The 60,948-nt window shown below is 50.3% G+C and overlaps 3 protein-coding genes across 3 annotated transcripts; 2 read left to right on the plus strand and 1 right to left on the minus strand.

Moving 5' to 3' along the window:
• Positions 1 to 3,023: 3,023 nt before the first annotated feature.
• PEX10 (peroxisomal biogenesis factor 10) lies at positions 3,024 to 9,020 on the plus strand. The gene is made up of 6 exons (XM_080921615.1): positions 3,024 to 3,145; positions 3,658 to 3,738; positions 4,499 to 4,905; positions 6,059 to 6,234; positions 6,313 to 6,448; positions 7,203 to 9,020. The coding sequence occupies exons 1-6, from the start codon at positions 3,040 to 3,042 to the stop codon at positions 7,269 to 7,271; spliced, it is 975 nt and encodes a 324-aa protein (XP_080777741.1). The 5' UTR covers positions 3,024 to 3,039; the 3' UTR covers positions 7,272 to 9,020.
• Positions 9,021 to 9,344: 324 nt separating this feature from the next.
• RER1 (retention in endoplasmic reticulum sorting receptor 1) lies at positions 9,345 to 20,351 on the minus strand. Its single transcript, XM_080921642.1, has 7 exons — positions 20,211 to 20,351; positions 16,946 to 17,033; positions 15,473 to 15,577; positions 13,353 to 13,452; positions 11,975 to 12,053; positions 10,557 to 10,692; positions 9,345 to 9,994 (listed from the first exon to the last, which is right to left on the minus strand). The coding sequence occupies exons 2-7, from the start codon at positions 17,024 to 17,026 to the stop codon at positions 9,905 to 9,907; spliced, it is 591 nt and encodes a 196-aa protein (XP_080777768.1). The 5' UTR covers positions 17,027 to 17,033; positions 20,211 to 20,351; the 3' UTR covers positions 9,345 to 9,904.
• A 263-nt stretch (positions 20,352 to 20,614) lies between these two features.
• On the plus strand, positions 20,615 to 59,771 carry MORN1 (MORN repeat containing 1; the record flags this gene model as incomplete). Its single annotated transcript, XM_080920966.1, has 12 exons — positions 20,615 to 20,690; positions 21,407 to 21,478; positions 23,254 to 23,352; positions 24,605 to 24,720; positions 25,821 to 25,906; positions 26,617 to 26,704; positions 34,406 to 34,502; positions 35,198 to 35,308; positions 42,921 to 43,044; positions 43,503 to 43,675; positions 59,488 to 59,617; positions 59,702 to 59,771. The coding sequence occupies 12 exons, from the start codon at positions 20,615 to 20,617 to the stop codon at positions 59,769 to 59,771; spliced, it is 1,242 nt and encodes a 413-aa protein (XP_080777092.1).
• Between the last annotated feature and the right edge of the window lie 1,177 nt (positions 59,772 to 60,948).

Consider the following 60,948-nt stretch of genomic DNA (forward strand, 5'->3'; position numbering starts at 1 on the left):
GGGGCCTCCTGCCTAGGGCAGGCCCCACCCTAACAGTCATGTCCCTGTGAGTTACTCCTGAGCCGGTTGTTGCCCAGTCTCTCTATCCCTCTGTAGTTAAAAGGGTGCAGTAGAAAACCTAAGGAAGCCTAGCACTTAGCCCTGCTCCATGCCCCCAGGTGGCGAGGCAGGCCTCCCAGAACCTAGTCCTGCAGAGAAAACATTGACTGGTTCCTCCTCTGGTTCCTAGGAGACCAGACAGCAGGTGAGGGTGGTGGTTTGTGTGTATGTGTGTGGTCTGTGGGATCACTGGTAACCACTCTTGCTTCAAGGCAGGTGTGTGGACCCCACTGTACAAACCCAGGGCCAGCTTGGGTAGAGAAATGGATTCCTCTTGTTTGGCAGCTGAGCACCAGCCCCATCCCAGGTGTGATGTGTACAACAACCACCAGCATGGTAAAGCCCTATTAGGGGCAGAGGGAAGATGTGCAAGGAATGAAAGACACACAGGTAACAGAGAGCCTGTGTGTGTGTGTGTGTGTGTGTGTGTGTGCTTTCCTTTATCAGCTAAGGGGTACTGGAAGATTTAACTGGGGGTGGGGGTTGGAAGGCCACAGAGCAGATCTAACGGAACCACCTGCTGGGCATCACCTCCCAGTTCCCAGGCTTCCCCCAAGTCCTGGCTTACTCTGTCCCTACCAACAGAACTATATTAAAAATTCCCAGATAGGGCTGGCTATAGAGCTTAGTGGATAAGATGCTTGTTGCGCCAGTATGAAGAGCAGAGTTCGGATCCCTAGGGCCCACATAAACATCTGGTGGATGAGGTGGCCCACCTGAAATTTCAACCTTGAAGGTGGAGAATCCCAGAGTAAGTTAGCTAAAAGGACTAGCCAGGATGATACCAGGTATCATCCTTGGGTCTCCACATGCACACTCGAGTGCACATACACACACACACACACACACACACACACACAGACATGCATGCACACATTTGCACACACACAAGCACACACACATACATGTACACACACATACTCACAAGCATACACACAGATGTGCACACACACACTCAAACACATCGACACACAAACACACTCACATGCACACACAAGCATATATACACACACACCACATACACATATGCCCATACATGTACAAACATGCGTATACACCTATGCATACAATACACATGCACACAATAAATATAATTTGATTTAATAAAATTAGAAAACAGAGTTAGCCAGAGCTAGCGTTCCTGGCAGAGGACATCAGACAGGACAACAAAACTCCCAGCGTGTGTGGCTCTAGAAGCAGTTGTAAGCGGTTGTTGAGGGACAAAGCTGTAAGAGCTGCCTCTAGGGTGGCTGACCTTTGCTCCAGCTGCTGTGCCAGAGACACAGAGCTCCCTCCTGTCCCAGACCCATTGCCAACCTGCATCTCTATGTGGCTGGCACTGGCATAATGGAATGAACATCAGCTGGTTACCATTATTATTTCTGGTCTACAGACCAGAAACCTGAGGCCCACCACATGAAGGAAGTGCAGGCCAAACCTTGTTCCTCACAGTGCTAATGAGGACCCCAAGGGAGGCAGTCGCTCCAGTTCAGCGTCCCCAGGGATCTTCACTACAACTGACGAGAGGGAAATATAGGTGTCTCACAGACAGGGAGGTGGATATGGGAGAGTCAAGGCCAGGATTAGAACTGCCAACAGCTCTGACACACCTCTGGTGCCTTCCCTGAAACCCTCAGGAGCCTGGCCTTTCTGCCCCCCCCCCCCCCATTCCTGAAGCAGAGAGAAGAGTTTACAAGGAGAAAGTCACAAGGCTCAGGACCCTTGTGCTTCAGGCAAAGGGAGGTGGCAAGGGACATATGCCCCTTCTGCAAGCAAGAGCTCTCTCTCTACCACCACCTCAGAGTTCTGGAACCCCGAAACACCAAAGCAAAGGGGGAACTCGAAGCCATATGGTCATCCGGGAACCCAGAGAACTGATCTACAATGATGTCACGATTCATCTTGCCCTTCCACTTTCCTCACTGAAAGTCCTCTTGTTTCCCAGGATCTCTTTGCGTTAATAATCACTAGATGCCCACGCTAGTAGAAAAGATGGGCTGATGGCTCCTCCTGCTGGCCATCCTGGGTCTTGCCCCTTAGGAAGACTCAGAGGAATGTCTTAAATAGCCACAGCCCACAAAGGAGGAACTTGAGAGAGTCAAGGCACCGGTCAATAGTTAAGAAGAGGTGCCTAGGATTTAAGCCCATAGAGAGAGATACTTAGGCTGTATCTCTGGGAACAACAGATGCTTGACTAATTTTTCTGGTCTTGTTCTCCGTGACTGAGAGGAGAGAATCCAAAATTGCAGTCGAGGGGACACTTAGAGCAGGCTGTACCCCATGGTTATGCTAGAAGTGAGCTTCTGAGTTTGAAGAAAAAAGTCTTGTAGGGACACAAGCAGCCTTGGGCCTTCAAAGAATCTGCATTTCAAACTGTCATATTTGATTTGGCCAGAAGCTTGTGTCTCTGCATGAGCCGTGACTGCCTCCTGGCAGTGGTCAAAGGCACTATCTGGGGTTGCCCAGCCCAAGCTGAGGAAACCAAGGCATGGGCAGTGGGAGAAACTCCAAAAGGGAATTGGGGGCTTCAGTAGTCCATTGAGATCACGTGGCTATCTCAAAAGATCCACTCCTGCAGTCCAAGAGCATGTAGCTCCTGCCAGAAAACCGAACCCAAATCAGGCCAAAAACACATCTGCGAGGCTGAGTTCTCTCGGGGTCCTACCCACTAGGTAGGTACCCACCACGTACGTCCCGGTCAGTATCTGCCACTTCACTGTGCGGCTCTACCCTCCAAGCACAGACCACACCCCTTCCCGCGTAACCCCGCCCCCTCCGGCGTGGCCCTGCCCCAATCCCCGCCTCCACGGACGCTACGCCTAGGCTCCGCCCTCGCCCGCGTGGAGTTCACAGCCTGCGCCCCACGACAGAGGCACGTCGAGCGTCACAGGCCCCGCCCACGAGGCGCGCAGGCGCGGTGCGAGCTCACCGGTTCAGGCCATGGCGCAGGCGGGTCCCCCTGAAGTGATCCGGGCAGCGCAAAAGGACGAGTACTACCTGGGAGGCCTACGGAGTGCGGCGGGTGGAGCGCTGCACAGCCTAGCGGGTGAGCGTTCTGGGCACACAGACCGGCGGCAGCTCTAAAGCTCGTTAGGAAAGCGGGGATCAAAGCAGACGTACACACTGCTGAACACATTGCAGGTCTCTGCCTGGCGGTGCCGGCTTTTAAAGTGTTTCTCAAGCATTTGCCCATTTACTCCTCCAACGCTCCTACAGGTTGGACCTAACATATTACTCCCATAGACAGACACGTGGATCTCACAGGCTGGAATTTAGGATTTCAGAGAGCCGAGATTTGATACTAAACAGGTCGCCTCTGGCTTATGTTCCTAGCACTACCTAGACTTTCCTGGGGCCCCATGGCTCAACAGTTATAGTTGAGGGGTTCTTAGGAGGTGGTCTTCGACTCGGAGTCATTCAGGTCAACTAGGGCAGCAGAGGTGATGAGGGTCGCCCCAGAAGGGACTTGATGTGGACTTTACCTGCCCCCTGGGAGTTGGGGGAGTGATCTTAAGCGAGCCACTTCACCTCTCAGAGCTAATGCTTTTCTCCTCTCAGGTGCAAAGAAATGGCTGGAATGGAGGAAAGAGATCGAGTTGCTTTCAGACATAGCCTACTTTGGCCTCACCACAATTGCAGGTAACCATGCTTGGCAGGTCCTTGGCACTGAAGGGCCCACAACCCACCCAGGTCTGAAGGGGATGGGGAAGGCTGCCAGGCAAATTGAGCAGCTCCTGGAAATCACCTCCATTAGTCTCAGGGAAGGAAGACAATGGTTAAACTGGGTACTGCCCCAAATTCTGAAGAGGCCTCTCAGCAGAATGGGCCTTTCCTTTTTATGGGGTGTGAGGTATTGCAAGATGCAAAGCAAGAGGCTAACATGGGAGACAGTGGTTGTTGTGGCCTACGAGCAGGGTCATGGTGAGACTCGTGGAAAGAGCACAAGGTACACCACAGGTCTTCTATGGGGTGAACTACAAGAAGCTAGCTTCAAGCCGGGGGTAGGCTTGAGGGCTTTTTATCTGACTCCACGTGACAGTGTCAGGTAAGCAGCTATATGTATGCCTGACACTTAGGACTGAGCCAGATACAGAAGGGCCATCATCTGGAAGGTAGAAAGCCACAAGATTAGATCCCTTCACTTGGACAAAGGATGGGAGTTTGGCAGAGGAAGGACTGGGGAACAGTAAAGAACGAAGGGGAACAGGAACCAACAGGGGAAAAAAAGCCCTATTCCAGAGTGGCAGTCTGTGTGACATCCGTCACAGCAAGGCCACAGTGGGTTTAACAAGGACTTGTGCTGGCCTTGGCTAGATCTCAGGGTGACCGGTGAGGCTGGGGGGACACAATGGTCTAGAAGCCTGTCCCTGGACCTTCATCACTGTGCATTAATCCTCAGGCTACCAGACACTTGGAGAGGAGTACGTTGGGATCATCCAAGTGGACCCATCCCAGCAGCGTGTGCCCTCCCGGCTCCGCCGTGGGGTGCTGGTTGCACTACATGCTGTCTTGCCCTACCTGCTAGACAAGGCACTGCTGCCTCTGGAGCAGGAACTGCAAACTGATGGTGATGGTACCCGGGCTTCACAGGGCAGTCTGCTACCTGGAGGACGCGTTCGGTCAGGGGCACGGCGCTGGGTGCGTCACTACGCAGCCACCCTGACGGAACAACAGAGGAGGGCCCTCCAGCGGGCAGTCTTTATCCTGAGACAGGGCTTCGCCTACCTCCATCGGCTCCATGTGGCTTGGTTCTATATTCATGGTATCTTCTACCACCTGGCCAAGAGACTAGCAGGAATCACTTATGTAAGTACAGTGCCAAGGGGAATGGTGTGCAGGCTGTGATCCTCTGAGCAGCGCATTGTGGGACCCATGTGACACATCACAGACAAGTGTTCTGCTTCCAAGTTGCAAGAGCAGGGTTTGTTCGGTTGTATTTTCCTAAGAGGCTCAGGGAAGTCCAGTTTCCACAAACTAAAGATGGACAGCAGACTCGGGCACCTGACTGAGTGAACTTAGGGCCTGTGGCTGTCTCCATCCCACTGTCTGGGGAGAACTAGTTCCAGAGGGCCTCAGTGCAGGTTCTAGGCCAGAGTTCTAGGCTGCTGGCAGCCCTAACAGAAAGACAAGATCTTAGGGTTTGGTCTTACAGTGAGCACATCACCTCACCACAGTGCTGGCCACTTAAATCTGTACTGACCTTGTTGTTGCCTCTGGCAGTCCCCTTCCTCCTCAACCCTAGCTTCCTACAGTGCCCTTGTATCCTGTCACACCAAAGACCTCGCCTTGGTATCACCTCTATACCTGCCACCTCTCCCTCCAGCCAGCCTGCCCCTCCCACACACCCTTATTATCGACAGAATCATAGTCTGGTCTCAGGCCTTAACTTCAGTCAGTACTGCCAGATAAAGCAAAACCAGCCCAAGCGGTCATTTAGTTTAGCAGATGTGCCTGCCTCCCTAATGGCTGCTGAACACTGGGCACTGGATTTGCTGTAGGGCCTGCTGTTTTCCTGTTTCAGCCCAAGGCTTGATGTAACCTGGTGATTCCCTGCCAGTGGGAAGTCAGGAAGTGGAGACAACATAGTTGTGTTGTGATGTACTTGGGAGTCACACCACTAGCTACAGAAGAGGCTTCTTTGAGAGCCGGAAAGCACAGGTTCCCTTGCCGTTCTCCACCCTACCCTTCCTTGGGCTTCTTCCCTTCCAATCAAGTAGTCACCAAACAGCTCTAGAATCCTCACTCATTTTCCTAGTCCATCTAGTCTCCTGGCTCAGTTTTTAATCTATGCTGCTAATACCTAAACGTCACCCTATAACTAGGGTTCTCCATTACTACTTAAACTACCACCCTGTTCGTTCTTGTTCTTGGGATAAGGCCTGGCCGAACATAAAACCTCCAGCAGACAAGAGGCCAGGTCCTAAGGGATCCGGATGGCCAAGATCACCTGTCTTCACAGCTCCGCACTCGCCGCCTGCCTGCAGAGGACCTGAGGGCTCGCACTAGCTACCGACTGCTGGGGCTTATCTCCCTGTTGCATCTGGCACTGTCCATGGGGCTACAGTTGTATAGCTTCAGGCAGAAGCAGCGAGCCAGGAAGGAGTGGAGGCTGCACCGCAATCTGTCCCACCGAAGGTTTGCAGGGGGCTTGAGGAACTTTGACATGCCCCGATTTTGTGAAAGGTGTATTCACCTGTGTACTTACCCCTATAGGAGCTCCCTTGAGGACAGAGCAGTGTGCAGAACCCCACTCTGCACCCTATGCTTGGAAGAACGAAGACACTCCACGGCCACACCTTGTGGCCATCTCTTCTGCTGGGAGTGTATCACCGAGTGGTGCAACACCAAGGTATACATGCTCCCGGGCCTGTGACCCAGGGAAGTTAAGCTGCCCCGACCACCCAAACCTAAGTTGGGAGTGGGGAGGTGGGCATCTTGTTCAAAGCTTTGTGAGATATGAACCACACTTGAGTTTGAAGATCCCAGCCTCCCTGTCTCAAGGCCTGAGGGCAGGTGGATGGCACACTGGGTGCACATATCAGACCATCCTGCTTCACGGACGCAGCTGGGCCCTGGCATGTCTTGCCAGTGAGCTACTTTCACTGCCCTGGCCAGAGCCTAGGCTGCAAGCGAGAGTGAACTCTGTGTGGCTGTGCCCTGCTGTTAAGAGGCTGGGTGTCCTGGTTGGTAGTTCAGAAAACACAAGCACTTTCACTGCTAAGTCAGCAGTCTGTGGAGTGTGCCCCGTGTGCCCTGCTTTCTCGTAGATGGCAGAGAAAGGTTGATTCTCTTGAGGTGAAGCACTAGGATTTCCTAGAGTTAGAGCTAGTGCAGGTTCTATAAAGGGTGGGGTAGAGTAGCATACACAACCTGGCCTCTTACTGGTGGGGGTTGCTGGGAAGGTATGGCAGAGGCTAGCAAAGGGTAAAGCCCAGGAGAGGTCCTAGAGATCCGAGATTGGTAAGTATTGAGGGTGGGTGGGCACAGCTGTGCTGAGTCAGCACTATCCCTCAGCTGCACATGGACGCAGAGCAGGAAGTGCACTGGGGATCAGGGCCAACTGCAGCACACAGCCAGAGTGACATGCACACACTACCCCGCAGACAGAGTGTCCCCTATGCCGGGAGAAGTTTCCACCCCAGAAGCTGGTCTACCTGAGGCACTACCGCTGACAGTTCCAAGAAGTGGTTGGAAGGAAGCCCATGGAAGTCTCTCTTCAGAACTGTGGCTGCACAGAAACATAAAACCTCCACACTGATCTTTTGTCGCATAAGCTACTATAGTGACCTGAAATGAAGGGGGCAGGCACAAGTGGGGAAAACTCAATATGGGGATGGGAGTTTGCACGTAATTTATGGCTTCTTTAGTCTCTGGAGATAGTGGGCTCCCCCTCCCTTCCCAAGCCACACAGCTGAGAACTGCTTCAGAAGTTGAAGGTGTTTTCCTCAGGTCTATAAAGAAGAGGCCACCATTGGGCTGTGAGAGGCAGGACTCAGTTTAGGCTGGAAGTGAAGGAAGCATGGCAGTCAGAGCCCCTCCTAAGACACCCACTACATGCCTCACCCATGTTCCAACTCTTGAAAGTCAAAATCTGGGCTGGACAGATGGTTCAGAGGCTAAGAGTACTAAATGTTCTTGCCCTGAGTTCAATTCCCAGCAACCACATAGTGGCTTACAACTATTTACTGGATTCTGATGCCCTTTCTGACATGTAGGCAGAACACTATAATAATAAATAAACCTTAAAAAAATAGAGCACGAAGGTCTTCATGTCCCTGAGTTGCCAACTTTTACAACTGTGTAAGTCACACACGCCACTGCATATGTACAGAGATCAGAGAACAGCTTGCAGGAATCAGTTCTTGTATCCAGTATTTCAGGGATCAAATTCCAGTTGGGTTGGGCAGCAAGCGAGCAACTCTACTTGTTGAACATCTCGCAGACCCAGCAGAGTAGGTTTAAGTGAGTTTTCTCCTATAAACCAATTTCCATGCATCCTCAGATAGCTGTTCTCAGAGGAAGTTAAATGAGCCATGTCTACTTAAAGGCCAGATAAACAAGTGACCTGCCTACCCAATGTCACTGCCAAATCCAGCTCCCTCCTGTCTTGTCCCTAGCTTGTTTCTTGCCTCCATTTGACATTTCCAAGCTTTTAAAATTAAGTCAGGGACACCCTGACATATCTTTAAGAGACTAATTCCATAGAGAAGGTACACTAAGAACTAGCTCTAGCTGGGTGGTGGTGACACACACCTTTGGTCTCAAGCACATAAGAGATCTAGATCTATACTTGATAAAACAGTGTGAAAACAACTTGGTAGAACCTTTGGTCTACAAGCAGTGAGTAGGGCTTGAAGCCCAGCCACCATGTTTGATGTTACCATGCTCCTTGTGAAGGTCCCCTTACCGAGAGCAGGACACATTCCTCTAGGTGGGGCAGGGGACCAGGACTGACAAAAGGTAGCTTCAGGGAGCCTATGGGAAGACAGTCTGTGGGAACTAGGAACACAGCTACAGAAAATCTGGAGTAACCCCAACTGGGACTTCATACTGCTCTGGCCAGGCAGACACAACTTTCTTTCTAGCACACTGGAGTCTAGTCAGAAATAAAACTGTGGGAAATGTAAACAAAAACATCCAGGGTTTGAGCCCCAAGTGCTCACATGATTAGAAAACAAACTTACTTAGAACATTAGAAAAGGACAGGTTAGGTGTACAAAATGTGACATCTAAAAGGAACACCAGTGTCCACAAGGGAAATCCAGGCTTGTGACTTACTCAGTATCTAACACCACAGGATGGATGAGAAACAGAGACCTCTGAGTGGGGTTCTGAATAGGTCACAGCCTGGAATTAAAGAACCTGCTCATACTTGACAGCCTCTGCCCTCCTGTAGCTGTGGTGTCTGCTGTCCTGGTGCTGACAGTGGTTCCCTTGCAAAGCTGTGCTTCAGGAGTGGCTTGTGGTGTAGATGGAGACACAAGCAAGGGACACTTTTTTAAGTAAAGTTGGGATTTAAAAGTCACTTAGTAAATGTTTAAAGAGTATTATTTTTATCACATCAAAAAGTTTGACACGTGGTAGGTTCTGTTTTCCCCATAGAAAGTACAAGGCCATGCGATAAACCCCAGACTTGGTGTGCTCTGGCCTTCTGCTTCCTTAAAGAGGTTGCTGCATGAGAACAAGTTTAAATTCATCAAAAGCAAAATATGTTATGTATCAAAGGAAGTGCCAAAATAGTCTCAAACAATTAAAATATAATATATATTTATAATTCCAGGCCCTCAAAAGCAATCATGGTAGTTAAGAACAGAGTTTTGAGTCATTATGATAGAGGCCGATTGGAGAAGCATCTCTAGTGAGATGAGATTCAGACACTGGCATGGGAACCCCACGGCTCTGTGAAATCACCCTCAACGGCACATTCTTTTCCACAGCAGGAAGCAGGCTGGCTTGTCCCTCTGGCACAAAGGAGTGGCCTCAGCGGGGTCAGGAAGGCAGCTCTCTGGGGCTACACTCCCATCCTCCCTTCCGCTCTCTCGTGGGCTGCCACCCGCCTGGCCTCCCAAGCCTATGGTTCGCTAAATCTGTCCATTTCAAACACATGAACATCACTGAAAAAGAAATCAATGCAATTTGGTTTAAATGCCAGTTTCTTCAAGAACCTGATATTTCAGATACAAATCATTGAGGCTCCTCTTAAAAAGAAAATTCAACTTCCTCATAATCAACTACTTTATGTGAAGAAAAAGGCATTGTTACAATGGCTCAAAACCGTTCTTGAGTCCGTGTGACAGTCCAGCTTCTAACTAGCAAATGTCTTGCCCACGTCCTCCTTCCCTTTGTATCTCCTCTTCCCGTGTGTGAATGGTATGTACCGGTATTTAATCATGTGCTGGGAAAACAAACACACAAACAAACTTGAGTTACTTCAAAACATTTTCCTGCTTTACCCTTTTCCCTAGGCCTGAATAGCCAAAGGTACCCCTCAATTGTTTCAGTCTAGTGCAATTGAAATCAAGAAGCCAACAGTGTGGTTCATACATTCTAACCCACCAGAGGCCTGTCTGAAATCCCAACATTTGGAAAGCATTTCATGAGCCTCTGTGAACAAAGAGCTGGGCAGAGTACAGCTACACCACCAATGTGATGATGTGCCCTAGCAGGGCTACCACAGGGCCTCAAGCTATTTATTAGCTTAAAGGAGCCACTGAGGCACTGTAGGCCTAAGCCAGCCTAGCCCTACCCAGGGCTTTCCTACTCAGCTTCCAGCAACCTTCAAGGAAGGCTCTGTTCTCACAGAAGGTTTGTAGTCTGGGACTCTCGGCCAGAAGCCGAGTACATGTCGGTCATCACACACAGAAGGCAATGCCAACACTAAATGCAAGCCTTTTCCAAGGATTCTGCAGCCGTGGGCTGGTCACTGTCACCTTGCGCAGCAGCACTGTTATCTTTACCTTTATTTGCCTCTTCATTGTGATACAGAAAAGCATGATGAAGTACATCACCAGGATCGGCCAGAACACCGGAACGTTAAAAGCCTCGAAGAAGGTACATATCATAGCCACAAGAATGCCTTTTGTAGCTGCATGCCTTAAAGCAAAGGGAGAAGTCAGTGTGGTCTGTGAGCTGCACCAGGCAACTGTCAAACCCCTCTGGCCTTTACAGCCACTAGAGATGCTACATCAGAGTAGTGCAGTGTGAAGTCAGTCTGGGTTCTACACTGAACCACAACCAAGTCCTCTAAGTCTTTTGAAAACGAATTCTTCTTAAGCTTCCACAAAGTATAAAACACCCCCAGCTAAAGCCAAGTGCACCTCATGTTTGCTCCCTAGAACTGCCATCTTGAGCAGCAGCCTAGGCCCTGAGCTGACTGAAGCCTGAGTAGGTGCTGTGCTACTGAAACCCGCACACATTCTTCTTTCCTACAGAACAAAGTCCAGGGTTCTTAAGGGCTTCTACCCACCTTCTGCTTCCTCTTGAAGATCATATACACACTTAACAATTCGTGTCCCACAAACAGCACCAGAGCTGCCGAGTTAAAACACTCACAGAACCCAGTTTGCTCATTCAATTTATTGAGCCAATAGACTCTGGCTCCTTTGGGCTCCAGGGGACATTTGGTCCAAAAGACAGGCCAGGAGGACACAGCTTTGACCTTTTGGCAGAAGGTCCTCGGAGGAGCTACACTGCACTACGTCTACCTGTGTCCTCACCACTCTCCCCAGTCTCTACACTTCCAGGATGTCTGCTCTATGAGGTGCAGGGTGGCCGTGAACCAAAGCAGTGCCCAAAGGACACACAGGGCCTAGGAAACAGCTGTTAGAGCCCTTCATCCTAGAGCCAGCCTATTAACTCTAGACTACTGTGCCAACCCAAGCAGAGCACTATGAAGTGGTGGTCTCCCTTGGAAAGCCCTGTGTCACACCCCCATGCCTGTCCAGCCCAGCTGTGACCTTTTACATTAATGCACACCACAAGCAAACAAAGCACAACAAAATTCCCATTTTGTTAAGAAACCAGTAACTAGGACACAAACTGGTCTGCATCTTCCACAAAAGCCTTAAAGACATAACAACAGGACTGGTAGGGAGAAAGGACTTCTACTGTGTAGACAAGAGGGCGAGCAGTGGGCAAATAATGCTGCACTTCCTTCAGAATATCTCAAGCAGGATGTCTACTGCTCAAACAGAAAAGCAGTCAATGTCTGTGGTGGACATGCCAAGCACTTGACCTGACCATTACATGACCATTACCTAGTGCATGTGTACCAAAATAGCACCACATTCCCCACATGTGGACAATTACGTTTGCAAAAGTAAGACATATATAGATTTATATAGTTTACTGTTTGATAGGAAAAAAACTAACTCACCAAAATTTGAATTCTGGAAGCCTTCGAATGAAGGGGCGAAACTCCTCGTTTTGTTTGGTTGGTAACGAAGGACCATCATCTGAAAGGTAGAACATCAGCTAGAGATGAAACATCTGCCTCTTACCTTTGGATTTCTGCCCCTCTTACAAGCCTTCCCTCAATGCTTCTGAACTAGTATGCCTCACACATGGCAACAGATTTCATCCAACTAAAGTATGGGGTCCACAGTCAACTGATAGAGTATAACTTACAAAGTAATTTGTCGCTTTAGAAAACTCAAGTGAGACCTTTTTTCCCTTTTTTTAAAAGATTGTTTAAAAGTGTATGTGAGTGCTCTAACTGTATGTACACCTTCGGTCAGAAGAGAGCATCAGATCTCATTACAGATGGTTGTGAGCTACCATTTGGTTGCTGGGAATTGAACCCAGGACCTCAGAAAGATCAGTGCTCTTACCCACTAAGCCATCTCTCTAGGCCTGAGATTTAAAAAAAAAAAAAAAAAAAGACTTATGCACTTTTGAAAGGCATTAACAAAAAATGTCGGTGCTGGGGAGATGGCTCAGCAGTTAAGAGCACTTGCTATTCTCCCAGCACCTAGACAGCAGCTCACAACTGTCTGTAGTACCTGTTCCAGGGGATCCAATACCTTCATTAAGACACAGGTGCAGTCAAAACCCTTATGTACATAAAGTAATAATAAAAAATGTCAATTTCACAGATTTTTTCACTTGTTGTTATACAGTTATGTAAATAAGGACAGACTAATGCTCACCTAAATCAGGTAATGGAGAATGTAGGCCACACAGTGGTACATGCTATACACCCAGCACTGAGAGGCAGAAGCAGGGTAAGTTTATGGCCAGTATGGAATACACAGAAATCCATTATCACAATAAAATATAAAGTGCCAAGGAAATGCCTCAGTAGATCAAGACACCTGCTGCCAAGCCAGACGATCTGAGTTTAATCCCTGGAACCTACATGGCAGTAGAGACCCAAGACAGGAGGATCTCTGAGTCTGAAGTGAGCCTAGTTTCCAGAGAGAGTTCCAGCTACACAGAGAAACCCTGTGTCAACAACAACAACAAAAGCCCACACCCAAGAACACTTCAACTCAGAAACCAGGGCACACCCAACATTTCAACCTACTCCAACCCTGGCAACCAGGGTCCGGGTCTGAGCTGTGTCTCTGCTATTTACCACTCCTGTATTTTTCTGGTCACATGAGTGCACCTAACAGAGAGTTCTGAAGCAGGAAGCAGAGTTGGGCCCTGCGTCCTGCTCACTCTTTCATGTGACTCTGGATGCTCAAAGTGAAGATAAAGGACCCTTTCCACTGCAGAGGCAGTCACAGAGCACCCCACCGGCCCTGCTGTACCTGAGTCTTCCATCAAGGAAGGGTCCACTTTGGGAGAAAGGAACGCTATGAAAAGGTTCAGGTGGTAAATTCCCAAGGCGTAGGTCACAATGTACCAACCCTGAAAAAGAAGGAAAGGCATCACCAATAGCAGCCCAGCCAGCTGGAACCAGTTCACTGAGTCCATACCCATGAAGCTCTGTTGCACCATAAACAGGGTTTCTTCAAGGTGAGGTGATAGGCTATGACTGTTCCACAGTAACCATTTACCTCAACTTACCTAGGGCCCAGACAACAAACATCTTTAAGGGTCTAGTCAAATGTGCATGACAGTCAGCCATTGTCCCGACCAGGACTGTCTGCAGCATAAAAGAAAGCTCTCCTCAGCAGAAACACTGCCCTGCCCATAGGGCTAATGTGGGATGGATGTCTGAGTAACATTCAAGTGTATTCCTGGCCTCAAAACTTGCTGTGAGCAAACATGCTCCCCCGAAGTCTACAACTCAACCATTACTGCACACATGACGGCTAACAGTCCTCTGTAGAGCTCGCAGCATTAGAAACACTTCACTTGAATAGTAACGTCACATGAGAGATCTAGACCCAGAACCAGGAAAATAAAAAAGAAAAGAGTTTTCTGTCTTTTTTTTTTTCTTCTTTGTTTTGTTTTTGAGACAGGATCTCTCTGTGTAGCCCTGACAGTCCTGGAACTCACTTAGCCTTGAACTCAGAGATCTACCTGCCTCCATCTCTGCCTTCACAGTGCTGAGATTAAAGGCACACGCCACAACCATACCCTACCTCTTCTCATCCCATCTCACCCCTGGCAAAATCTGAAGTTTTCAAACCCAGCTTTCCAGAGAAGACAATGAACTGGGAATCCCTGCAGTCCTTACGTTAACACATTAAAGGATCAAGTTTACCCAGTTCATTTCCAGACTTATACTCCTTTAAAGGCCTGTGTTTTTTCCTATAAAGAAAACCTTTCTGCCTAAAAACTTTTCAAGTCAGATTATTAGAAACTAGATATAAAAGTCAATTTTATGAAAAAAAAAAAGTCAATTTTATGCACATATGCTATCATGTTGCAAAGCCAAGCCTTGAGGAATGCCAGGTCTGATTCAGGAGAGTACAACCAACTGTGTGCTCTGCTCCACCCCCACCCCAAGGCTGCCAGTCCAGTCTTTCCACTATAGTGAATCGACCAAGTTTCAATGAACTCAACACTAATTCCAGACATGCAGTACTGATCAAGTCCTAGCACAGAGGTTAAAAAGTAGCCTACCACCATCATGCTAAGCCAGCACTGAGTCTACTCCTAAGAATAAATTTGTAAGTGAAAACAATCAAGGACAAGTGTCTACATTTACTTAAGAATTTCACAGTAGTGAATGCATCAATAAATCCAGTAAATCAATGTGTTGTCTCATGTCTTAATGTCCTAAAACTGGATGGATGGATGGATGGATGGATGGATGGATGGATGATACGAACTTTAAATTAAGGAATACCTTTCATGGATGCAGAGGAGAAAATGTACTAGCGAATCTTTAAGCTGCCTTCCTCTGGACTAACAGACACTGAAAAGCCTCCAACCCAGGTGTGCAAGGAATTCTTGGAAACCAAGTGTCTAATTAGGGAGCAACAAGCTCCAAACAAAAGCCTGAGTAGAAACCACCTGTCCAAAGCACCCACAGACAGTCTAGGGACCTGCAGAACTGCCTTAAGTCACCTGTCTTGTACCCTCTTAAACGTTTTGTCCTCATTCCCCTCTTTAGCCACACAAAAGTCACTTAGACCCAGGAGAGTGCAAAAGGCACTGGTGCACCTTCAGTCTGTGACTCCATTCAAGAATGAGGAGGTCAGCTTGTGCCCCCAGACACACAAGGTCTGAGAGATACCACAGGGTCTGTTATTCAGAAGACTAGCCTGGGCACACCGGGAACTCTAGGTAAGGGACATAATAAAGTCAGGACAAACTGTTACCAATCCTCTTTAAAACAGGTAGTCACACTAAAACTTCTCTTACATTTGGTACTAACCTGTAAGTAAGTATTACAGTCCTCTAAGATACATACAATCAACATCCCAGCCAACAGCACATTTAGACAATGTGAAGACAGCTAAGACCACACACTTACTTGTAACAGGTAAACTCTAATCATGTAGACAAAACTCAGGCCCAGGGTCACGACCCACCGGACGGCTGTGTAAGGGGTAGACTTGTCCAGCCAGGACTGATAAATCTGTAAGGCAGAGTAAAAGACATACATCAGCCCACAACACCCAAGTACTTACTACAAAGTGCACTTTCAGAAATAGCTGGGCTTCAATTTTAAAGAGATACTTAAAACAGCAAAGAGGTTATTAAAAAAATAAAATAATCAGGCATAAAAGACTATGTGCTACAGCATTAACCAGAAACATCATTATAGGGAAGATCGACTTCACCCAAAGGGAAGACACAGGCTACAGAGGAACAAGTCCACACCTTAACATGCTGTAACACACATACTATAACCCATACTGAACATGCATACTCTAACACACACTGTGACACACACATATTGTGACATACAAACTATGACACATATACTGTAGTCCATGCTGTAACTGTGACACAATACTATGACCCACATACTGTAACCCATACTGTAACACAGTCACATACATACTGTAACCCATGCTGTAACACACATGGGTCAAATCCTACCCAAAACCTACTTTCCCATGGGGTCTCTGAGCCATGGCTCTTCAGACTCCAGGACCCTGAACTTGCCCAGCAGCCCCACGCTGACCTTGCCTGCCTTCACTGCTAAGTGGCTGGTCACAGCTTGACTGTGGCAGCCAAAGCGTGCATTTACACATACCAAAGCAGCTACAGTCATAACTATGAAAACTCTTGGTTTTTCTATAAACATGCATTTCATGTACACATAGATGTTTTACATCTTAATTCTAAAATGTAATGTTTTGATTTCAAGTATTTTTAAACATTCATAATTATGTAAAGTATACCTACACACCAAGCAACTTCAATAATTATCAACAGATTGCCATGTGATATTTTTAAAAGAGTGGTAAGTTTTTAACTGAACCACAATATCAGTTCACTGAATCAGACAGTGAGTGAGTGAGACAGCCTCAAACACTGCCATACATTGGGACCTACATTTACCTGGGCCAGCATGAAAGGCTCACAATCTCAGGGAGCAACACCCAACAGACACGTGAGGGCAAAGGAGAGCTGAGGTTTGCCAGAATGCAGGTGGCAGGTTGGGGAAAAGGGGTGGAAAGGGAAGATCAAGGACCACTGTTGTCTATACCACTGAGATATAAGGATTCCAGTATTTTTAAAGGGGGAGGAGCAGCAGCAGCACAGATACAGGAACAAGTTCCACACTGCAGACCCACCTCTACCTGACTTGTCTCTGGAGCATGTGTACAGGTTCATGGCAAAGAAATGAGCCAAACCCTGGAAGCAAACACTTCTGCCCAGAGCAAGCTGCAGGTGAGCTTCTCTTTGTCAAACAGCAAACTCATCCTCCAGGAGGACCTGTGAGGACTCACAGCTTCCCTCTCAATTATTTCTAATGATCTACAAGTCTACTCACCTGTCCAAGCCGTGAGAAAAACCTGTACACCACGGAGGGCTTCCCATGGACAGAGTCTCCGACACTGTCCCCTTCAGACATTCTGTAACTGAGAGAAAACAAAAACATTCAAGGACATCAAAGTGTTCCTCTCTAGTGACCACCAGTCTGTCAAGAACTTTTTAAGACTTGATATTTCATCCAAAACATTTCTTTGAGTTCCCACCAAGCACCCAGTCTTCTCCATGTTCTGCCCTCATCTATTCCCCCAGGGCCAGGTCCTCTCCCCAACAACAGGACTAGCAGATAGCCCATCTATCTGTGTCCCCATTTCTTATCTGACAACTGAAGGCAACCCTATCTGCCCCTGACCATTTCAGATGCTGCTGGGATCCCAGGTAGAATTCTCTGTAAAACCCAGCCAGCCAAGAAAACCGTCATTACCCTGGATTTCACAGAAGACAGACTTCCAGCAGCCCTAGGCCTGGCAGCAGCTCAAGACCAGCTTGATATCCAGCTCTTCAGTATAGACTCGGGGAAACTACTAAGTGATGGGGGCCTCTGTCATCAGTCCTACTTGAAAAGCAGGAAGGGAAAATCTTCTGGTCCTGGTCCTCTCAAATATATGAGTAGCACCTGTCCCAGGTCCCTCTGCTACCCACAGGGTGAAGAAAAACAAACTGTAGTTCAATATGACTTAAATCTACCTGTACTGAGCAGCTGAAAGGCCTTCAACACCCTCTCTAGCTACAGTCAGCCTCAGGTTCACCATGTGCAAAATGATGCTCTTCTAAAGACTAGACATACAAGCAGACTTCAGTCTGCAGCAAGGCCTGAGCTTGGTCTCAATACTCCAAAGTAGATAAGAAACTAGACTCAAAAATTTTTCAAGTCCAACACTTCCAGCCTACCCTGTATCAACCCTGGGGAAGTCCTTTGGAACTAGGTGTCAGTGGCCACATAATGTGACTTGGATAGCAAACAAGTAATGTGATAGCCTTCTCAGCAGCCCCACAGACCACAGTCTCAAATCTGCAGTAAGAGTTGTGGGTGTGCTGCCCCTTCCTGGATCCACTGAATACTGCACTCAGAGCTGCCCAAGAGACTGAGAACACCCTTTGGTCTCCGGTGTGTGCATAAACTAAATAGACACAATTTAACTAAGAACCTAGTTGTGGCTCTCCCTTTCTGGGGGATTACACATTTAAATAGAGGCCACATTAGAATGTACTACCTAGAATGGCCATTCCACTTACACCAAAGCCCAGCTTATAGAAAGCTGTATTAGTCACATTCTTTACCTTACAGTAGATGAAAATGTTCCCTTATTTTACAGTGTTTACCACTAAAACACTTTTGCTTAAATTGAGACAAGAGTAATATTAAAAAGAAAATGAGGCCTGGTGCAAACCTTTAATCCCAGTTTAGGAGGCAGAGACAAGTGAGTTGAGGTCAGCCCAGTCTATACAGTGAGTTCCAGACCAGCCTATCCTCAGTGTGGCCATTTTAAAGGAAAAAGTCAAAGTTACTCCTTTAAAGCATGCGCTCTAAGCTGAGCTAACTGCTTAAAACTCTGGTTCAGATGATGCATAGAAAGCCTGCCAAAAACACAGTCAAGTTCTGATTATCAAACACTGCTTTGCATCTTGATTAAACTCACTGCCAATAACAGCCTGAGAGGCAGCACAGAGAGGCTGAGACTGTGAACTTTGGAGTCCCACTGCCTGCTTCAAATCCCAGCACTGCACTTTCTATCCTACCGTCTGGGACTGATGCTGAAGAATGCCTTGGGCTTGGACCTGGAAAATGGGATGAGCACCTCACTGCCTTCCTCATTGGCAGTCTGTGGTGGAGCAAGTGCCAGCCCTCGACGTTTCAGACTTGTTCCTGGATTAAGGCAGCCCTTACACCAGCTGTTCAAGCTGCAGTTCTCTTCTCTCCACTCAGACTAAAGGTCAGAGGCCCTCAATGTCCACAATGACCACCGTTTCCACGTCACATCACTATTTCTACTTCCTGTAACAACCATTTTCTAATCTCTCAATTCCTTCTCACCAGAATGCACACTCCTCCTCAAGGAACCTTGTCTGGTTTTAGGTTGGGCCTCATAACCTACGGTGCTTATCACATACCTACTGAAACTGCTCTATGTTCTGTGACAAAAAAAAAAGATAAGAACCATTGTAAGGGGGACAAGTACCACATGCAGAACATTCTCCCAGGTCCTGTCCTGGAGCGCATCATGTGGCTAGTTTCTGCAATCCTAAATTAGGAATAAAGCAGAGAAGAGAAAGCTCTCTGCACAGCATCAGGAATAGCACCTGCATGCTTCAAGAGTTGTTCCCTTTCTGACAATCCTTCCCCTGTTCCTCTTAGTTCTTCCCTCTCTGGGCCCCTCCCACCTTTGGGAGTGAATGGTCATCTTGGATCTTCCCCAGCCCTTTCTTTACATTCCACCTCCACCGCAACCAGTTCCCCAACACAACCTGAATCTAAGGGACAGAGTATTGGTGTACTGATGCTCTTTTGAGCACTTAGGAAATTACACATATTGTGAGTCTTAAAATTTCACATTAAAAAAAAATTTCCAAGACAGTCTCTAGTCCTTTTTTTTTCCTCCCAGATAAAAGTTCCTCCACTGTAGACCAGGCTGGCCTGATACTCACAGCCTCTGCCTCACATAAAGGTGTGCACCGCACTACCTGGGTAGTATATATTACTAAGAATCAAGAAAGAAAAACCACTGGGGGCTCTCAATGTAAAGATAGGTAGCCCTCTTGCAATGGTACCCTGCTAAGACAATGTAGCCTTATCTGCACGACGCTGAAGGTAGAGCCTAGAGGGCTGGGGATTTGCCTTAATGTCACCATATAATCTAGGTCCATTTAACCAGCACCCCCTCCAATCCATTCAGTAACGTCTTCGCACTCAGGCTTAATTCCTACACGTGTGCCCCGAAACCGAATACGGTAGTGGGATAGCAAGAGAACAGCTAACACATGCCGCCCGGATCTGTGCGGGCAACAACAGGCCACCTTCTTCCAAACCCACGACCCGGGGGGCGGGGGGGAGGCAAACAGCGGCCGGGGCGGGCAGCGCTCAGCAGTCCCCTCGCGTACCCCTCTCGGAGATCGGCCGGCCCCTGGCAACCCCTCGTCAGTCTCAAAGGCGCTGCCCGGCCCCGCCCGCCTGCCTGCCCGCCCGCCCGCCCATGGCCTTGACAGTCCAGAGGAAGGCGGTGGTGTGCTGCCCGGCCAAGTCCGCGCTACCAGCCCACTCCCAGCACCTCGCAGCTCCGGTGCAGCCGAGCCGCGGTCTCCCTCACGGCTGCGGAAGGAGGATGGCGGGCAGGGCGGCCGCCAGAGCTCGGCTCCGGATCCGGGAAGCTGCACAGGCACTTCCGTTCCGTCCCGCGGCGCCGCCTCCAGCCGCCAAGATGGCCGCGGGGCGGGGCCCAGGCTCCAACCATTTCCGCTTCCGGCATGAATGCCGAGGCCGTTGGCGGGAGTGCTTCCCGGCGGAAGAATGGGGCTGGCGGAAATGCGCCGTGCTGCACAGGCGCATTGGCGTCCTCAGGCTCTGGATCCGACGCCGTAGCTTCGGATGTTATGGTCCCGTGGCCACGCCTCATGGCAACCAGAAGCCAATGGCAGGCAGCTTTATAGTTGCTAGGGAAACTTTGGCGGCATGATGGCGGCAGCTGGCGATCCTGACCCTGCTTCGCTCCAGCCGCGCCGGCAATCGCCAGGACTGCCACCGCGAAACGGTACTAGCTGTATATCCCTGCTGGAGCTCGGTCGCGTTCGCGTGCTCCACAGGCGTGGTCCAGGTTGCAGGCTTACGGCCAGCCGGCCCTGCGTTAGGAGGGCGGGTAGAACCGCACACAAGGCTTGGGATTGCGGCTCCGCCCAATGCAGTCCGATAGAAAATTGTCCTAAAACCGGAGAAACGGGGTCGATATGAGGCCAGAGTCCACGCTGGTGCCACTGTCTTCCTGTCCCAGGCTGCGACTTGCTGGCAAGGAAGCAGTGGGGTTGCTTATCAGGAACTGAGAGATGAGTGTTTGGTGTGATGTCTCAGAGCTGCATGATGAAAGATGAGGCTAGCCAGGAGTTCTTAAAAGTAAGTGTGGATTTTTGTCCCGTGGGGACAGGAGGACGGTGAAGGTCCTGGCCGGGTGTGCTCTTCACAGTATCCTCACTGAACTTGTTCGCTGCTTCCGTGCCCTCACCGCCTCCATTTGAATCCTTCCTCTTAAGAGCCTACAATCAGCTTTTGTCCTAGCCCTCCTCTGGCCAGGCCTGCCTTTTCCTCGGTACTTATCCACGAAGCAAAACCCAAGGAAAGGAGAGGGAGCATATGTCTTGTCACGTTGAGGTTGATGAGAACTGACCTGCAGACTATTCTAGACCTTGAGCTGCTCCATCTCTGTGTCGACTGATGTCAAACCATCGCGATGTTCATCTTCTTTTCTGTACACAGGTTACGGCATATACGTATACCCAAATTCTTTCTTCCGCTATGAAGGAGAATGGAAGGGAGGCAAGAAACATGGTAAGAGGCCTCTGGTCATTCCAGAGCCAGATTCCTGAGCAGTGTGGGAGGCAGTCTTGTACCAAGCATAGCCCAGTACTGTGCCTGCACAATGGTACCACTTGGCTCCAGTCATGGCGGAACCAGTGTAAGACCGATTCTTGTAGGCTTGGAGATCATCACATGCTGGTGGGTGGCGGAGCTGTTGACCCAGAGTGACACACACAAATACCATCATGGTGTACTTTCTGCTTCTTATTAGACATCCAGGCCTCTAATCTTCAGCGTTAGTGTCTCTGTATTCCAAAATAAATAAATAAACAAACAAAAGTGGGAAACATGGGAGAGAAAGAACCCTGCTCTCCGCATCATGTCTATGAGCATTACCTTTATAGAGAACCACCAGACGCAGGCCAGAGGATATGGAGATTTTGCTATGAGACATTGAATCCATTGATCCCTGGGGAAAGGCAGCTGCATTCTCAGCAGGCTGCCTCCTGTTGCCTCTCTCAGCAGCATGGAGAGTGCTACATTTTCCCAAGTTAGGGTTATGCGGAGGCGAGGCGAGGCTTCACACTTTGTTTCTAATCAGAAAGAAATGACTGGCAGGCATTAATCCCTGGACTCAGGAAGCAGTGGCAGGTGGGTCTCGAGTTCAAGGCCAGCCTTACCACAGAGTGAGTTTCAAGACAGCCAGAACTACATAGAGAAACCTTGTGTCAAATAAATAAATAAATAAAAAAGAAGAAAGGAGGGGAAAGAGAAAGAATCATTTTTAGAAGTAGACCTGAGCAGTAGAGGAAAGAAATACAAAATGAGCAGGCCCCAAAATGGCCCTCATGAAACTACGCACACCCATGCACCAGAAAAGTACTGAGCCTAGACTTTTCCTGGCTTTTTTTCCCATTTGTAGACTCTCTCTGCTCCATAAGCAAGTAGGCCCTTCATCTGCTGGCCACCAGAATCTCCTTCTCATTTTCTTTTATTTATCTTTTTGTTATTATGGTTTTTGTTTTTGAGACACAACTTTGCTATATAAGCCCAGACTGGCCTTGAATCCACAATCCTTTTGCTTAAGCCTCCCAAGCACACTACGGCACCCAATCTCTACCAATATTGTCTTTATTATTTATTATTTATTTTTTTCTTTTCTTGCAACTCCCAAATGAGGCAAATGCCCCACCGGCAGGCTGTATCCTTAGCACCTTTCGGCTTTTACTTCATGTTCTCATCACACAGATGTTTCTCTTTTTTTTTTTTTTTTTTTTTTTTCACCACTGTTAAGGATTATCTTACTGTAAGCAGGGACCAAGGCTCATATCTAGAACTATTGTCAGAGATGCTTGAAGAGTCACCCAGTTTTTAAAAATGTGTTCTCCAGGGGCCAGAAAGATGGCTCAAAAGAGCTCTTGCAGAGGACCAGAATTCAGTTCCCAGCACCTACATCAGGTAGCTCATGACAGCCCATAACCCTAGCTCCAGGGACCTGACAGCACCAACTTCCAGTCTCCATGGGCACTGTCATGCATGGACACGCACTCGAGCGTCCTTTGTCCTCGTGAGGATGGGGATGGGGGGCAAACAAGGTCTCGTGTGCATAGCTCATGCTTCTGTGGTATTCCAATGAGAGCTGGCGGTCAGGAATGTGTTGCTTTGTTTATATGAGTTCCCAAATTGGCTCAGCCTCCTGAGTAGCTAGATTACAGACATGCATCACCGTGGCAACTGAGGTTTTCACTCTGAAGAGGAAGGCTGGCCACTCCTACAAGTTGACTGCACTTTGCTTCTCTTACCAGGTCATGGGAAGCTATTGTTTAAAGATGGAAGTTATTATGAAGGCGAATTTGTGGATGGAGAAATCACTGGGGAAGGCTGCCAGCACTGGGCCTGGTCAGGTTAGCTTTGGACAGAGGTGGGCTGCTGACTGTTCCCATGAACCCTCCCAGGGTTTATGGCCACACAAAGTGCTGTGTGTAAACAGGGAACTTCAGGCTCTAGTAATGATAGGATAACAGCATGCAGGCTGGGGCTAAGCAGTGTGAGGACTGCAGCCTGGAAGGCCTTTATGCCCATGGAAGGCTGAGACTAGTAAAAGGGTGCCCCCAGCTCCTAGATAAGGATTTGCATTCACCTCTATAGACAGCTTGGTCTTCTCTATAACACCTATCTGAAATAAAGGTTTATCATCCCAAAGTTACAGTTTTCTTCTACATTAAAGTTATGTTAGGGGCTGGAGAGATGGCTCAGTTATTAAGAACACTGGCTGCTCTTCTAGAAGGCCTCAGTTCAATTCTCAGCAACCACATGGTGGCTCATAACCATCTATATAGTGTGATCTGATGCCCTCTTCTGGCATGAAGGTGTATATGTAGATAGAGACTCATACATAAAATAAATTGTATAAAAATAAAATGTATAATTTTTTTTTTTTTTAGAATTGAAGTGGTCACGCATGCTTTTAATGCCAGCACTTAAAATAAACAAAGATATTTCAATCATTCTGCACCCCTGGGTGGGCAAGCTGCTCGTGACTTCCATGCCAGGGGCCAGGGATATTTCCTCAAGCTTTAGGCTTCACATTTAGTGGGTTGTTAGCACTCGGGGGAGCTTTTCTCTTGGACTTAGTGTTCAGTTGTTTTTTAAAAGCCGGGAAAGTCCTTTGCTGTACCCCATCAGTGCCACAGGCAAGGACTTCTTAGGCAGTCTGCCATCCCAGCCAGGACACAGGTCCAAAACATGTTCTGTTCCTCACTGTCCACACCAAAGAGTAAGATAAAGAGACAGCAGCAGCCAAGTGTAGTAGTGCACACCTTTAATTCCAGCACTCAGAAGACAAAGAAAGACTGATCTCTGTGAGCCTGAGGCCAGCCTGGTCTATACACAGAGACAGAGAGCTCCATTTGAAAATACCTCAGGCCTGGAGGTGGTGGTACATACCTTTAGTCCTGACATTTGGAATGCTGAGGCAGGTGGATCTCTGAGTTTGAGGCCACCTTGGTCTGCAGATGGAGTTTCATGACAAACAGAACTACACAGAGAAACCCTGTCTCAGAAAAACTAAGAAGAAGAGTGGCTGGGGTCATCGCTGCCGCCTTTGGCTGGGGCATAGCAGAGAAAGTACCCTGATTCTCCCCTTATCTATCCCAGGAAACACCTACACTGGACAGTTTGTTTTAGGAGAGCCTCAAGGACACGGCATCATGAAGTACAAAGCCGGAGGTTACTATGAAGGAGAGCTCTCCCAAGGCCTGAGGGAAGGTCTGGTACCCAGGGGTTTGGGGGTCTGTGTGTGCTCAGGTGGTAGAACCACTAACTTAGCCTGTTTGACTCTGGAGGCTGGAAAGAGGCAGGAATTGGTACCCCCTCTTCTGTCCATAGCACAGATGAGCCAATCAGAGCTTATATACAGAGAACAAGCTGCCTACCATGTCCTGGAACTGGGACATGTGTCATGTCCACATCTGCTAGCCACCATCCACCGCTTACAGGTTAAAACAGAACACAGGTCTCTGTTGATAAGCATGGCTCCTACAGGCTGGCCTGAGGCAGGCCTGCAGTTTCAGAGTATGTCATTGCTGTTGCTGCAGCCATGCATTGACCAGATCCACTCTCCCAAGATCCCGGTGACACTGGACTATACCCTAAGGCCTGAGTCAGTCAGCTCATGTATGATCTGCAGGCCAAAGATGACAAGGGGCTGATTGAAGGAACACTGTCCCTTAGGACACTGGGAAAGACTGACTGAAAAGCTGTAAATGAACCTAGCAGATTCTAGTGTGTATGAATGTAGCGGGAGTGTCCCTTTCTTCCTCCAGGTTTACTTGAGCTAGGGAACAGAAATACCCTTGAGTTTCTGAATTGTCTAGAAGCTGAGGGTATCGATAGTTCAACGAGGCCCCATCTTTAGTCACATTTCCCTGGCCTTTCAGGTTGACAAGCCTCGAAGGGGAACTCAGGCAGAATACTACCATGCTTACCGTATACAGAGTAATTCTGAAACAGAAACATTCAGATTGACTCTAAGCCTCCCTCCATCCCATCCACCAGAACCTGGTGGTTGTGGAGGGCCTCCTGTGTAGAGGAACCTATGATAGCTACTCTGGATTGATTTTTTCCAGCCCTGCTGACCTGGGCAATTGCAGCTAACTGTCCCTAAATACAACTGCTATTTTTGTTTGAAAAGGGCTAGTCAGCAAGCCTAGGAAGCCAGTGGGGTCCTGGTACTCAACCTTCTAAACCCACCTTCCTGCCAGAATTAAGTGCAGGCAGATTGCCTCCAAAGGGCTAAGGGGGGAGAAAGAAAGGCTCATCACTAGCAGATGTGGAGTCAAGTTGGTGTATTTTGGTTTCTTCACTAGGGCAGGGGTTTCTGGAAGACCGAGATGGGCAGGTGTACCAGGGTTCCTTCCATGAGAACAAGAGACATGGCCGTGGGCAGATGATCTTTAAGTGAGTACAGGTCTTGGAGGCTTAAGCTGCTGCTTGGGAACAAGAGTGGTCCCCCTACCTCTGAGAATGCTGGTGGCCATAGGTAGGGGTCTGGGTAGGTAGATTTTGTAGAAAGCACTGACTAGTACCCAAGCCTTAAATATGTTCTGAGCCTTTGCTGCTTTTCTCTGTGTATGTTTGTCTCTGTATGTCTGTCTGTGTGTCTATCTCTGACTCCTCCCACACTTGTTGAATCCAGGACCTAGAACCCAAGAACGGACCCCAAAACCTGGGTTTGAGCAAGGATACTGGTCAGCAAAGTTGCTGTCTTTCAGGCAGAGGGTTAGAGACCTTAAGCCTGTGTTCAGATTCCTGGGTGGATTGTTATCCAGCACCTGCCCTCGAAACAGGCAAAGTCACCTCTCCCATCTCCTCCTCTCTGTCATTTCCCATTTTGAGTAGCAGAAGCCAAACGTGTCCTGCACAGGGCCCAGCATGCTCTGGAAAATGGGTCCTGCCATGGGGGGTCAGGTGGGGGACGGGCATGCAGACATATCCCCTCCTGTCACCAGCCCTCCTGAGCCAGCCCTGGCAAGGCAGGAGCTCACAGGCCATGTGTTCAGGGCCTATTTTTGCCTTGGCCCCAATGTGCTTGCTGTGCCTGGTCCGAGTCTGCGTCACTGCCGCCACCTGGTTCTTAGCCTCATGAGGGCTCTGTGCTGTGCCCTCAGGAATGGTGACAAGTACGACGGTGACTGGGTTCGAGACCAGCGTCAGGGACACGGGGTGCTGTGCTGTGCCGACGGCTCCACATACAAGGTACAGCAGAAAGGCAGGAGGGGGGTCAGAGGACTGGGTACCTGGATGGTGTCTGCCCACACTCCATCTGGCAATGCCCTGGAGGGAATGGACTCACAATCAACTCATGTTCCCATGTCACTGGAGGCTGACTTTCCTTATACTTATTAAGTAGAATGAACCCTGTGTCACAAGGGAAACCAAGGTCTGTCCAAATGCCTGTTCTTGTCCACATGGGAGGTGTGAGATACCATAAATTTTGTGGGCAAGAGACAAGACTACACCAACGCTCTTAATGAGAAATGTGAAGTTATTGACCAGGAAAACTGGCAAGCTACCAGGAGGGGACCAAGAAGAAACAGATTACAGTCCAGGGCTGTCCTGGGACAGGGCTGGGGCTGGTTCCACCATCCCTGGGCAGACAGCAGGCCAACTCCTAACAGGAAGTAAGAGCTTAAGGCCCTGGAATTAGGGCTTCTTAGCCATTCCAGTTGTCACAGGTGAGACCCTGACAGGATCCAAGGCTGAACTCCACATGCTGCTGCTTGCTGTGATAGCCCTGTGAGTTCTGCTGGGGTTTCCAGCAGGAAGGAAGGACAGGCTCCCGAGAGTCAGACTTCCTCAGCTCTTTCTTTCTTGTTTTATCATAATAACCAGGATGATGTGATCACATTTTTCCAGATTTCCCAAACAGCAGATTAACAACTGAAAGGAGCTGGCCCCTGGAAGCAGGAAGAGCCCAGCCCAGTTCATGCAGAACTGGAAAGAAGGGTAGCCACAGCTCTACTTGGGGTATTCTTGTAGGAAATTGCCCAGATGCAAGTGTGGTCCCTGTGGCCTCAGAGAACAAAACCCTACTTCCCCTAAGCCCTCTGCTCCCTCTGCTGACATTGTGTCCACTGACTCAGGAGGAAGATTCCGGGCTTGGTTCCGTAATGGTGTGGAGTGGTGCATGTCAGCTCCCACAGAACTGTGGGGCACATGTGCAGAACACAAGAGTTATGCCTGGGTATGGTCCCTATTGTTATGATAAAACACCACCCCCAAGAACAGCTTGGGAAGGAAGGGCCTTTTTCATACTATACTTCCTGGTAGAGGTCCAGCACAGCAAAGTCAGGACAGGAACTGAATCGAAGGCCTCGGAATAATGCTACTCACTGGCTTGCTTCCCAAGCTTGCTCAGCTTTCTTTACAGCACCCAGTACCACCAGCTGAGGGGTGATCCTTCCCACAGGGAGCCGGGCCCTCCTACACCAGTCAACGAAGAAAACGTCCTACAGATCTGTCTTCAGACTAACCCTGTGGCAGCATTTTCTCAATTAGGATTTGCTCTTCTCAGATGATGCTCTAGCCCGCAGGACTGCTCTGGTCTGTGTGGACACTGCCCCCCTGCTGGCCTAGAAGCTGCCTGTGATCTGTGTCTAAGAAAATCTACATACTGTCTGTATATACTGTTGTGACCACTCACCAGTCTGGCCTCTCCCCATCTGGGGGCTCATCCTCAGAGGACCGGCCTCGACAGCGGTCCAAAGCAAGGATCAAATCAAGGTGCGATAGGAGAGCACGAAGTAGCGAGGACCTAAAGGAATCACTTATTTCCTGACCATCCTGCACCCTGACAGGTCCACCGTGACTCTAGCCACACACGTCACACGACAAGGCCAAGGCTGTCAGTCACCTCCTACCTGCCAGACACTTCCAAACCCTCCATGCATGGATTCACACAAACTGTCCCACACCTCTGTGAAGGGACTGTTTGCCACACTTTTATAAATGGAAAGAACTAAGCCCCAGACATGATCTCCCACTCCAGAAAGGGGCAGACGAGCTTGTAGCCTGAGCATCCAAGCTTGATCCATATACCTTACCCTCTTTCCATTGGGTCCCCCCATCGCATCAATGGATGAGCTGCCATTGACAACCTAGGAAGAGACCATCATCACTGCCACTTGAGCAGGAAGAATAAAGCACAGTTTTGCCCAATTTCCAGAGGCGGTTCTGTTCCACATGTCCTCAGACCTCCAGTAGGGCTTCTTCACTGCTGGCCACTAACCATTAGTGGCTGGGGTTTGGGGTTCTGCCCAGGCCTTCCTTTCTGAAACCTGACATTTGTGGTTTGCCTCACTTTCACCTGCAACAGCCTGTGGTATGTCCACCAGGGGGCAGTCTAGACCTGCTCACCGGCAGCAGGCCCAGCCTTGGGTCCTTGTTCCAAGTTTGGGTGGATATGCACTGGGCTCTAAGGCAGGCAGCAGGGAGGCCCTGAATGCCTAAGCAGGGCTCACGTGCCTTGGGACTGCCACACAGGCTAAAAGTGCACAAGTTGCCATGGCTTTTCCTCCTGAAGCCAGAACCTTGAATTCCACAAGACTTGCAAAGTTTTCCTCCCTCGGAAATGGGGCTGGGGATTGTGTATCCTTCAGCTCAATTCTCGGTCCTGTGGCTGGTCAGCAGGAGCAGTGGTGTCCAGAGGAGGGGACATACTGACCTCCAGCCTTGATGTGCAGGCTGCACCAAGGCTGCACCAAGACAACAGCATGAGCCGAAGCAACCACTGAAGTGTGACCAGAGGACGCACATGTGGACAGAAAAGCCACAATCCAGCCACTCTTTTTTCCCCCAGTGGCCTTGGGAAGGCTGAAGAACTTTCTTCCAGGATCTTTTGGACACTGAACAGAAAGGGGCACCCAGGGCCAAGGGGATAGGTGACGCCATCCGGAAATCAGGACTCAGACACCGTGGGCATCCAAACTGCCAGCCTGACGCAGCTCTCACTGACCTGCGCTGCCACCAAGTGAGAAAAGATAATCGCCCGGGCTGTCACTCAGCTCTCATTAGCCAAGAGAGAGAAGCAGTGAGTTTCCTGAGCCTCTCTAGCTCAGCTGATGACCATCTGCACTGAGCTCTCCCACACATGGACTGCTACCTTCGTACAGTGGAGACATCAGCCAAGAGAGGCTGTGGGGTGGGAACAATCGCGAGACCTGCTTCCTCCGGGCACCACTGTTCTTTATGTTACCATTAGTCACGCACACAAACCGGAAGTGTGCTGTCTCGTCCAGTTCTGTATCCAATTCAGTGGCGTTAAATGCTTAAACTACTGAGTGGCCATTACCATCCTCTGTCCACAAACTCATCTATGTAACCAGACTCTGGCCTATTCAACCCAAACTTCCCATTCCCCGGAAGACCCCGTACCCACCTTTCTTCTGACTTAGTTACTCCTCTAGGGACCCCATGGGTGAACTTGTTCCTTAGCGGCTGACTGTTCTCGCCGAGCATCGTGGCCTCCAGTCCACACTCACTGAAATGCACGCAGGAGGCTCCAGATGGCCAAGTGTCACATACATATGCCTGTCCCATTTCCCTTGTTCATTGGGCACTGGGCCACTGGGGACAGTGCTCTGAGCATGCACGTGCAGGCCTTTGGGTATATAGACCCAATGGTGGACTGATTACACCGTGTGTTAATTGCATTTTTATTTTTATTTATTAGGAATTTTTTGTTGTTGTTGTTTTGTAGAGCCAACAAACTTTTCCACCGTAGTTGTACTATTGAAGTTCCCAACAGGGGAACCAATGGGTTTTTATTTCTGCACCCCAAACCCACACTTACTTTCTGTTTTTAAAGCTACAGTACTAAGGGATGTGAGCTGTTTGGCAGTTGCTAGCTGAACCCCATGCACTGCCGTTGCTGTCATCACACAGAGCTGGCTTTTGTTCCCGCTTAACATTGCTTCAGTGGCTCTCAGTGCTTTGTCCCTCCCAACTTGCACTGCCCGGTCACCTGTGGGTGCATGCCCCTTACCACGAGTCCAACTCACCTTTTGACCCTCCTCAGGCAGGTGAGGTAAGTAGCTGCTAGCTCTTCAGTCCTCGGGTGCCTTTAGAGGGCAAGCTCCATGCCCAGAACAACCCTCATCCCCTGGGCCCACTAGCATTAGCTGCTTATGCCAGGGCCCGCTTTGTATCCTGAGAAGACTGCAAGGTGGCCAGCCTTTGTCTCATCGGCTTTGCTTCTCTGATCTTGACCCTAGCGCCCATCAGAGTTCCCCCTCAGCCACCTGTAACGTCAGCCGGTGTTCCTGTGTTATGAGAAAGAAATCAGTCCAGACCCTGACAGATGTTCTAGGTGACCTCTGCAGCTCCCCCAAGGTAGCTGGCATGACAGGCATAATCATGTGGTCCCACCCATGTCTTTGGTGGGTACCTGGAGTGGTACATTGAGCAAGTTGGTGTGAGGAGGCCTCTCCCACAGCAAGGACATGTCTGTCACCCAAAGCTCCGGTTTCCTGAAAATCAACATTTCCCGTGTTGTTTTTCCCAGAGGGCAACCTGCTGTCTGGCACACCTGTGCATACACGAAACAGGTGGCTAGCCTCGAGGGCTCCTTCACCTGCTGCCGTTCCCAGCTTCCCCTTACCTGGCATGTCTGGAGAGTCCCTGCGTGTCAGTAGGCAGATAAGTAAGGCTCTGTGGCTGCCCTCCTTGGGCCAGCAAGGCCCAGAGCAAGATGGAAAGACCACTGACCCAGACATGTTTCTGCCACTGAAGACCATCAGAAGAGTGTGGAACACCTGCGTCCAACGCTGGCCCCTCAGCAGGTCAGCTGCACCCCACAATGGCCCCCTCTAGGAACCACCTCAGCAATGGTTAGTACGGCACCAGTCCCTGCATCTCCATTTCCCTGCAAAATATGCCCACTCCACACCCTGAAATCCTAGGAAGCCGGTCAAGACCAGTCAGATCCAACACCCTCAGGCCTACTGTTGCTACAATGCAAGCGAAGCTCTCGTCACCCCTGCAAACTGGAAATAAAGCTTCATAACGGGTACAACCACAGGAGGAGAGCCCAGATATAACCCCTCACAGGCCGAGGCCCGTGATAATTGTCTTCTCTATACCATAACACCATGGAGGCCGACTCAGAGGGCCTGGGGCTTGTTCACCCCAGGAAGGACCAACACGTGCAAGAGCAAAGAGGCGAACTAACGCTGAGGATGGACTTCCACCCAAACCCACGGAGCCATTACTAATCCAAGTGCAGGGAAGAGAAGAGCACGGGTTAACTGGGGAAATGCTCCCCACGATGGGGGGGGGGGCGGACTTCTTTCCTGCAGTGTGTCACACAGTGCAGGGCGAGAATGAGACGGCGCGTCACAGAGCAGATACCACCCTCTTCTGCCCTGGGTGTCTGTTTCCTGATACTGGCTTCGTGTTTGCTGTGTGTTTGCCTGGTTTGGGGTGCACATCTGAGCCCTAAGTGACTCTGTCACTGGCTGGCTCCATTAGCATCATCTCCATCACCCTCTTCTGTCCTGTGAGACACATCCATCCTCCCATGGGTGCCGGGCAGCAACTGGGCAGAGAAGAGCAGGTGTCCCTGTGCCCTGCTCCACCTCCCTGTGACTGAGAGTCAGAGTGAGAGGCCCAGGGGGAAGCTAGCAGACCAGGACCTGTCCAGCTGCCTTCTTGGATTGTTTGACAAGGACACCGTGAGAGGGTGTCGTTATCTACAGGACCCTGCCTGACACTCCAGGAGTGTATCACCAAGTTTAGAATTTATGATGCCCTCCAGGCAAGTCTGTGGGTTAGTGTCTTGGGTCTCTTGAACACATCTGTGTCATCCAAGTGCTGTCCTGAAGCAGGAACACCAAGCTCCAGCTCCTGTGATTTGGGCTCTGATTCTAGCACTGCAGTCCACTGGCCACCTACCTCGGGGACTGTGGCAGATGTCATTGGTGGCCAGCTCGGCTGGCCAGGCTGAGAGGCTCCTCTGGCTGGCTAGTGCCACCTGTGGCTCTTCACCCACCACCGCCCGGGGCCAGCAGGCACTTCCACAACACTGCTTAACACTGTCAGTGCCGAGGTCCTCCTTTCCGACCGCATCCCTCCATGGCAACCACCCCATGAACAGGCACCTGGCCGCATGCCCTGTCCTACCCATGTCCCTTCCTCCCTTCTTTCTGAAAGCCCACACTGTCACTTTCCAGAAGTCCCAGTGAGCACAATGAGCAAACAGAAAAGACAGACAAACCGCCGCTCTTTATCCTACAGACACATGTGAGAGTCCCATCAACCAGAGTCAAGGTGGCCCCTCCCATAGCACCCACTCAGAAAGTTCACCACCAGAGGTCGGTCCACGTGCTGCTGTCATCCTTGAGAGAGTTGGAACCGAGAAGAAAGAGATGTGATTCAGGGAGGACAGCAGTCACAGGAGGGGGTGGGAATGCTCTTAGGGAGAAGCCAGCAAACTGGAGACGGCCTGCTCCACGGTCACCCCCCCCCCCAAGCTCCCCAGCAGGGCTATCAAGGCCTCACTGTATTTGGTGTAGCCCGTGATCTCTAGAGCCAACCTGATAGCTACCCTCCTAACCCAGCTCCATCCACATCTGCAGTGACCAGAAAGGCTACGTGGATACTCTGAGCACGAGACCGAGGGATCAAGCACGTGGTGGGGTGGGTAGCATCTGCTGGGATGGGCACTGTCAACCGAACAGGCACTATCCAGGAATGCCGCTGGTACATAGCCTTGGGAACATGAATGGGGTCTTTCTGTACTGTCTGGGATTTCAGTGCTAGAGGAATGGAGCCACCTCCCAGGCATGCCTCCCAGCTGGCAACTCTCATCCCAGAGAGGCTTGGACCGGGGTGGGCAACCATGCCTCTGCTCACATGCTTCACAGCTGGAGGCTGACCTCTCTTGAACTGAGAGGGGCCCCTAGGGCTACCTGTTGTTTTGTGAATGGGATTTAGAGACAGGAGATTTTCAGGGACAGCATCTACGAGCACCTACTCTCCTCACCTGGCCAGAGGCCTCTCTTGGGATTCACCTCTTGAGATCTAGCCGCTCATCATGTGGCGGCTGAACTCTCAGAAGCCCATGAGAAGCTTCCTCCCAGGTTGTGGGACTCTGACTCACTTCTCACAGTCTCTGCGGCCACGGCCCCTCAGCGCTTCTCCACGTGAGCGAACCCTACTACTACCCACTTTCCTACTTTGTTTGCATTCTCAGGGACTGGCCACTGCTCCTCTTCCATCACTGACTGCGTAGGAGCCCAGGCTCCATGCAGAGGGGGTCCTGGGCAGGGGAGGGTAGCTGGTGTCCAATTAACTTCAGCAGGAGAGTGAATTGAACCAAGCCTGTTATTGGCTCATTTCCCCAATACAAGTAATTCATAATCAAATAAAGCACCATTTAATGTTGAAGTTTTCTGTGGAACCAACCCTCCTGCCGTTCCACACAACTGCCTGAGAATCCAGGCGCACTACGGAGAAGGCAGAGTAGGGTGTGTGACGAGCGGCACCCCATCCCTACCCCGAGTATGTGTGTGCTCAAGTTGTGGATTTTAATTGCCTTTTCATTTGAAAGCTCTGGGCATCAGAACAACGCACCTTGGTTCTACCCCACTGTAGTCACGGGTTCAGGTCCCCTCATGATCAGCTAAGTGCCACATCTTTGTACTCTGAGGCCTTTGTGCCGAGCGTGCCTGCGCAGTGGCACTTTGTTCGTGTGCCATGTGCTGTGCCTTTGTTCCCTTCTTTCCCAGCATCGTTAAAACTCAAGGGGAGAGCACTTAGCAAAGCAAACTGGACCCTTCCCAACAAAATGGAGTGCCTCACCCCACAAAGGAAGGTGCAGTAACCTCACAGCCTCGGGGATCCCTTAGCTCCTGGAGCCCTTTGGAGCCGTCCTCTGAGGCTGCCTTATTCTCCCTGCAGGGACAGTGGCACAGTGATGTCTTCAGTGGGCTTGGCAGCTTGGTCCACTGCTCAGGAGTCACTTATTATGGGATGTTTATTAATGGCCACCCAGCAGGTAGGTGTTCCCAGCCTTCCCCTTGTCCTTCCCACTGTGGGTTGGTTGTGTTTGAACCTGGCCTCGATGCTGTATCTCAGGTGGCCTTGGGCAGCCACATGGGAGGTATTGAACCAGGCTGGGATGGAGCTGAACATAAAACCCAGCCCTTTCGGGAAAAGTGTGTTCTAGTTGACTCCAAAAGCACAGACCTTAGACCCAAGGGATTCTGCTACAAGCAGGGTATCGGACCTCTGCTAAAGGAAGCTAAGCTATGGGCTCTCCCAGCTGCAGCACCACGGCTTCCCCACCCCAAACACACTGCCTTAAGCCATAGATGCCACCTAGTCTATCTCTCAGCCATTTCAGGGTTACTGAACAAAATATTCTGACCCGACAACCCCACCCCGCAACTGCAGCTGCTGTCCTGCGGCCTCCATCAGACTCTCTGGAGATCTCTGCACTCAGACATGACTGTAAAGTGAGCCATGTCCGCCTTGGCTTGGAACATTCCTGGCCATTCATTGCCCTCATGCTGTTCCTAGAGCCTCCCCCTCACACTTAGGACAGAAGTGCCATCCCAGGAGTGGGCCTAGCCAGGGACATGAGTCCTTCAGCCAACTAGACTGCCTACCAGGTCCTTTAACAGAGTGAGGATGAACTGGGACCCTCAATGGCACCTGCTACAACCACTGAAACTCTTGTTATGCCCCCAGGGCAGGCTAAGAGAATTGTGGTTCTGGGTCCAGAGGTACTGGAAGTGGTCCAAGGATCTTTCTTCATGTTGAGTGTACAGCTGCAGCAGGATGACGGGGAAGTTGCCAAAAGTAAGTGTATTGGGGTGGTGACCCCCGATCTTCCAGGAGAAATGGGCTGCAGGCTTTCAAGTAGAACAAACTGGGAAAGATGACTGGATGGCTCCTGAGATAATTCGACAGGAGCCCCTGCAGCCTGGTGACTCAGGAGGCCTATAAGACAGCCGGGTGGGCACAGCCTTGTGTATAGATGCACGTATGTGTGTACCTTAAGAGGCATGTGTTTGACACACACAAACCCTCACTCAGTGACTAGTGTGTCTTGTACAGAGTACAGAAGATAAAAAGGTACAGTCAGCCAGTAGTGGCACACGCCTTTAATCATAGCACTCGGGAAGCAGAGGCAGGTGGATCTCTGAGTTTGAGGTTAGCCTGGTCTACTAAGTGAGTTCCAGGACAGCCAAGACTACACAGAGAAACCCTGTCACAGACAGACAGACAGACAGACTGGCTGAGCAAGTCAGCTAGACCAAGAACAGTTCCTCACTGCTCTTTGGCACAGTCATCCCTTTTTAGGTAAATGAACCTCATACCAAGACAAGGTATGGACCACCAACTTCCTAAAGCCCTACCCACCATATCAATTCCCAGTATCTGTTAATTTGTTCAGTGTTTCTGTGAGAAAGTCATAGCATATACATGGAGTGGAGAGATGCTTCGCTAGTTAATACAGACTGCTTCAGTTCCTAGAACCCACACCAGGTGACTCAGAGCCATCTGTAACTTAGCTTGGGGGCAGGGATGGGGGTCTGATACCTCTGGCCTCCAGGGACACTTTTGCTCATGTGCACACATATGCACATGATTAAAAATAAAATCTTTAATATACGTATTAAGTTGGCTTGGTAACTTTATTAAGGTATCATTTAAATACCATTAATCTCAGCATTAAATGATCCCATGATCTCTAAGTGTTTATATGTAGTGCATGTCTCTGTGGTGTGTGTACATGCATGCAGGTGCCCACAGAGGCCAGAAGAAAGCATCAGGTCCCCTCAAACTACTGGAGTTACAGACAGCTATGAACCACAGAGAGAAGGTCCTGTGAGCTAAACTCAGGTCCTCTGTAAGAGCAGTCAGTGCCCTTAACCACTGCGCCATCTCTCCAGCCATTCACTTTTCTATTTTCCAAGACAGTGTCTCATTTAGTCCTACTGACCTCAAACTCAGTATGTAGCTGAGGCAGGCCATGAATTGATCCTCCCGTCTCTGCCTCCCCAGAGCTGAGATTTCAGGCATGTGCTAGTATGTCCAGCTAGATTCCATGACCTCCAGCAAATCTGCAGATATGGGCGACCAGCACCGCATCACAGTGCCCTCTCAGAACAGTTGCAGAGCTCTAGAAGATCCCTTGGTCCTGTTTCCAGCCTTGTACCCGCCCCAGTCCTTAGTTGACTTCCTACCCCTATAGGTTTGTCTCTTGAACATTTCGTGCAGGGGGATTCATGTCACATGTGGTCTTTCGCTTGCTTTCCATTTGCATGGCGTTTAGAGATAAGATACTTCTGCATTGCAGTATATACTGACCCATCCTCCATTTGGATCAGCAGCATCCCGTTGCCCGCACAGGCCACACCTGATTGCCTCGCATTGGGACTAACGTTGGGGGCAGTGTTGCTGTGACTACCGCTCAGGGTTCTGTGCTCACAGAGTCTCATTTCTCCTGTGTGTGTCTGCAAGCAGCACTGCAGCATCGTATGGACGATGTGCTCAGACTTTAGAGAACCCACTGGGCCTGTGAGGTAGCTCAGCACATAAAGATGCTGGCTGCCATAGCAGATGACCAGAGTTCAGTCCTCAGGACCCCCAGGAAGAAGAGGGGACCTGACTCCCATAAGTTGTTCTCTGATTGTATGTCTGTGGTGTGTACATGTACGTGCACACGTGCACGCATGCACAAACGCACACACAATCAGTCTTAAAAATACGTACAAGCTACCGCTTTCCCAAATAGCAGCACCCATTTGCAGGCCCCCAGCAGATTATCCTTCTGGCTACTAACCGGTCCCTTTGGGGCCCTTGCCTTGCCATATGGGAGCACTACTGTTGTTTTGTAGTTAAAACAGTCTTTTGTTTGTTTGTTTTTTGTTTTGTTTCTCTTCAAGACAGGGTTTGGCTGTCCTGGAACTCTCTCTCTGTGAAGCACACATATACTCTCCCTCTCTCTCTAAACCAGGCTGATCTCCAGCTCAGAGATCCCCCCTGTCTCTGCCTCCCCAGTGCTGGGATTAAAGATGCCCTCCTTGTCTGCCCTGCTAGCTTTTCATTGCTCACCAACCAGTTACTGCACTTCTTCCAAAGAAAGATTCTCAGCCTCAGGGCCACCCATTTTTAAAAAATAGGCTGCTGATTTTCTTATTTTTGCATTATGAGAGTTATTTGTGTGTTCTGCTACAAATCTTAGTCAGATTAAAGATTTTTATTTTCTTTCAACCAGGTATATTGGTACCTGGTACACCTTTTAATCCCAGCACTCAGGAGTCAGAGACAAGTGGATCTCTGAGTTCAAGGCCTACCTGGTCTACACAGAGAGTTCAAGGCCAGCCAGGGCTACCTGGGGAGATCTTGTCTCCAAAACAAAACAGCCCACAGTACATATTTTCTTCTTTGGTCCAGCTTCTTTTATTTTCCTTTGAATATTTTAAGAGTCTGTTTATTGTGTACAGATGTCTTGCCAGCACATCTGTACGTGTGTCACGTGAGTGCCTGATGCCTGTGGAATTCAGAAGAGGGCCTCAGGGCCTCCAGAACCAGAGTCCTACAAGGTTGAGCTGCCATGTGGGTGCTGGGAACCCAACTTTAGTCCTCTGTGAGAGCAGCCCTCCTAGCCGCTCGCCTTCTTCTCTACAGCCCACATTTTTTGTTCATTTTTAAAAATGCTTTTTATAAATTGTAAATTTTGACAAAGCCCATCTTGCTCACTGTTTAATGGGTCATAGTTTTGGTTCTTTCTGAATCTAAGAATTCCATGCCTGACTGAAGTCCACACAGACTATCTTCCTGTAGAAGTTTTATATTGTTTTAACTCCCATATTTAAGTTGGTGTTTCATTTTGATGTAGCTTTTGTGGATAAGACAAATGTCTGATCCATTCCCCCAGCCATGACTACTGGAAAGACACATCCTTTCTCCATTGAGCTTCCTTACTCGGTGACCCTCATCCCTGAGTCAGGGCTTCTGTCTGGTCTCTCAGTCCTGCCCACTGGCTTGCATGACCACTTTTATCGGGTAAACTTCATCTCTACCACACTATGCCATCTTAATCTCAGCCTTCAGTATACCTCGAAAGCAGGGCGCCCTACAGCCGCGCTCTAACTGTTGGACTCTTTGGGATCTTTTACATTTTCTTATAAACTTAGAATTAGCTTGTCAATTTCTCCAACAACAAAAACACACTGGTTTTGATGGGATCGCAGGGATTTTTCAGTGGAAGCTAGCCATCTCTTAGCGTTGAGCCTGTAGTTCATAGTCATAAAACTGTGTTTAATTAACACTTAGATCCCTCTTACCTCTCTGGTGTACATTTTCCATGCACATACCTAGCAGTGTTTTTAAAATCTATTAACAAATTACTATTTCCCACGATATATTTGATTACAATTGTTTTATTAATATGATTAATGATTACTGCTGATTTTGATATATCTTTTGGGGTGTTTTTTTTGGGGGGGAGGATTAACATAGTCTGATGTAGCCCCGGCTGTCATCAAACTTGATGTGTAACTGAGGGTGACCTTGAGCTCCTGAAGCCCCAAATTTCTCTACCTCCTGGTGCCCCAACCACACCCCTGTGTGAGACGCTGGGTGAAGAATATTACATATGCAGCTCTTATGTTTAGTCTATGACCTATTTGAAGTTAAATCTCTGTGGAATAGAGATCCAATCCTTTGAATGTGGCTTCTAGTTGTCCCAGTGCCCATTCGTTAAAGACTTTTTTTTATCTAATGAATTGTCTTGGGATTTAATTTGCCACAAATTTTTAAATAACTCCCCCCCCCCCCCGTGTCTGTGAAGGATGTTGGTCTGGGATTTTCTTTTCTCCGCCCACTTCCTATTCTTTGATTCATGGAGGAATTTGTGTTGGACTAATGTCTTTTACTTTAAACTATCTCTTCAAACTCCGCACTTATTTTTAAAATGAGATGGTCTTGGCCAGGCAGAGTAGCCCTCGCCTTAATCCCAGCACTTGGGAGGCAGAGACAGCTGGACCTCTGTGTTCTAGGTCAGCCTGGTCTATGTAGTGAGTTCCAGGACAGCCAGAGCAATATATTGAGATCCTGCCTCAAAAGGGCAGGGGTGTGGTCTTAAATATGAGCCAATAAGAGTCTTCTGTATAGGTGCCATATCTGATTTGTAAGGTCTTCAGTTCGTATGTAGCCTGTCTTGCGGTTTCTCAGAACTCAAAGGTCCATGTTGATGAAATGCACTTCATCAAAGCCCTAGAGCATCAAAGGAAAGGCTCTGGTACTGAACTGCCCTATCTGGGAACTTCGCCTAACCAGTGTCTTAGTCAGTGTCCTATTGCTATAGAGACACCATGACCACAGCAACTCTTGTAGAGAAAAGCATTTGATCTGGAGACTGGCTTACAGCGTAGAGGCTTAGTCCATTATCATGGTGCCAGGGATGTCAACATGGCCCGGAGCATGTGAGTCACATGAAGGCAGCAGAGCTCTGTGATACAACCTACAGGCAGCAGGCAGAGATGGACAGACAGACACGGAGAGAGCGCATGCGCCACTGGGCCTGGCTTGGGCATTTGAAACCCCAAAGCCTACCCCCAGTGACGCTCTTCCTCCAGCAAGGCCACACCCACCTAATACCACTCCTTAAGCATTCAAGTATGAGTCTGTGGGGGCCATCCTTACTCGAACCACTACACAGGGCCATAAAGATTCATAACCACGTAGCTTAGGCTAGACTCTCAATTCCCCTGCCTCTGCCTCGCAAGTATTGGGCTAGCATTGTGCTTGAACTCCCCCCCCTCCGTCTAACTGATCCACATTGAGCACAGTTATTGATATGGCTGATGAAGACTTTTTACCCCCTTTGGTCCCAGCTCTTTCCTTTCATCAGACTGGGCAGCAAGCCCCTTTACCTGCTGCGCCATCTTGCTGACCCGTTACCTCATCAGTTACGACTCCATCGACTCTCTTCTGGTTTTCCTTCCCGCTAGAGATGGAGGTCTTCATCTACCATCACCCCTCCTGGAAGCACCGGTAACGAAGGCTGATTGTTGATGTCTGGAGGCACCTTGACTTGCTTTCCCCTTGAGGGATGCCTTGAGGTGTCCTCCCTGAGAGCGGGCTTCTGGTTCTTCCTCCATGATGAAGGGTTGCTGCTCCATCACCACCGCTGTGCTGAGCTTCTGGCACCCATGGACTTAAGAAAACTTTCAGCCACTGTTTCTCCCAGTTGTCTGATTTATTTCCCATGTGTGACATTGCCAGAAATCGTCCCACTGTTTGCAGAAGCTCCCTCTCCTCTTTGTTGCTTTATTCCTTCCTTTTTCCTTTCTTTCTTCCTCCCTCCCTTCCTCCCTTTATTCCTTCTTTCCTCCCTGCCTTCCTCCTTTTCTTCCTTCCTCTCTTCTCTCTTCCTCCCTTCCTTCTTTCCTTCCTTCCTTTCTTCCTTCTCTCTTCCTCCTTCCCTTCTTTCCCTTCCTCCCTTCCTTTCTTCCTTCTTTCCTTCCTTCCTCTCTTGCTTCTCTCTTCCTCTCTTCCTCCCTCTCTCCCTTCCTTCCTTCCTTGGTTTGTTTGGTTGACTTCTCCTGCTCTATGCGTAGGCTCACAAACCTTTTCCTCTTCATCAGCTAATTTGTTGTGGATCTCCTCACGGCACTTTTCAACCTCACTCGTAGTAATTTGCAGACTCTCCCTTTGCAGCCCTGGCTGGCCTTGACTCTGCAGCAGCCCCTCCTGCCTCGTGGGTGCCAGGGTTGCAGAAGCCAGACGCCATGCCCAGCAGACCTTCACTTTCCCCTCTGCTGTCCCTTTCTTTCCTCCCTTGCCTCTGCTCTCACGGGTGAGCGTGAGCGTAAGGACACTGCTACTGCATTCTGCAGTCCTCTGCTCTTGGTTTTGAGACGGTCTGGAACTCACCCTGTGGTTGGGGGTGCCACTGAGCTCACCGCGACCCGCTGCTCCGAGTGCTGGGATTATAGCCTGGGTCACAGCAAATTTCCTTTTGTCCCTGATTGTTAATTCTAGCACCCTGGGTCAGTTGCAACTAATTTATTTTTTCTTCTCATTACGCGCCACACTTTCCCGCATTCTTCACATGCCTGGTAATCTTTGATTTAATGCCAGACATTGTAAATTTTACTTTGTCGGACGCCAGATATTTTCATATTCCTATAAATATTCCTGAGCCTTTGTCCCGAAGCAGAGCAAAGTTATGTGGAGAAGGCTTAATCCTTTCAGCCTTGTTTTCTTGATTAGTCTAGCAGGTCTGAAGGAGAGAGCGCCATCCAGTACTAGCTTTTCTCCAGGACAGAAGCAAGGCCCTCAGAGCACCTAGCCAGTTTCCTGGGACTTCTGAGTCTCTCTCTATCTAGGCTCATAGAAACAAGCATCCCCAGCCCTGTGAGTCCCATGCCCAAGCTTCCTTTAGTTCTTTCTTAGACCCATGGAGTTTTCTTTCATGTGTGCCCTACGCCATATTCTGATATCCCCGGACCCTACGTAATTCCTTCCCCATATTTCTAGCTCTTGCTCTTCAGCTGAGAGAGTTTACTGGGAAGCACCAGGGTCTGAGCCGACCGACCCTCTTCACTGCTACATCAAGTCACTGGGGTCGGACACTTTGTCTAAGCTTTCTCAGTTTGTGGGACCTAGGTACTTCCTCAGCCCTCTATGAAGCTGGAGATTCATCTCAGAACTGAGATGTGTCAGGTCTGAGAGCTCAGGACCAATGCTCCACTCCACCACACCTCTGCCCATCACTGCTACAACCATTCTGCCTCACCCACAATACTCAAAATGTTCCCATACGTTAGCCAACACTTCCCTCTGCTGAGTCCTCCAGTTGTGGCCATGTGCCCGGCTCCACCACCTCTGTCTGCCCAGAAGGGCGCAGTGATCTGTGGCTCAGAAAAGACAGTGCTATCTACTCCCCAGACCCTGTGCTCTAGAGCCACCTGCACCTGGAGCGCCAGGCCTGTCAGCATGTGCGCCCAATCAGAAATTGCTTTTGGGGATTGGTTGTACATAATGCCCTGTATTAGTGACTGGGGAGGAGGAGGATTGAGGCTGAGCCTATGGTCAAGCAGTAGATGAGCAAGAATAACAACTGAGCAACGGAGGGCAAGTTGTAGCACACTGACCCATGAGCTGGTTAGGAAGAGACCCTCCCAGAGCATGAAGGCAATTGGCCAGTGCAAATGGCCTTCAGGGATCCAAGGCCCAGAGCTGAAGAGTCAGTGTCCACGGTTCAAGGTGAAAGGTCAGGTACGAAGGAAAAGTCGAAGTTGCAGGAGGAGACCTCTGCCAGGCACTCATCCAAGGAAGGCAGAGTTACTGGTGAGAAGCACTGATGCCCTCCACCTTAAACCCACCCCCAGCCCGGCTCTTCCATCCCTCACACAGTATAAGGGACGTGTCTCTTGATTTCTTCCTTCGGAAGGTGAAAGTGGCCGGGTCCTGAAGATCTCAGCAGGAGTCAGATATGTGCAACTCCCAGAGTACTCTGAGGTCAGCTTTTTCAAGATGGATGAAGCTCACATGGAGACACCCATCCAGACCCCGTTGTAAGGATGATACACCTTCGCTGGGGCACTGAGGAGATCGGGCCAGAGAGAGGTCCCTGTGTCCTTCTTGCCCGTATGTCCCACGTACCATGACTAGGGAAGGCCTGGGACGAAGTGCCAACCAGCCAGACTTTGAAAGGTAGAAAGAAACAGAAGTAGGTAGACTGACAGGGAGTGGGGGGCTTGAGGGAACCGTATGCCTCGTAATCAGCAGACACGGAACATGGAAGGGAAGCCACTTACTGGTGCTTCTTCGGCCTTAGTTAGACCCAGCCTAGCAAGCATTTCAGGGTGAGCCACACAACCCTCCAAGGATGACTAAATACGGTTCTTCCACTAGCCCAAGTCCGAGGATCAAGGCCAGGGCATATACAGAGTGTGGGCTGTCTCGTCCCTGTCCCCCTGTCTGCCCCTTGCTCCACTGAATCTCAATGAGGTATTTGATGTCTTCTTCCTAGTGGGTTCCAGTGCATTTCCTACCCTCTGTCTATGCCCATGTCCCGGGGGCTGGAGCCCGGGTCTACTGTCGAAAGAACCAGAGCTGACCTGCTACTCTCCAAGAGAGACTCAGAGCCAGGGCTGGACTTGGGAGCCTTCCATGGCCAGGGAGACACCCTCAGCACCCTGCCAGGTGAGTGTGGGTCATGCAGCCATCAGGGATATCCAAGGTAACAGAGCCCTCAGAACCTGAGTGTGTCAGTGACAAGGCACAGTGGACCCGGGCAAAACATGAAGCTCTCGGGCTGCTCCTAGGCCTGAGCTGCCATCAGTGGAGAGCAAGTATAGCTGCCTTAGGCCAGGGGGAGACAGGGCTTCCATGCTGGGTGGCCCTCTGGCCTGCATCTGTACCACACAAACCCGGCAGCTATGTGTCACTGCATGTGTGACACCTCTAGGCCAGGCAGGACCTGTACCCTGGCCAGGTCCACCAGTTCAAAGCCAGATTTCCTTTGAGATGCCTGGGAGTTATTCATGCAGTTGAAGTTTCATCACTGCAGTCTGTTGTGCCTGGCAGCATGAAGTTCTTATACTCAGACGCATCACAGATACCGTTCGCATCTTTCTTCCTTGGTTCTGGTTGTCTTGAGATAGGCTATCCCTACACAGCTCTGGCCGTCCTGGGATTCACCGTGTAGACCAGGCTGGTCAAAAACTCACAGAGATCCACCAGCTCTGCCCCCAAGTGATGGGATCAAAGGCATGAGCCACTACTGTCTGGCCTCTTCTGGGCTCTTAACAGGAACGAGAAGGTTCTGTAAAAGGGTGTCTTCCAGGCAAAGTCGCACATGTTGTGTTTAGCGCCCTTTGTGGACCCTCTGACTCGGTATTGATAGGCAGGATCCCCACCCCTGGCACTGGGATCCTCGCTCTCTGGATCTCAGGCACAGAGTGCAGGCTGTATGTCAGTGTTCCCCAACCTTCCTAAGGCTGTGACCCCTTGCTACAGCTCCTCATGCTGGGCTGACCCCCAGCCATAAAGTTATTTTCATCACAATTTCATAACTGTAATCTTGTTGCTTATGGGGTCATAATGTACTATCTGGATATATAATAATATGTAGTGTCTGATATATAAGATATCTAGTATATGACCCCTGTGAAAGGGTCATTTAACCCTGGAAAGCGTCACAAGTCACATGTTAAGAACTGCTTCCCTGGGTAATCCAAAAGGCAAAACCGAGTGTTAGAAAACTATAGCACATCCCAGACCTGAAACTAAGGGTAGACGTGGCATGGAGCCTCGTAATTCCCCACAACTTTTATAAACCTGGAGTCATTGGTGGTGGCTGGCTGATTTGTTAGTTAATTTTGAGACAGGGTCTTGCTATGTAGGCCACACAGAGATCTTCCTCCAGCCTCAGCTTTGCCACGGTTTGGCAGAACACTTCTGGTCATCCCAAGCATGCTTTAAACACATCTTTCCCACCTGCCTGTTGCTTCACTGTGGCTTCCAATAGGAGCCAGAGTCCTACCTTGACCTCTTTGTCCTCTAGACACAGTCCTAAGTCGAGTCCCTCTCTTTGGAGCTAGTACATAGATTTGATCACCAGGTGGCTGTCCAGTCACGGGAATACCCTGAGGATTCCATTTAGGCACACTCCCACTCCTGACACAACTCCCTCACAGAGCGCTCCTGCCCCCAAGTCTGTTCTTGCCTTTTGCCTGCCTCAGGCTTTCAGCCCAGGAACCTTCACACTGGCATTGGGAATGGACGACCCTCCCTCCCTCCCTCCCTCCCTCCCTCCCTCCCTCCCTTCCTCCCTCCCTCCCTTCTCTCTTCTGATGGCTTAGCCTCTTAGCAGACCCAAGCTCCCTATGCCCTGACTCTGCCCCGTTTGCTTCCTGGCTGGACAGCCTGTGGCCCCCCTCGTCCTCTTGCCAGGTCTCTCCTGACCGCAGGCAGCTCTGGCTTGTCACAGGCCGTTCCACCTGTTGTGCCTAAGCTCTCCTGAGCCTCCTCAGGTTCATCCTAAGGCTTCTGGGTCCTGTGGCCAAGCATGGCCTTCCTGACAATCGCTGATGGCTTGTGCCCTCTGCAGCTTTGTTACTCACAGGGTAGAAGAGGGACATAAAGGACAGTGGTGAGATGGAAGGCCGAAGTCTTGGCAGCACAGACCTTGGAGTATTCCCCAGAAATCCTGCCAGCTATCGGTCAGCAACATCTCTGGCAACAAGAGGATTGTCCAGACAGCCATCTTGAGAAGCAGCAAAGGCTGCAGATCCTACCATGGAAACACAAAGGCTGGGTTAGGGGTTCATATTCTTTCCTTCTGAGCAAGCTACAGGCTCCAGAGACCAAGCAGACTCTGTATACCCATGAACGGAAGCCATGCTGATCTGACTTGGGGGCCCGGCAGATCCAGTAAACCCCAGGAGGCAGCTTGGTCCATCTCCCCCTCCGTCTGTCTCCACCTCAGTCACAGGAGCAATTTCATGCTGCATTGGCAGAATAGTTCTCATATTTCTGCATAAAAATACTCACTGGGCGCCATGCCTTCTGCTCTGGGAGATTGTCAGAGCCAAGTACTGCTGTCTCAATGAAAACCAGGCCCCAAAATTCAGAGCTCACTCTGTGCTGCTGAAAATTGCCTGCCCTGTCTCCTGCAGGCAGCTCCGCAGTGTGGCTCAGAGTCTGTGTGATGTTACCATAGGACAATCTAAGAAGAAGCCACCCAAGGATACAGGACCCCGGGGCCCCAGCACACTCAGGGTTAACATAGGAGCCAAGCCCAAGTTCAGTGTGAGACCTGTGAGGTGTTTGTCACCTTGGGGTCTCAGGCACCCCCGAAAGTCACAAAGAGCATGGGTCTTCCTGTTTTCCTAACTGGACTCTGCTTATTCTCTAAAATTAGGCCCCCCACCATGTGTAGGAGGGCTAGGTGAGGTAGACCCACTTACATCCAGACTGAACCAAGGTGGCAGACCAAAGGTCCAAAACGGCTTTCCTACCTATTTCCACCTTTCTTAAAACTTTCTTGCCCAAGAGTCTCATGGAATGGGTACATCTCTGCACTTTGCTCTGTCCACCCATCTGTCACAACAGGCAGGGTGAGGGGTCCACCAGGTGACTCGTGGTCAGAAGTTTCAGGCCCTCTGACCCACTGGGAGCTGAGCTGTTTTCCAAGCAAGGGAATTCCAAGCCTTCTCTAGGAGTCTGTCAGTCCCCAGGGCTCCAGCACCCGGCAGGGGCCACGCTCCTTACAGCTCCTCCCATTTTCTGTCACCATCTCTGGCAGGCCCAAGTCAAGAGGAATAGCAAGAGCCCAGGAGAGGCAGTTCTGTCCCCTGGACAGTGTTGACAACAAAGAACACATCCCTCTGGCTCCATCCTTCAGGCTCACCCTTCTTTTCTGTGGTGCATTTAGACAGGTTCATTGTACTTGTAATTTCCAGTTAAGCTAGTTTTCCTGCTATCGACGTAACATCCAAAGCTGTCCTTTCTCTCCTGTTAGTCTGCCTTGTACCCAGTGACAAAGACACCCTGACTGTTCTGTCCCTGGTGAACCAGTGGTACTTTCAAGGTCCCCATGTAGCACCTCCAGTTTCCAACTCTGTCCTTGAGCTCTTTGGAGAGCAGAGGAGCCCTCTAACCATTTGTGTCTCCTCCCTAGGCATTCTGCAAAGCCTTTAAGTCACTCCAGAAGTTTAGTTGGCCTGGGCAAGAGCAAGGTCTGAAAGAACAACCCTCCACCCTCGTGATGAGTGCCCTTGTGGTCGGGAAGCCTGAATGTCCCAGCTTAGAGCAGAACCTGTGCTCCCAGGGACCTAGCGCAGGCTTCTCCCACATCTGGGGCTGCTCCTAGAGCCCCTCTCTGAGGTGGCAGGAAGGAGGCATCCAAAGAGGCATGCCGCAACCTGTGACAAGGAGCTAGAAGGCAAGCCCTACTCAGAAGTTCCAAGCTGTACCTAGAAACTCCAGCCAAAGCAGTCTTATTGTGTAAGGGGAAAGTGAACCAGGGACTGTGTCCTTAGAGTGGACTTCAGTACCTAAAACTAACAAACACACAGAAACTGATTATCTTGCTCTTGTCCCTGGCATGGTCCCTCTCTCTCTCTGGGTTCTCGGTGCCAAGACTCTCTCTTCTAGGCAGATGCTTGCCAAGGGCCTGTGAGGCCACCTCAGGCCCTGTGGTCCTGAATGCAGTGAAGGAATGAGGGACAGCTCTGCAGCAATGGCTTAGAGCTGCTTCCTATGCTGGACTGGAAGGAGCCAGGTACCACAAGGCTCTGTGGGTGGGATGTCCTGACTGTGTATTTGGTTGTCTCACTAGCCACCTAGACAAGTCACTAAGGAACAAGGCAGAGACATGAGCCCACAGGGCTCAGTCAGCAGACGTTAACTCAGCAGAAGGCCTGAGATGAAGAGGACAAGGATCTGCATGGTTCTTGTTCCTGCTGAGATGCCTTAAGTGATGCTTCTGTTCTGGGCACATAAGACACCACTAGACACATAGTGCGTGTGTCTCTCATATCCTAGGCACCAAGCACAGCCAGAGACAAGGATAGTTCTCATTCTGCTCCTTCCCTCCACGATCCATCTGATGGGCAGATGTATGGGGTAACCTGTGTTCCTGACAAATACGGCTTCACTGTAAGCTGGATAAGTGCTCAGGATGAGATATGGCTGCTCTTACCCAACGACATACTAGTAACTTCCACTCCACTGGTGTTTGCTTCCTCCTCATAGAGCAGCCAGGGGTGGGGGCAGGTCCGTTGCCAGCCGCAGAGCCCCCACTACTCTCTTTTATTCTGCTCCATCCTGGCATGATCCTAGAAGCTTCTGACATCATTGTAAATCTTATTAAGCAGTAAGGAGAATATACGGCCATGTATCAGGAACAAGGCTGTCCCATCGTGACTCCCAAGCCCTACAGCCCAGCCCCTAACACCGCAGACCACTGGGCTGAGATAATGGGGCTACAGCTATAACAGCACTGGCGGCGAGCAGGCCAGGCAGCTGCTCTGCCAGACCAGCAGGGAATACAGAAAGGGCCACAACGACCTCAGGTGACTTCACATTGCAGGAGTTGTCCAGGTTGACCACCAGCCTCTGCTCAGGGTCATTCATGTGAGAGCAAGGGGGACAAGCCACCCAGCCCACTCCCACTGTGTATCCCCTAGAGGACAGTGTGTTCACCCAGCCTGCTGTTTCTCAACGCACCTTTGGGTGCCGCGGGGCTTCTCTTCAGAGCAAACCAGCCTAGAGGTCAGGCTACCCTGAGGAGGAGGAGGGAAGGAGACTGCAGGAGAAATATGGCGCACACATGAGTCAGACCTAAAATCAAAGCAGAGCAGGAGGTGGCGCACACTTTAAAGCACTTACCAGCATTTCAGTGTGTTCCCAAAGCCTGAGGCCAACAGGCACTGGTAAATGAAGTCCCATCTCCAAGGCAGAAGCAGCCCCACCCATCTGCAGACAAGTGGCGCCCCCAACCCATCCTCAGTCTCTCTGGACTGAAAGATAACGGGCTTGCATGTGGCACAGTGGCCTAGTGAGAGGGGACTGGACATGGCTGGCAGAAGGGGCTTCAGGAGGCATTGTCCCTGCATGGAGGCTTCTGATGCCCTAGAGAGCCTGCTCCCCACAGGAGATTAGAGTCAGACCCGACCCTCTGCCCACACCTGTAGGTAGACTTGTTGAGGTTTGCTAAGCATGTGCCAGCCACCAGGTCACTGAGGCTACTCTAGATGCTGCCCCTCCTGCCAGGCCTCCCTAGCCTTGGCCCAATGTGCCTCCTACTGGGACTCAGGGTCTCCTTGGTCTGAGATTCCAGACAATTCAGGAAACAAACCCTGTAAAAACTTGTGTTCTTACTTTCACAAATAATAAAAGGAAGAGAGACAATACACTCTGCACCGGGAGCCCTGATGTCAGTAATAGGTAATTGCAAAATGTGGTATTTCGTTATTCTGTTGGTATGAAATATTTCAGTTGTTTTAATTGTTTTTAAGTTTCCAGTAGACTATTTGCATTTCGATGAGCAGAACCGACAATTCCTAGGCGTGGATTATTGCCAGATATTGCAAGTCCTATTTTGGATAAATTACAGCACCCAGATTTTAGCAACAAAGCACATTGATTTTATATTCAAAGGGCTTTTTATATTTAGTCTCTTAACCTTTTGTAATTCCCACCCACAGCTTGAAGCGCAGAGCCCTTTGTGTTTCTTGTTCTCGGTGGGGTGTCTGCCGCGCCCCGCAATTTGGGCCCATTGACTCATGCGGCAGGTGCGGATGATTGCGGGTGGACGCCGTGGGTGCGGGCTGCTGATTGCAGGGTGGACGAGGTGGGCTCTCAGCCCTGTGGCTCAGACAATCCTTGCAAATTAGCTTTGGGAACCTAGAAGAGCCACTGCAGTAAGAGAAGGTCAGATCTCTCCTTTCTCTCTCTCTCTCTCTCTCTCTCTCTCTCTCTCTCTCTCTCTCTCTCTCTCTCTGGCACAAAACCATCCCGTTGCATGTTTCCGATTGGCCTGAATGGTCTCTCTTTTTAGAGTGTTGAATGAATGATTTTGAGTGCTCACTGGATTTGATCTATGAAGAACCAACTGTTACTGTGCGACAATTCTAAAACCCAAGGTGCCCTTTGCCGCTAGTTCAGTCTCGCCAATAAAGCGGCAGAATGTTTAGCCGAGAATTTCTGGAAATTTTCATCGCCTCGTAGGGTGATACTGCATCTTAATATTAATTGTCTGTGGTTAATTACGGTGGAATAGCCTGTGAGAGCCATATTTCTAAAGTGAAGTTTGTACTATAAATTCTTTTGTAACAAACTGTTATATAGAGGAAAAGTCCCAGAAAAATATAGCATGAAAAGATGTATTGCTTCCCAGACCAAGGCAGCGATCAGAGTGGAAGTTTGCTCAGATGTCAGTCAGTGCAGACATGCAGAGGGCTTGTGGGGTGTGCGGAGTCACCACATGTTAACCCTGAGCAAGTTCAGCCTGCAGTTTGACATGCAAGCAGGGTGGAGGAGGAGGACGCCCCCACACACACTCAGCTGTCCCTTCAGCGTAACTGTGTTCTGTTTTTTTCTCTTGAGTAAAGATGAATCTCTCTCTCACTGCCTCCCTCCCTTAGGGCTTCTCTTAATTCTCTCAGGTTCTTTCTTTTCACATATAAAAAAAGGCTTACTTCTATTTTTGTCTTTATTTATGGGAAAAGGACTTGTTCATGCCATAGCATATACGTGGAAGTCAGAGCCCAACTATCCCAAGTCATTTTTTTTCCTTCCACTCTGTGGTTCCAGAGATCAAACTCAGGGCAGGCTTAACAGAAAGCCTCTCTACCTGCTGAAATAGCTCGCCAACCCCTGAGGTTCTCTCTTGGTTTTTTTTTTTTTTTTTTTTTCCCTTCTCTTTCTGTCCTGAGCAAATCAATCCTAAAATTATTAAGTCTTAATAATGAGGACCTATGTACAAACAGCTGGGCCTGGGAGCAGCCCCCACCCCCAGCAGTAGAGAGGAGGCATAGCACCTGGTGCTGGAAGTCCACACACTGCCTTCTTGAGAACCTGAGTGTAGAGGTGAAGCCCCACAGAGCTGCCTGGGAGACGAACCAATAAGAATGTCTGTCAGAGGTGGGTGCTTCAGCCACATGGGGCAGGCACCACAGGCCAGCCTCAGACAACTGGGCATTTGGATGAAGAGTGACCCTGAATTAGAGGCCACAGAGTAATGTGTCCCTGAATCTCAAAGAAGCATGTCTGGGACGTCAAGTAAGGCTAATGCCATGTGACATTTTATGTGGCCTTGTAGCCCCATAAAACCCGGCCAAGGGGAAGAGATAGTGCCCACTGGGACCTGGAAGCTGTCACTGTAACCAAGCCCCAGCGTGGACCCTTAGTGATTTCACAGAAGGTCCGTCCCACCCCAGGATGGGAGCAGACACAAGGCCACTTTGCAAAAAGCTCACAGTCTGCTTCTAACTATAGCAGGCCCTAAGACAGACAGAGAGACTTTCCCCAGAGGGTGTAGCCTGGAACTTTCATAAGTCCCAGGGTCACAGCGGTCAGGAAAAGGCCACGGTCTTTGGCCTTGAGCTCCTGTCATGGACAGGTGCCTTGTGAGTTGCAGTGGACAAAGACACTGGCCGGGAAGCCTTCGGGAAATGACAGGCCCTGATATCTGCTGTGTCTACAGCTGTCTGTAGAACTGAGACTTTTTATCTTGATGGACTTTTGCTGTACTAGGGATGGAAACCAGGGCCTTGATACAGCACACAAATACCAGCACACAAATACCACTGAGCCACACCCCTGGGTCCCCAATAGCTTTTATAACTGAAGAAAGAAAAGGCCTTCTTCCCCTCCTACCTGCAATTTCCTAAGAGAGTTTGCAGTTGCTGGACTGGTTTGAGCAGCACCTTGATGTCAAGATGGAGCCTGCAGCCCTTGCAGTCAGCCCATCCTCCCAAGTATGAGGAACCCTGCTGGCCTCTGTAGCCGTGGTCCACAGCGGGGCGAAAGATGAGTAGCCCTAGCAGCCTTAAAGGAGCCTACCCATCCCCCCACCTTCAGCCCCACTGTTCTATTCTGAGCTGGACATCTGAGTCCCCCTAGCTCTGAGAATCAGGAGGCCTTCCCACTACTACTAGAAAGGAGGTGGTGACATGTTCTACCATAGTATGGGCCTCCCAGGGCAGCAAGTCAAGGCAGATGGCATGGGACAGTGGCCTTCTCAGGAGGTCCCAGCACACTAGAAGTATAAATGGTAGATGGTCACATGTACTGTTACTGCTCTGGTGGGCTCTTCCCACTCCGATGTCACCCTCCGCTGACGGTGCTAAACACAGAAACCATTCCGGAGCAGAGAAAGAGAGAGAGAGAGAGGAAGTATGGTCTGCTCCGTGGAGGACCTTGGTAGAGGCAGCAGGGACAAGCAGATCTCCAGACCAGGCTCTGTCTCCATGGGAACACTAGCTCCCTACTGCCCCAGGCCTTAAGGTCTCATGCCTGCTGTCTCAGGTGATCCTAGGGGCTAAGATCATCATCTCCTATGACTCTGGGCCATTCTAAAGACCTCCCACCAAATGAGTTGCAAGGTTGCCTGAATTCTCATCAGCCTTGAGGACAGTTTTGTTGTGTGTTTCCTTTTTCTTTAAACAGCATCTATGAGCCAGGTGGTGGTGGTGCACACCTTTAATCCCAACACTCCTGTGGCAGAGGCAGTTGTCTCTGAGTTCAAAGCCACCCTGGTTAATGGAGCGAGTTCCAGGACAGGCAGAGCTACACAGAGAAACCCTGTGTCAAAAAAAAAAAAAAAAAAAAAAAAAAAAAAAACACGCCAAAACAGGGTCTGTGAAGTCCTGGCTGTCCTGAACTCACTCATGTAGACCAGGCTGGCCTTCAATCCACAAGAGATTCCCATGCCTCAGCCTCCTAAGGTGTGTGCTGTCACACCCAGTTCAGGAACATCAATGAGGGAAGTGAGAGAGAAGTCACCACTGGCAGCCTCAACATGACCTAGCAGCCCCCTCTTGCCTGCTACTCCCCTGTTCCCAGGACCCCTTGTCAGCCAGCCTTTCAACCCACACTGTGTGTGCTGGCATGAGGTTGGGCCAGAGTAAGAATCCCAGCCATTCCTAATCCTGTGATCTGTTCACCTGTGGCCTTGATCCAGGGCCCTCCGGTCAGTTTCTGCCCATAGAAGGTGCCCCAGTCCTCTGTGAGTGTGTCCATCCTGCCCAGGGACATAAGGGTTTCAGAGTCTAGGTTATGGCTACTTAGGGTGGGGCAGAGCTTCAGGAGGGCTAAAGGCTTGGTAGGCACTCAAACCTGTATCTGGGCTGGCTTTGCCGTTTGTGTTTCTGCTCTTGCTCCCCAGCGGTCCGGCAGCTGTCGCTTCTGAGCAGAGCCTGCCCACAGAGGAAATGCGATCAGGAACCCCACATAAGCAGGCACCTGGGGAACCCCGTAGCAGCTCCTCCTGGCCTGGGGCCCTTCCAGCATCCCCACGGGGCCATCCTAGTGGCCAGCCTTGCTATTTCGCTGTGTACAAACAGCTTGGCTGGGGAGAGCCTCCTAAAGGCGAGGAGTGGGCGGGGGTGGGGGTTGTCAGAAACAGACTCAGAAAGAACCTCGAATTAGCCCAAGTCTTGGAAGCTTGCCAGCAGCAGCACGCTGGCTTCCCTGTTCCAAGGCAGTTCTGACACGGAGCTCCAGAGGCAGGCATGGAGCAGCCGCGTGCCTGAGGCTGTGAGTTTCACAAAGGAGTTTCCAACAGGCTTAGGCGTGGCACAGAGCGTGGGCTCTTAAAAAAAAGAAAAGAAAAAAAAAAGTCACATGGGCAGGCAGGGGCTCATGCCTTTTACCTCAGCACATGGGAGGCTAAAGTAGGATTGTTGCGAGTTCAAGGCTGGCTGGGGCTCCAAGCAGAAATGTCACTCTGCTGTTCACACTCTGGGTCCCAAAGCAAGCTCTCGTAAAACACTCAGAGTGTGGGAAACGGGGCCATAGCTAAAGATAAGTTCCACTCGCCAAGCCTCAGGAAAGCAGGGAGGACTGCTCTGGGCCCCTCCTGGTGAATGAGTGTTGGGTGGAGTAAGAATGTGCTTTGCGAAGTCCCGGCACCTCGTGGTTCTCATGGTTCCACAGAGCTTCATAATGCTGCATCTGCCTGGGGCCCCAGAGCCATCACTGCTCTCCAAGAGCCTGGCTCAGAAAACAGAGGACAGTCGCCATGGTCACCAGGCTACATACCACCCCATCCAGGGTTCTAGAGATCAACATTTGGATTTTTTTTAAGACCTATTTATTTATGTATATGAGTACACTGTCCATGTCTTCAGACACACCAGAAGAGGGCATCAGATCCCATCACAGATGGTTGTGAGTCACCATGTGGTTGCTGGGACTTGAACTCAGGACCTCTGGAAGAGCAGTCAATGCTCTTAACCTCTGAGCCACCTCCCAGTCCAGATTTTTTTTTTTTTTCCTTTTTTAGTTTTTTGCAGAGTTTCTTGTAGCCTGGGCTGGCTTCATGTTATGTATTCAGGGACAATCCTAAACTTCCGATCTTCCCACCTACACTTCCTGAGGGCTGTGATCAAGGACATGTACCCCCATACCCAGTCTGAAGTTTATGATAAAAGAATAAATCAAAACTGTCCAGTCAGGAGAGAAGTGTCTGTAGGAATAGCTCAGCAGTTTAGAGCTGTGGCTGCTTTTCCAGAGGACTCAGGTTCAATACCCAACACACACAACTATCTCTGACTCTGCTTCCAGGGAATCAGAGGCCCTCTCCTGCCCATCCCCCTTGAGCACCAGGCATGCATGCGGTGCACAGGCATACATGTAGGCAAACACCATAACACATAAAGTAATAAACAAAAAATCTCAAAAAGACACACCAAAAACTGGCCTGTGAGGAGAAGGGGGCAGGGCAGGGGTGAAGCTAGACACCGGCATGTATTTTCCTACAATAAATATCCATTTACACAGCTGATTCTCCATCGAGGCTGCTGGAGCCACGTGGCACACAGGCATAGACACTGGCCCTCCGAAACCGAGACAGTTATCAGGCAGATGACCTGCAGTAGTTACTTAGGGGTCATGATGACACGGCATCCAATCCATGGCCGCTTGGCACCATGCACTTAGGCAAAATGTCGTAGCAGTAGGAACGTGTAATGGAAGAGGGTCTTCTTTACCTATATTGGTGTGTGTGGTGGCCGGTGGAGCCAGAGGCCTTTGTACACAGCTTTTAGGTGTGCACTGGGGATCCAAACTTAGGTCCTCAGGCTTGTTTGGCAAGTACTTGACCCACTGATCCAGCATGCCTGACTCCCTCTTCACTTCTTGGTGGACAGAAACCACTGAGAGTAGATTAGAGGCCTGATATAACCTTCACATCTCTGCCCCAGTGACCTGATATAACCTTCACATCTCTGCCCCAGTGACCTGATATAACCTTTACATCTCTGCCCCAGTGACCTGATTCCCTTCAGAGTTTCCTCAGCCTCCCAAAACAGTGCCACCAGCTGGAGACCAAGAACTGAGCACATGAGAGACTATGAGAGACATTTCAAACCATCCCTCAGCCTAACAGGAAGCAAGAACAACCCATAGGCGGGGTTACCTGCAGAGCAGTGGGGCACCCAGCCCTGCCTGTCTGGGCCTGTTCTGTAAGGGGGGCAATGGGTGATCCCTAGGTGTATGCAAGCTATGTGAGAAGTGCTTCGTCATGCTCTGGTCTTGGAAGTCTTGGGGTGCTGCATATGATTGCTGGCCCATGGAAAGCTAACTAAGGAATCTGAAAGCTGGAGAGCTGGATACTGGAGAGACCCGTGCAGAGACCAGATAGAAATCAAGCACCGCTGCCCACAGCTCTAGGGGCAGATCCTCTGTTGGCAGATGGCAGACCCTCCAGATTAGCTTCAGCCACAGCAGGGCCAAAAGAACAAGAACATCCCTAGATGATCATGGCAGCCATACCAACAGCACAGAAACCCTCACCTGGACACCTGGGCAGTTGTTGAAACCCAGGTTGCCTGCCTGGCCCTTGGAAGCATGCAGAACGCCCCTGGTGTCCTTTTGATGGGAGCCCCACCACTAACTTACCCAGGCCCTGAGCTGTTCCTTGGCTAATGGAGTGCACACTGAAGACTAATGCACTGTGTCTGGTCACCTCCAGGCAAATCTATTCCACCCCCTCAGGGCTAGTAACATTTGAGTTTTTGAAATCACTTAAACAAAGAAAATACTTCAGCCTCGGGCTTGTGCTCCTCCTGGCGTGTCCTGGGCCCAGGGCAGCTGTTTCACGGTGAGGCCTGTCCTTTCGGTCCTATTTATTCCTGCAGTTTCTCTGCCTCCTGCCTCCGTGGTGTCCTACACAGGTGATTAGGGAGTCTAATTGGTTTGCCTGTAAAAAGATAATTAATTGGTATTTCCTTCACAGAGAGGTCAGGCTGCCCGCTCTGATCCCTAGCAGAGCCTCTTCCCAACTCCAGAGCCCCCCTCCCTTGAGGTGGCTGAGCAACCTTTATCTTGCTGATAAAGCCATAATTGCCATCAGCACTGGCAGTCCTTAGGTTTGGTTCCCAGAGATTAAGAATCCCATCCTTGGGCCCCTTGGTTGGGAAAGGTAGCAGATGTAGCTCCAGGGCAGGAGAGCCTCCAAAAATGTAGCAGAAATATGCACTGAGCACTTGGTAGCTACAAAGTATCTGCTGCAAAGCCCTTGCCCCCAGCTGGTGAAAGTGAGACTCCCACCCCATCCCACCCCCACAGCCAAGGGGGGTTTCCTGCTGCAGAGATGGGATGGAGTAATGAACAGTATTAGAATACTTCTCCCTGGTGTCTCTTCAAGCACTGGAAGTGACTGACTCCCCACCCCCCCAGCAGCTGTCCGTGGCTAGAAGGCAGACACTCCTATTGACAGCACCGTTCCCCTATCTGATAGGAGCGCAGTGGCTTATCGCTCCTCGGCAGTAAGATCTTAAGCCTTTAGGAGGCTCTCGAAGTCTTATCTCTCTTACAGCTCAGCCTGATAGGACCGAGTTTGCCGACAGAGTGGACACAGGTGAAGTGATTGCCCCAGGGTGAACTGAGCAGGAGGTCAGATGCACCACGGCCAGCAAGATTCCCGGCAGCTGGGACAAAACTGGTCAGGAACATCCCCAGGTGTTACCAGCAACAGTCCGTGTAGCATGATGGGAAAGGAACAACAGCCCTGGGGACACAAGGGGCAGCTGGTGAGGGCTTTCTGAAGAAAGGGTAGCCTCAGGGTGCAAAGGGGAAAGGCTCAGTCAGAGGATGGAAGAGGGGGCTGCCCTCCCGCACCCCAGCAGCGCTGAGGGCATGAGACATGGAGAATGGAATCCAGTCCGTGTCCACAGCTAGAACTTCAACTGTATCCCTCCCCCCCAATGCAGTCAAAGCTGTTGGAAGCTCAGGGCAACCACCTCAGTGTCCAACAGAGGTCTGAACCAGTCTTATGCCAGGGGTGGGGTGGGGTGAGAAATGAGTTACAGGGCAGACAGAAGACAGAGCTTAGGTGGGACCATCACAGCCTGGGCTCAAACATGGGGCTACAGAGTCACCCAGGGAGCGGAATGGTGAGAAGCTGGAGAAAGGCTGCCTGGCCGTCTGGCTGTCAAGGGGGAGGACGGGAGTTATGTCTGGGGGCCCAAGTGCTTGTGGTTGCACTATGTGGCTATTGTCAGGAAGCTGTGAATCTGTTCTCCCGGGAGTCAGGAGTTGGGGCTCTGCTGAATGAACGTGGCACTCACCAGTAGCCAGTGATGATGGAGTAGAACAGATGATAGTCTCCCCAAAGCCTGGGTGGGTACAGAGGGACAGGTGAGAGTCCCCCTGAAGCTTGGGTGGGTACAGAGGGACAGGTGAGAGTCTCCCCAAAGCCTGGGTGGGTACAGAGGGACAGGTGAGAGTCCCCCTGAAGCCTGGGTGCAGAAGGTACTGACTGTTCTTGGGGTAGCTGGAGGTCTGCCACACATCCAGATGGCCTCAAGTGCCAACCTCGTGTAGACTGAGGAGCTAGACATGCAGGTGCCCACCGCTGCATGTCACCTTCCCATCAAGCAGCAGGGTTAGCACCAGTAATGTGAATGTCGTGGTATCATTGTGGCTTTCACTCATCTTGTCTGAGCCTCTAGTTTCCAGCGACAACATGGCAGCAGGGAGGTCATCAGCTACAAGGTCAGATAAAGGGCACTTCACAGATGCTCTGGAAGTGCCAGCCACAGTGACCACCTAGTCTGAGGGAGGCAGACCCCCGGAGCCTTGGTCCAGATACATTCGCTTGTCAGTCAGATCCTTGCTGGGTCTGTAGCCTACTCAGCTCATAGAAGTATCACATGGCCATACTGTTAGAGCATGTCCCCACAGGGCTACCCAGCAGTCACCCTAACTGGGCACAAGACAGAACTGGCAGCTTAATGCCAAAAGTTGTTCCTTTGTTTGTTTGTTTCTCTGTGTAACCCGGCTCTCCTGGAACTTGCTCTGAAGGAGGTGGCAGAGCACAGGCCACACGGTCCTCCAGTGTGCAGAGAGCTGGAAACCATGTTGTTGTCAGCACTGCGGTTCCCAGTCATTGCCCAGGACATCAGCGGTGCAAGGCACAGAGCCTCGGGGAAGGACGTTAGCTAAGGAATGTCCTTGCATAAGAAAAAGGTTTTTATTAATGCACCATAAGACAAAATTAATACACCTCTGAGAGAAATAACTCTCCCACCTGTAATTTGGAGATATTTCAGAGGCCCAGCTCTTGCAAACCTGGACTCTGGGGAAGGGACGTTAACGTCTCTGGCCCTGGGGCGCTGTCTAATACATAGATGAAAGATGAAAGATGCTCCCGCACTCAGCCAGCCCGAGCATGGGGGTCCTACCTGAAGACCCCTTTTCTTTAAAGAGACAGAGTCCTGGAGCACCCCTAATGATGCTGAACTCCCTCTTCCAGGACCCCACCCAGGAACTGTCGTCTGCCTACCCTTGTTTTCCTGCCTTTGCTGTATAAGTCTTTCATGAAACACCCCACTTCCTCTGTAGCTCATAATCTGAGGCTCCTTCTCTAACCAGACCTCCCCACTACAACTTCTTAGATCTCTGGCTCTTAGGGGGCTATGTCTCTTCCCCAGTAAGGAACCCTCAGGGAAAGGGCCATTGGAAGGACCCTGGAGCTTGGTGCTACAGGAAAGTGGGCTGTGGTGTGCACATGTGTTTGGGAGGGACCACCTGGCCACACCACTATGCTGTCCTACCCATATTCCCTGCTCCTGTCTGCCCTGCACGTCTACAGCTATCTTCTCAGATCCACACTTTCCCGTCCACCCTCTTCTCTCTCGGACTGGCTCAGAGAAATACCCAGGACAAAGGTTCGTCCCCAGCAAGGCTCTGCTTCTTGCCCCCTGCCCACTCACCTGATGACAGTGAAACTCTCCCTCTGCTCGCGGGTTCACAGGGCCTCTTTTTGTTTTATCAGCCAGGAGACACGAACCCTGCTGTCCCGCTGCCTGTCAGCGAGTGGATCAAGGCTGTGCTGAGTTTGTGGACATCCTCCTCGGAGCCCCTCCACCTGGGATGCAGCCCTATCTGTTCCTGCCCAGCATGCTCGAGGTGGGCCCTGAGGCCATAGGAGGGTTCTGCTTTACCACTGCTGCGCTCCTCTGAACCTTTTCTCTCCTCCTGCTTGACCCATAGAAGACTGACAACAGGCCTAAAGGTGGCCAGAGTCCCCCGGAGGTGTCACCCACCACCCAGGAACCTTTAAAAGGCACCAGCAGGTAAGATGAGCACTGGCTGGGGTCTGCCACAGCCAGGCCCTGGCCTTTGTCACACACATGCCTTAGCTGCCTCTAGGCCTGCCTCTCTCTAAGGGCACCATGGTAAGGGCGTCTGTGAGGTGATGGCCAGGAGGTAGGAGAGCAGACCACATGCCCAGAGCCTGTTGCCAGAGAAGGAGCCTGAGTACAGCACCCATGTCTCAATGGCTAATGGCTACTCTCTGAGTAGCTCACCCAGTAAAGACCCAAGGGGAACAAGAGGGCAGGGTCAGGGGAACAAGCCCCTCAGAGGTAGATCTCAGCCGATACACAGGGAGACGTTCCATGTTAGGTAGGGATCACTGGAATGAGTGGAGCACTCACAGAATGGTCACATTCTCCCAGCCTTCCAGGCCATGGTATGCCATGGGCACACCCAGGCGGGTGCTGTGACTAGCCCTGTCTCACAGGAGAGGAAACTGAGGGGTGAGGACTTACCTTTCAGCAGTGGCCCTCTTAAATCAAGTCTGGATTTCTGTCTGACAAGTCAGAGGGCTGCTTGTCACAGTGAGAGGTAAAGAGACAGCATGTCTGCTGACTCAGGAGGATGTGGCAGCCAGCTCCACCCCCACTCCTCTAGCACCTATGAGCCACGGCATGGTAGGTACCTTGTAGAACAGCCAGCAACCACATGCCAGGTGCTCGGCTAGTGGAACATGTGGGGTGTGGGTCTTATTGGACCTAGTGGAGCAGGAAGTCCTAGCAATTCTTGAGAGACTGGCCGGCAGGGCAGGCAAGGGCCAGGAAAGCTGTGGATGGGGGGGGGGGGGGACATTGCTCCTGAGATAGCCAGGAGAGAGCTTAAGAGACAGGAGAAGGGTTCCTGCAGTCACCGGCCAGATCTCTAGGGAGATTGTGGTAGCCTTCTGCCCCATGCAGAGGGCGGGAGCCCAAGAGTGTACAGAGTGGCTCAGTATGGGGCTCACATGAAATGCCCAGCACAGAGCCAGAGCAGACTAACCCAACAGCAAGGCTACGGGAGAAGGGACGTGATGGGGCTGGAAGGAGGGCCTGTGGCCTGCCGGAGCTGAGCTGCCTGCTGGCGCTCCTGCAGCAGGATTGCTCATCGGTGACGCAGTGTGTGTAGGACGAGCCAGGAACACTGGAGGCTGGTAAAATGCTGGC

The sequence above is a fragment of the Micromys minutus genome (assembly GCF_963924665.1).
Source record: "Micromys minutus genome assembly, chromosome: 9".
Classification (NCBI taxonomy): domain Eukaryota; kingdom Metazoa; phylum Chordata; class Mammalia; order Rodentia; family Muridae; genus Micromys; species Micromys minutus.

What these genes read in the sequence shown, in the direction of transcription:
- PEX10 (XM_080921615.1), top strand. Translation starts at nt 3,040, where the DNA reads ATGGCGCAGGCGGGTCCCCCTGAAGTGATCCGGGCAGCGCAAAAGGAC. An exon ending in CGCAATCTGTCCCACCGAAG is followed by an intron (nt 6,235 to 6,312) that starts GTTTGCAGGGGG and finishes TTACCCCTATAG; the next exon opens with GAGCTCCCTTGAGGACAGAG. An exon ending in CCGAGTGGTGCAACACCAAG is followed by an intron (nt 6,449 to 7,202) that starts GTATACATGCTC and finishes ACTACCCCGCAG; the next exon opens with ACAGAGTGTCCCCTATGCCG.
- RER1 (XM_080921642.1), bottom strand. Translation starts at nt 17,026, where the DNA reads ATGTCTGAAGGGGACAGTGTCGGAGACTCTGTCCATGGGAAGCCCTCC. An exon ending in TTAGAGTTTACCTGTTACAA is followed by an intron (nt 13,453 to 15,472) that starts GTAAGTGTGTGG and finishes CTTCTTTTTCAG; the next exon opens with GGTTGGTACATTGTGACCTA. An exon ending in CTTCCAGAATTCAAATTTTG is followed by an intron (nt 10,693 to 11,974) that starts GTGAGTTAGTTT and finishes CTTTGCTTTAAG; the next exon opens with GCATGCAGCTACAAAAGGCA.